Below are 72,089 nucleotides of genomic sequence, written 5' to 3'. Positions count from 1 at the left end.
CCGAGGCAGGATTCGAACCTGCGACCGTAGCGGTCTTGCGGTTCCAGACTGCAGCGCCTTTAACCGCACGGCCACTTCGGCCAGCCCCCCTTCCCTTCTGTGTGAAAGGATGGATGAGCAAATGTATTTCTAGTTGCATGCTTGATGGTAGCAGACAAGCCTGTCTGCTAGAGAACAGTAGGACCAACGTCGGAACAGGTAGCTACGCATTCTAAAAGCAAAGAGGTTTATATTCTTGGTATGGTCCTGTCCGTCCCTTGTCATGTAGGTATAGGAAGCTGTCTGGTCACTTCTGTTTGTATCTGTGAAGCACCCTCGGTAGGGGCCCACGACAGTCGGTCCGCGGCGAGTGTCTGAAGTGGTAAGATCTCCAGCTAAGCGAGTCTCTGCTAAGTCTGTAGGACAATGGATTTCTTAAGTTCAGCCTAACTGAAAATTTAATCACCTTTATTTCAGGTTTAGATCTAAAATATCTAATGTTATCTTAAATTGCAACACAGTGTAATTCGAGTGTGAAGTTCAGAATATCTTCCGGTAGTTGCTTTGTCACTACTTTGTGAGTAAAGTGGAACGATGTGTTGATGATACGTAACTCTAACTAAGATCATCAATCTTAAATGCGAATGTGTGTGAGATTATAACGTCTCCTCTTGACAATAATTTTCAATATAGTAACTTTTCTGTATGTTCAACCCACGTGGGGTGTACTTTGTGAGACCAGTACCACGTGCTTATACAATTATTTCACCCATCAAGTTAATAGTAAGACGATAGTAACCAGTTCGAGGTTTTTCTTTTGTAAATTGCATTTCGATTTAATTTATTTTAATTATCAAAATTATTGTGGACTACACTTTTTGTGTGAACCAAGTTGACCACGTGAAGCATTTGGTGTAATCATCAAAGTAGCCCTCAGCTATTCTTTTCAGGAAGATTTCACAGAGAGTTAGTATGAATTTAGTATACCAATGTGTGGTAATTTCATGACGGACAGGATTGCACTATGAACGTAACTTATTTGGGTGAAAATTGAATTGGTTGGTTGTGGTTAATTTCCTCTTGCATATGTTTCAACGTTCTTTGTGTGTTATTTTATGAATGCAGTGTTGTATGGAGTCTCCCATTCTTGGCTCCATATTTGATGTGTTCCGTAAGATTACAAACTCATATTTTCACAATCCTAAATAAGGCACCAGTTTAGTTATGAATCAAGTTTAATATGCTGAAATTTTAACAGAACAATGATCAATGTTAAAATAAATGTCCAAATATAAACTGATTTATTTTATTTATTTAAATTCTGTTTATATACATATACATATACATATATATATATATATATATATATATATATATATATATATATATATATATATATTTGCCGGTTGCCAAAAGATGACTATTAAAAGATTATAATTAATGTTAGTCTGGTTGGGAATTTGGTAAGCTAGACTGGATACCTGGTGAAACAGTTGCTCAGTAATGCAAGGATAACTTCCCCAGATTGCTCACAGCTTTTAGCCCGCTTTTATTGTCTTGAATATTAGCACCGCTTTCAGACCAACTTAATGCATCAACATTACAACGTGCGGTATTTCCACGTGAAAAATTTCTGCGAAAGTTCGTAAGCACGTTTAATATCAAGTGCCGCAGTGGTATTTCCACATATAAAATATCTGCCGGATAACGTAATAGCTGTAACTTACAACATTTCGATGTCTAAAATGCATGTCAAAAATACGTCACGCTAATAACACTGTCATACTTTTTTGATATGTTACCTTCTTCCCTCCCCATCCCCATTTAAAATGTAGATAGTGCTTGGCCCAATCATTTTTGTAAGATGGTCTGTTGGTCTGTTTCTTTTGGTAAGATAAGCCTAGGAAGAAATGGCAACTGTTTATGCAGCATGTTATTTTCACCTACATAGCGGTGTGTTTTGTGCAGTTATAGAACAATTTACGAGGCAGTAGCGATGTGACAGTTAATTCGAGAGTAAACAATTAGGTTTTAGTTACACAGCAGTAATATTGCGATACGTTATATGAATGTTGTGTGTGTGTATGTGTGTGTGGAAGGGGGAGGGGGTTGATAACGTATTTTCGACATACAATTTAGACATGGAAATAGCGGTTTGGCACTTAAAATTAAAAACGTTGTATTACAGATTTATTATTTGACATACATGAGGAACTAGTGTAAATTTCACCTTTCACTTATTTTTGACATGGAAATAACACTGCAAGTGTGCAGGTGCATTTGTGTGTGCATGTACATGTGCATGTGTGTGTGCGTGTATAATTTTTAAAAATTTCCGACAAATAATGCAGACATTTTAGATGTGGAGATATTTAATTTTCGCGTTCCGTTGTGCTTTGCTTCAAGTGTGGTTCAATAATCGAAATGCGCTCATTGACAAGTGTCAGGTACATAGAACAAAGATGGAAATTGGCAGTTTTGTTTTAATGGATGGTAAAATACTGGGATTTGATTAACTGTTTGATTTTAATGGCTGACAAAACTGTGAATCTGGCAACCGCTGGAACAGAGTTCGTTTCCCTGTATCTTGGCAACTCACGCATGTGACATCATTCATGGGGTAATGAAACGCTTGTGTGCTGACATGAGGGTTCAAGTTTGATGAAACTGTACCAAGGAGTGCTTTGCTATTCTATTAACACAGATAGTTAGTTACTGCTACTGTTACTACCTCAGTGGAGGAATCACTACATGTAGGAAACCAAGGGTGATAGGGGAGCGGGATTTGCCAGTCCACAGATAACAATGTAGCCCAGTTGTGCCAGTAAATTTAACGAACTAGCAGCAGAATTTTAAAGAGGAATGAAAAGTCTACGGAAAATGAGATGAAAACATCTCTCGTTTCAGTAATTTTGCCACTGTGAAATCGTAATGGTTCTGAAACTACATTATATTATAAAAGATGAAGTTAAATAGACGAGAAATTGTGGCGACTCGAATGAAAAGGAAGGTTCTGTGACAGCTAGAAATCTGTGCATTATAGGGTCACGATTTAAGTATCCCAAAAATATGCCAAGCATTAGTGAATGTTACAAGTTCATCTATTCCATTTAAGCTTTCGGGCCGACTGTGGGGTACCGTAAAATAGGGCCCATAGTATATGCGAGTTTCAGGGTTGTTGGTATGCCATCCCGGGTGTAAGAATATTGGATGTAAGTGGTTGGAGAGCCAATGAGACTGACGTTCAGACACGAAGAACTAGACCTGCAGCGGAAACTTCCAGTTGCATGAAGACTGGCTAAACAAACTCAACTGCTTCTTATACGTGTTTATTAGAAATGAGGTGACCGAGTGTTAATACTCAAAATGTGCATACGGGAGGACAGTAGATAAAATCCATGGCTAGGCAGCCACATGTACGTTTTCCACAGTGTGTAACGTCCCCACAAAAATATTTATTTTTAAAAAATATGAACCGTGTGTAAACTCCCCAAAAAATAATAATTAAATGAATTTTTAATATTGTAACCTCTGAACAAAATTGGCTCCCATTTATAATCTGTGTGCAGAAATGCATTCACATTTAATGTTCCCACAAAATTCTTTTCTCATTTAATGTTAAGTTCGAAACAGAAAAATTCCTAAACACCAAAATAACAAAAAAAATTCACTAACCTGGTAAATTTTATGACGACAGCAGCGCTGCGCCTCGGCCCTGTATTCTGAATAAAAAAAGGCAAAAATTCTTACCTCAATAAAAACTGAAAATATATCTGCTCTTACATAAAAAAATTTCGGCACAGCTCCGTGCAGTGCTGGCCTATGCTTTGTGACTCGTGAAAGGAATTATTATTCATTGGAAAAGAATCTTTAAATTGAAATGAAAGCTTTTTACCATACATCACCTCTTACAAGTGTCTCTAACTTGCTTAAGGCAAATGCTGGGATGATGCAAAAGGGACACTGCTGATTTCCGTCCTCATCCATCCCCAATCCGAGATAGTGCTATGTGTCTAATGATTTCGTCTTTGGCAGGAGCTTAATCACTGACTTTCCTTTCCTTATCTAGGAACAATACATTGCGGAACATGGAAGTTGGGAGCTTATAATATCGCAAACGCCGCACAGGATAGCTAAACGTTGATTCTTCACTAGGACGTTCTGGAAGTGATTGTAGAAATTACAGGTCCGTAATACATTAGTAGCATACGCTCAGGAAAACTACAGTTATTTCGTTAACAAGTTCTTACAGAAGAAAAGAAACAGAAATGAGCTAGGCTGGGATCACATGGAACTCAAAATGAAGTACAGTATCTTTACAAACTCTAAGAAAAGAACCACGATCTAATGAGAGGGAATTATCCGACTCGGTGGAAATAGACAGATGTGATGTATAAAAAAAGGACGCGATGCGAAATGATTATCTGAATGGACGGTAATTGTAGAATTTTGGAACACGTATTAGTTCGAGTGTAATGACTTTTCTGGAGACTAGGAATCTATTCTGTAGGAATCAGCATGGGTTTCGAAAAAGACGATCGTGTGAAACCCAGCTCGCGCTATTCGTCCACGAGACTCAGAGGGCCATAGACACGGATTCCCAGGCAGATACCGTGTTTCTTGACTTCCGCAAGGCGTTTGATACAGTTGCCCACAGTCGTTTAATGAACAAAGTAAGAGCATATGGACTATCAGACCAATTGTGTGATTGGATTGAAGAGTTTCTAGATAGCAGAATGCAGCATGTCATTCTCAATGGAGAGAAGTCTTCTGAAGTAAGAGCGATTTCAGGTGTGCCGCAGGGGAGTGTCGTAGGACAGTTGCTATTCACAATATATATAAATGAACTTGTGGATAACATCGGAAGTTCACTGAGGCTTTTTGCGGATGATGCTGTGGTATATCGAGACGTTGTAACAATGGGAAATTGTACTGAACGAATTGACGCATGGTGCAGGGAATGGCAATTGAATCTCAATGTAGACGAGTGTAATGTGTTGCGAATACATAGAAAGAAAGATTCCTTATCATTTAGCTACAATATAGCAGGTCAGCAACTGGAAGCAGTTTATTCCATAAATTATCTGGGAGTAGGCATTAGGGGTGAGTTAAAATGGAATGATCATATTAAGTTCATCGTCGGTAAAGCAGATGCCAGACTGAGATTCATTGGAAGAATCCTAAGGAAATGCAATCCGAAAACAAAGGAAGTAGGTTAGAGTACACTTGTTCGCCCACTGCTTGAATACTGCTCACCATCGTGGGATCCGTACCAGATAGGGTTGAAGAGATAGAGAAGATCCAATGGACAGCAGCGCGCTTCGTTACAGGATCATTTAGCAATCGCGAAAGCGTTACGGAGATGATAGATAAACACCAGTGGAAGACTTTGCAGGAGAGTAGCTCGATACGGGCTTTTGTTGAAGTTTCGAGAACATACCTTCACCGAGGAGTCAAGCAATATATTGCTCCCTCCTACGTATATCTCGGGAAGAGACCATGAGGTTAAAATCAGAGAGATTAGAGCCCACACAGAGGCATGCCGACAATCTTTCTTCCCACGAACAATACGAGACTGGAACAGAAGGGAGGACCGATCGAGGTACTGAAAGTACCCTCCGCCACACACCGTCAGGTGGCTTGCGGAGTATAGATGTAGATGTAGATGTAGATACATGAACAAACAAACAAATGATTGCAGTTTCAGAAAAATTAAACGATTTATTCGAGACAAACAGTTTGTAAAACCGAAAAAGCAGATAAAATACTTTCTGCACCATGCAGAATTTCCGCCTTTTAATATTCGTAGACAACTTGCACGGTACTTTTGATCCTGAAGCCTTAAGCTGTATTACAGAAACAATATTTAATAAGTAATCGATGTACTAGTGTATTTAATTTCGACTGTATAGAACTGATGGTAATTATAATGGAAATATTGTAAATTGCTGGGTAATAGCCAAGGAAACTTTATTGAAATGTATCGATAGCAACAACGAAATGGTAGTAGCTGTGCCGTTGCTTATCTTTGGGTGTGAAGAGTCTCTGTCGCGTTGCGAGCAGTGAGGAGGCAGAGCAACTTGAGTCATGAAAGAGTGCAGATGTGTTCGTTGGGTGTTCCTGCCGCCGCAGTGTTAGCTGACCTCGCGCCAGTGTAGGCGCGCCTGATTCATTAACCTGCGGGTATTGACAGCACGCTTGGAGTGGACATCGAAGGAAGCTACAATTCCAACTGCTTCCGGTCCCATAATTATCCGTGGCTCTGGAGACGACTCGGAGTTCTTCTTCAAAATGGTTCAAATGGCTATGAGCACTATGGGACTTAACATCTGTGGTCATCAGTACCCTAGAACTTAGAACTACTTAAACCTAACTAACCTAAGGACATCACACACATCCATACCCGAGGCAGGATTCGAACCTGCGACGGTAACGGTCGCGCGGTTCCAGACTGAAGCGCCTAGAACCGCTCGGCCACAACGGCCGGTCCTGAGTTATCAATAAACGGTATCTAACGTGCATAACACTGTGAACGTGTTGTATGAATGTTAGTTTCACTGTCATTTAAGCCCTCAAAAGATCGTTACATAAAAAACTTAAAACTGACATTTGAATAAGCTATCTGACTGCGTTTATGAACAAGAATTTACAAGTGATACAGAATCTTATTTGTACAACGGACTTTACTGGACTAGAGTACATGACATGTTGACGTATATCATTGTCTCTGTTTTGGCCCAAACTTGTGCACTCACCTCTTTAGATAACTACCTTTTCCCATGTGGTTTACAGCAATGCGCAGCAGCATGCAGCAGCAGCGGCTAAAGCTTATTGTTCCTAAGAGTAAATTTAATAAAAAGGAGTTTGCTTGGGTCCTGTTAACTATTAAATAACTTTTCAGAAGCGATTTCATTAATTAAGTCTATTTAAAACTTCAGAATCATCATAAACAAATATGAATAATGACAATGAAAAATGAGATATGTATCAATAATGGCTGAGTACCAGATTAACAAATTATTTCAATTTCAAATTGCATTAACATTTAGTAACCACAGCATATTATTTAGATGTGGAAAATTGTTATTATTTGGAGGATATTGAGGCTTCTTTCACTGATAAGCAAAACATGAGATTATTGTGAACTCGGATAACAATCACGAGGTTAACACTGAAATTGCTTTTTCGGTATGCTTTTTACCTTGAATTCCATCTTCAAGCGCAGCTAAGCCATCTAAATCTCTCCTGGCTGTATAAATAAAATCAGGCCTTGAGTGTGGTAAGACCTGGCATCACCGACGTGATGGCAGCGTAACACGTCTTCTGTCTCCGAGCTCTCGACCGCCACTACCTTCCACTCTCACAGACAGACCTCGTCTCACAATAACGCTTAGAATCGCGCTCCCATGTTTCGCCTTCAGATTGTTACTATCGATATCTGCCTGCTTATACAATGCAAAGAATAGCGTTGAGTTGACTATATTGTTTTCAATGTACTGGAGAGTTCTGACATACTTCTTACACGTTACACTGAGGTTACTGAAAGTAATTTTTTTTTACATAACAGTGTTTAAGTTAAGCCAGTCACTTATTTAAGTAGTACCTTCATTTAATTTTACTTTTAAAATTTAGTATTTCAGAATTAGTAACTGCAACCTCAGTTCTTCCTGATTCATTTATTTTCTCGTGAAATGTGCTGTGGAAAAGCGTGACAACCTTCTGTTGCGAGGCGAATGATTATTTGCTTAAATTTCTTTGCCATTACCTTTCTCAAGATTCTGGATATTCGTTGCCCTAGCGGGCTGGCGACTGTTTAATTACACTTTTTTTGGCTACTCAGTGTTTTCCTTGTATTATCAGTGAACTTTGTAGTAAATATCACATGGTATCCTTTTTCATCCCTGTGCAGTTCATGAGCAATTGCACTATATTCCACCCATTCAAGATTATCATCAGTATTTAACCTAAATTTAGAATAGATTCTTCTTTCAGAAGAGTCTATTGTACACTTACCTCCAACCAACCGGTGTTGTTTCCCTTTAGTAACGATAAGCTTACTCACTGTAAAATTTCATTAGTCATATGCCACCACGGCCATTTATATCACAGTACAGTAGGCCGATTAGGAAGGGGGAGATTACAAGCTTTACAAATAGAGCTAGTCAGTAACGCGTTGGTCCACCTCTGGCATTTATGTGTAGGATGACAGAGTTGCTGGATGTCCTCTTGAGGGATATTCTGCCAAATCCTATCCAACTGGCACGTTACATCATCAGAATCTCAAGATCGTTAAAGGTCTACATCTATCTATATTGATACTCCGCAAGCCACCCAACGGTGTGTGGCGGAGGGCACTTTACGTGCCACTGTCATTACCTCCCTTTCCTGTTCCAGTCGCGTATGGTTCGCGGGAAGAAAGACTGTCTGAAAGCCTCCGTGCGCGCTCTAATCTCTCTAATTTTACATTCGTGATCTCCTCGGGAGGTATAAGTAGGGGGAAGCAATATATTCGATACCTCATCCAGAAACGCACCCTCTCGAAACCTGGCGAGCAAGCTACACCGCGATGCAGAGCGCCTCTCTTGCAGAGTCTGCCACTTGAGTTTATTAAACATCTCCGTAACGCTATCACGGTTACCAAATAACCCTGTGACGAAACGCGCCGCTCTTCTTTGGATCTTCTCTATCTCCTCCGTCAGACCGATCTGGTACGGATCCCACACTGATGAGCAATACTCAAGTATAGATCGAACGAGTGTTTTGTAAGCCACCTCCTTTGTTGATGGACTACATTTTCTAAGCACTCTCCCAATGAATCTCAACCTGGTACCCGCCTTACCAACAATTAATTTTATATGATCATTCCACTTCAAATCGTTCCGCACGCATACTCCCAGATATTTTACAGAAGTAACTGCTACCAGTGTTTGTTCCGCTATCATATAATCATAAAATAAAGGATCCTTCTTTCTATGTATTCGCAATACATTACATTTGTCTATGTTAAGGGTCAGTTGCCACTCCCTGCACCAAGTGCCTATCCGCTGCAGATCTTCCTGCATTTCGCTACAATTTTCTAACGCTGCAACTTCTCTGTATACTACAGCATCATCCGCGAAAAGCCGCATGGAACTTCCGACACTATGTACTAGGTCATTTATATATATTGTGAAAAGCAATGGTCCCATAACACTCCCCTGTGGCACGCCAGAGGTTACTTTAACGTCTGTAGACGTCTCTCCATTGATAACAACATGCTGTGTTCTGTTTGCTAAAAACTCTTCAATCCAGCCACACAGCTGGTCTGATATTCCGTAGGCTCTTACTTTGTTTATCAGGCGACAGTGCGGAACTGTATCGAACGCCTTCCGGAAGTCAAGAAAAATAGCATCTACCTGGGAGCCTGTATCTAATATTTTCTGGGTCTCATGAACAAATAAAGCGAGTTGGGTCTCACACGATCGTTGTTTCCGGAATCCATGTTGATTCCTACATAGTAGATTCTGGGTCCCTGCCTATAATGCTCCAAAAGCTCTCTACAGGGGAGAGATCTGGCGAACTTGCTGGCCATGGTAGGGTTTGCCAATCACCAAGAAAGGCAGTAGAAACTCCCGCCGTGTGCGGGCGGGAGTTATGTTGCTGAAATGTAAGTCTAGGATGGCTCGTCATGAAGGGCAACTAAAAGGAGCCTAGAGTATCATCGACGTACCGCTGTGGCGCGGATGACAACCAGAGAGATCCTGCTATGAAAAGAAATGCCACTCCAAACCATCACTGCTAGTTGTCGGCCCGTATGGTGGACGAAATTCAGTTTGGTATCTCACAGACGCCTGGAGCGTCTCCAGACACGTTTCCGGTCTGGAATCTCGTTGACTAGAGTAGTATTGTTTTCAGTGGTGAGTTCCGCTTCGAAAAACTGATTGCCTATGACCAGCTAAGACGTATCGGGAGAGCCTCGAACAGCAGTGGTATACAAACCTGAGTGTCGCCCGAGATTTGGCGCGACAACTAGTAGTTATGGTATGGGGTGTCATTTCTTTTCATTGCAGGACAGCTTTGGTTGTCATCCACGGTACCTTTACAGTACAGCAATATGTCAATAATATTTTACGCCCCTTTTGTTGCCCTTTATGGGAAATCATCCTTTGTTTACATTGCAGCAAGGTAGTGCCCACCGGTACAGGGTGAGTGTTTCTACTGCTTGTATTCTTGCTTGCCAAACCTCACCGTGGGCAACCAGATCGCCACATCTCTCCCCAATTGAGAACGTGCGGATGATAATGGCAGGACCCTCCAACGATCTCGGGATTTTGACGATCTAACGTGCCAACTGTAAAGAATTTGGTACGATGTCCCTCAGGAGGATATACAAAAACTCTGTCAGTCAATGTAAAGCCGAATAATTGCCCACATAAGGGCCAGAGGGCGGACTGTTGACTTCCTCAATTTTTGGAACTCTTTCTCTTGAATAAATCATCCTATTTTTCTAAAAGTATAGTCATTTGTAGGTCTGTATACGTACATGAATCAACTTTTTTTAGGGTGTGTATAAACATTCAGTGTGGAGCCTGTTGTTAGTGCTCGCAAAACTTGAAAAGTAGTTGATCGAATGAATAGAAATAGATATTTTGACATAACGTTACATTCGAATATGTGCGGGTTTTGTATACCCAATTTAATGCATAATATGGATATAAAAATGTAATTACAATATGGAGACATTACCAAAAATCTAGAAAAGTTCTTGACTGACTTACTTTTAAGGGATAAACCATTAAACACTCAAATTACAGAATCTAAATTTGCAATACGAATAAACACCGACCAAGGTCAGAGAGAGGGGGAAGGAGGAGGAGATAGACAGAGACAGGGGGAGAAGGAGATTGGGATGACCTTTCTCTTTTCTTTTTTTTTTCCATGTGATCAAACTGACTGTGAGACACAGCCGTGCGTGGCCGGGTGCACTAGTAGTCTACAAAGCAATAAACATCGTACAAGATGTGAGGGTTCTGAATTAATTTTGAATTTTAGTTAGTCATGGAATGGTACGATACAGCATAAAACACAAAGCTAGAAAGAAACACACACTGCTTGTAGAAGTTCGGAATAGTACATTACGAGAAATTATTTACAAACATCAGGTATACCAAACTGATTAATCAGTATATTATTCCTATCAAAAAATGAAAATTATACATATACGATGGAGGCAGTTAATTAAAAGAAGCTGTTATGTAAAGAGAAAACGATGTCGCAGACCTGAAAAACAAAAAAGGAAACGAAATCTCCAACGGAACAAGCATAAAAGAAGCAAGAATTTCGAGCAAACGATGACAGGTACATCATAGAATGTGCTGAAATGAACAAAAGTATTCGGAGATATCTTCGAAAACAACAGAATATAGTAAACAAAGGACAAACATAGCATTACATTAATTAATGAGATAGATGGTATAGTAAATGACAACGTAAACAAAATTGTAAAAGTATTAAAAGAGTGTATTACATGTTTATATACCTCAAGAGATGAATTAGAAATACAAATAGTGGATAGCGAAGACAATAATACTGCGGAAAAATGCAATATCAGGTATATAGTGCAAACATAGAGAAGGAAACTCGAGATAACGATGTTTCAATAGAAATTATTAAAGTAAGTTGAATATTTACATAGAACGCTTTAGAAATTATTTAAAGAATGCGTGAAGAAGAGAACAACTTTCCAAAGTGGGTCAATGTTGTGGTTGATGATCTTGAGAAGAAAAGAGAGGGAGACATATGAAAATATACAGTCCTTTCTTCATCCTCTTTTTAATGTACGACCCCAAAGTGATTTTCATCTGCAGAAAAAAATGGATTTTAATCGAACTGAAGAACCAACTGATCTTAGAACTATACTGAAGAATGAGTCATTTGCAAATCGTTAAAAAAATTATTGAACATTTTGATGATTATGAATGATCTGTTTGTCTCGATTACGTAGATTAAGAGCAATCCTTTAATAACAAATTTTCAAATGTACTACTCGCAGCCCTTCAGAGAAATGCATTCATTCGACATATGGAAATGCCATGTGGCTAGGGCCTCCTGTCAGGTAGACCGGTCGTTTGATGCAAGTCTTTCGAGTTGACGCCACTTCGGCGACTTGCTTGTCGATGGGGATGAAATGATGGTGATAAGGACAACACAACAACGAGTCCCTGAGCCAAGAAAATCTCCGACCCAGCCGGGAATCGAACCCGGACCCTTAGGCATGACATGCCGTCGCGCTGACCACTTAGCTATCAGGGGCGGACATGCGACATATAGAGAAGATATACAGTAATCCCTCAGTCTTCGTCAGGATTAGCACATATTCAGAATTAAAAAAGGAGTAGGCAAGTAGACTATATACAAATAAAAGAAACTAATCCAAACAATCTTAAAGGAAGTTCTCAGATCTGTAAGGTGGTAAAAATAAAAAGGAGTTCATGTTAATGGAACGTACCTTAAGCTTCTTCACTTTATTGAGTTCGTTGTTCTGTTTGACTCTTGCAATGCTGAATGGCAGAGAACGGAGGAACATAACATAGGAAGTTTGAAAGTAGGCACGATAACCGGTCACGAGAAGACTAATTCAACATAAAAAGGAAACGTTTATATCAACAATGAAGTCGTAGAAGTAATTGAAGAAAAGATTGTAAACGATGTTTTTCAAAGGAATATTTAGTGGTTCTCTGTAAAAGGAGTCTCTATCAGTTAAAGAAAAAGCACAGTGTATTCTGTTCTGTACGAAAAATGTAGTCTTACGAGCAGCTGATGTAACACATAAATGCCGGCCGTAGTGGCCGAGCGATTCTAGGCGCTTCAGTCCGGAACCGCGCTGCTGCCACGGTCGCAGGTTCGAATCCTGCCTCGGGCATGGATGTGTGTGATGTCCTTAGGTTAGTTGGGTTTAAGTAGTTCTAAGTTCTAGGGGACTGATGACCTCAGATGTTAAGTCCCATAGTGCTCAGAGCCATTTGAACCATTTGAATCATAACACATAAACAGGAGTCAATGAATGGGTTGGAATACACCAAATTTTGGGGTTTCCATAGTGATGAAAACTTGAATTGGAAGGAGCATGTTATTTACCAAACAATTGAGTTTAGTTACTTTCGCTCTTAGTATAATCCTAGTCTGGAAACAAACGAATTAACTTCATGATATATTTTGCATTTTGCCAACCGGTAACATTTCTTTCTTTCTTTGGGCCTTGTCCCGTGCCAATGCAGGGTCGGCCGTTCTATTACGGATCTGGCAGTGTTAGTTGCAGAGGGGAGCTGCATGCCCTTCCTGCCGCCACCCTGAACCCCCCGGGATGTAAGTAGTGTGCCACAGCTGTCTGCGCCGGCCGCAGGTGGCCGAGCGGTTCTGGCGCTACAGTCAGGAACCGTGGGACCGCTACGATCGCAGATTCGAATCCTGCCTCGGGCATGGATGTATGTGTTGTCCTTAGGTTAGTTAGGTTTAAGTAGTTCTAAGTTCTAGGGGACTTATGACCTCAGCAGTTGAATCCCATAGTGCTCAGAGCCATTTCAACCATTTGAACAGCTGTCTGCATCTAGTGTAATCCATGAAATACGTATTCAGATTGTGAGTCGTGTAACTGAGGTGGAGCGTGGGGACCAGCCCGGTATTCACCTAGCTGGATGTGGAAAACCGCCTAAAAACCACATCCAGGCTCGCCGTTAATCCGCGGCCGGCGCGCCTACCCGAGTCCAGGAAGTCCAGGAGTCGGCTACCTTGACAGATCATTTCCAAACGGTTACATCTTATGGAATAATTTTCTGGGGACCTCACCGGCTATAAACAAAGTATTGGTTGCACAAAAGTGACCAGTAAGAGTAATATGTGGTGTTCACCCTCAGTTGTCATGCAGGTACCAGTTCAAGGAGTTAGGCATTTCAGCTGCGGCGTCGCAATACGTATATTCGCTAATGAAATTTTTCATAAATACTCCTTCACAGTTTAAGAACAGTGATGTCAGTGCCTACCAGACTAGAGGGAAAAAAAGACCTTTATTACTCATTATTAAAGCTGCCAGCGGCTCAGAAAGGAGTTGAAAAATGGTTCAAATGGCTCTGAGCGCTATGGGACTTAACATCTGCCAGTTTGTTGTTTTTGGCACTGATTGGTTTGTTCAAATGGTTCAAATGGCTCTGAGCACTATGGGACTTAGGTCATCAGTCCCCTTGAACTTAGAACTACTTAAACCTAACTAACCTAAGGACATCACACACATCCATGCCCGAGGCAGGATTCGAACCTGCGACCGTAGCGGTTGTGCTGTCCTAGACTGAAGCGCCTAGAACCGCTCGGCCACATAGGCCGGCTCAGAAAGGCGTTCAATACGCAGCAACAAAATTTCTCGATTTTCCCAACAGCTTAATTAAGTGTAGTTGTATGAGTAGAACTGAAAAATAATGTGTTCATTAATGTTAAGACTAATCATGTCCTGTAAATGGGCTCGTTCCACATCATTTCTATGAAAGAATTGTTGTAATAGTCTATGGAACATTTAACCTACTGTTGACGGTATTATACAAAGACGATGTATGCGAAAACATGTGTTCACACAAGAATAACTGTTTATTCTTACTGAGGCGACGGTGCAGATAAAACATCCGTGTCAACCCTGTAAGTGGAGGTGGGTGGGGGGGGGGGGCAGTGAAGAGGTATAAATATCTAATATTAATGTGAGATCCAAACTCTTTGGCAGCCGCTAGTGAGACTGGATAAAACTGCGATCAGATTCAAGTCCAAGTTAGATTTAATAGAGGGAATATAGCTGTGTGGGACATTGTGGAATCAACAAAACGTGCAAAAAATTATTTTCGAATGCCATGATACTGTAGTTCGAAGAATCATTCATCTCGCTACATGCAATAGTAAATCCACACATCTGCATTTATACAAGAAAGCTAGAGCTAGTGAAAAATAAAGCCCACATTTTGGGGAAAAGATGCCACTCGGTCTATGAAAAAACGCGAATAACATTTGCTAGACTTTTTTTTCAAATTTAATTTATGCACAATCACACAGAATAGTTTTAATCGTTACAAGTTTTGGCCATGCGTAGGACCTCTATGTTATTAACAGAAAGTGCACACCGCAACCTGTCATGCTTAAAATACTGTTAATATGAGTCTACATACCAGAAATAAGAGAATTGTAAAGGCTTTATTCTTAGAAATTTTGTCTTGACACTGTTTCGAAAATATTTAGATTAATTTTTAATCTCGATGTAATTCTTAACAGGATAGTATATCTTTATCTCTAGCGTGTGATGCTTCGAGTTTCAGGAGAAGTGGTACGTAACAGCTATCGCGGTCGCAGGTCTGTGTAACTTAGTGAAGTAACAGCGACAGTTCCACGAAGTCGGCTAAAGCGTCGCCAGAGTATTAAGCAACAGGTACCCTGGTGGTCGCCGTTACATCAGAGCCCAACGCAGTGGCTTTTGTTGTGCGCTGCGGGTCTGCTGTGGCAATGATTCTTCCGAGATCTCGACGCGACCTATATTCACGACGTACACTGAAGAGCCAAAGAAACTGATACCACTGCCTAATATCGTGTAGGGCCGCCGCGAGCACGCAGAAGTACCGCAAAACGATGTGGTATGGACCCGACTAATGTCTCAAGTAGTGCTGGAGGGAATTGACACCATGAATCCTGCAAGGCTGTCCATAAATCCACAAAAGTACAAGGGTGTGGAGATCTCTTCTGAACAGCACGTTGCAAGGAATCTCAGACACGTTCAAAAACATTTGTGTCTGGGGAGTTTAGTGGCCAATGTGTAACACCAAGCTCTAATACTCTACTGATTTATTTTGTCCTTTGTTTTATTTAATGTTACATCGTTGAGCTTCTGTAAATGTGTTTGATTGAATAGATAACACAAAATTGTATACTCCTTTTTTTGTAAAAACTTTGATGTCATGATTTGATTCTATGCAATGTAGTGTATCTGTCATTTAAATTTTTTGTCCCAATTGGAGGGAGACAAAACTTACTGTATATATTTGGAATTTGTTTCAATAATTTTGTTTAGAATTACCAATATGTGCAAATGATATGTTTTGTTTAAAATAATTGTTTGCTGTTATGTAAACTGCTGACCTTCACTTAGGATTCTTAGTTATTTTGTGTGTAAGAGATAGTGTGGTTCCCCTTGGGAACGGAACTTAGTAGCGCGCGCAAATTGTGGTTGGCCTAGGTAGAAAAGGTGGAACAAGAGTCAGTCGGGGACGAGCTACCAAACTGTGAACTGCCCATGTAAAAGTTGTATATTGTGCTGGTTTCGAGAGAGGCTTTTCCTGACGCTTTCCAACGCCTCGGATGGATGGATGAAGAGCTGGAAATATTCTGGAATTATCATCGCCACCAAGAAATGACAGAGTCCAGCAATTCTACCTGCAAATCCACCTACTAACATGCAATCGCCACCACATTGCGCAATCACTGTAACGGAACACTATAATAATGTACAGTGAAGGATCAGCTTATTGGATGTGTTAGTGTGCTCAAATATAAGATGATTTACAACTGAATTTATGTTCCTACCTTGACTTTTTTTCCTTATCATAACACCTCTCACGTTCCTCTCCGTTTGAACTAAAGTGATTAACGAGTGTCCTTACTGAAAGAACATTAAAGCCCAGTGTTTTGCTAATTAATGCCTCTTGAACATAACAAAAAGAAAGTTAAGTTAATGTGACAAGAGAGTGAGTTAAAGTAAATGATGCTTGCTGAAAATAATTTTCCTATTAAAACTGCTTATTAATATGTTGTTGCCAACTTCAAAATTAAAACTTCTTAAGACTGAGACTTATAAAGTTTTGCTTAGTAAATGATCATATTGCTGCCTGTTGTAAATCGCAGAAGATGAATCACTATCTTACAAATATGTTAATTTTGTGTCTCACTGTAGTAAAAGTGGAAAACTACAGTTGTGGAAAGTTATATACTCATGCTTGCTAAGCACTGGTTTCTTTTGTGTATTGAAAGTGCATATTAATGTTGTACCAGGGTCTACAGTTTGTCTATTGTGCTCATGCTAAATAACTATTAATAGAACGACCACTATCTATGAAAACAGTAACTTCTTTTATTCAAAATTCAGTGATAAATTTTTTGTTAGTGAAATACATTTAACTCTCACTCTAAATAGAAAAGTATTTAGCTGAGAGAGAGACTTAACTTATGACCAGTTCATAATTTTGCAGTGAACTACATTTACAATTTTTTTATAAGATAGGAACATGTTTGAAAAGTAATAATGAACCTATGCCTATTTTATGATTCTACAGTCAATATTGATAGTAATATTATTGAGACCATTCAGTTTGAACAAGCCTTGAAGGCAAAAGTATATGTCGTTTTCTGTTGCCAGTATGCCAATAGCCATGTTATTTTATAACTGTTAGCATTTTTATTTAACGTGAACATATGCAGGTGCCAGAGTTCATTGCACTCACGTGTGGCAAAATATAGGTTGTGTTTGTCCATTAAAGTTACTCATACTTATTTTCTTAAACAAGAATGTCAATAATTCTCTTGCCTAATTGGGCTGGCGACCGTTTTCCTTACTCTTCGAACAGTGTAGGTAGGTAAAATATTGTTTGTTACTGTTTAAATATTTACGTAATTCTGACTTTCACTTCCGATAAGCCACCTCCGTTAGGTACAACACGGTCAACATAACAAAATTCCTCTCAGAGGGTAACACTGCTCTGTTGCTTTATACCATAAGTACTTTAACAAGATAGTATTTATTTCACGACCTGCCTCCAAATTTAAGATTATGGTATAGCAGTAGCAGACAGGAGTGTTATAAGTGGAAGTGTTTAAACCCAGAAGAGTGTTCATGGAGCCACTTCGTAGCAGTTCTGAACGTGTGGGGTGTCGCATTGTCCTGCTGGAATTGCCCAAGTCCGTCTGAATGCACAATAGACATGAATGGATGCAGCTGATCAGACGGGATGCTTACTTACGTGTCATTTGTCAGAGTCATATCTAGACGTATCAGGGGTCCCATATCACTCCAACTGCACACGCCCCACACCATTACAGAGCCTCCACCAGCTTGAACAGTCCCCTGTTGACATGCAGGTACCATGGATTCATGGGGTAGTCTCCATACCCGTACACATCCATCCGCTCGATACAATTTGAAACGAGACTCGTCCGACAAGGCAACATGTTTCCAGTCATCAACAGTCCAATGTCGGTATTAACGGGACCAGGCGAGGTGCAAAGCTCTGTGTCGTACAGTCATGAAGGGTTCACAAGTGGGCCTTCGGCTCCGAAATCTCATATTGAGATGTTTCGTTGAGTGGTTCGCAAGCTGACACTTGTTGATAGGCCATCACTGAAATTTGCAGCAATTTGCGGAAGGTTTGCACTTCTGTCACGTTGAACAATGGTCTTCAGTCATCGTTAGTCCAGTTCTTGCAGCTCCTTTTCGATCTCAGCGATGTCGGAGATTTGATGTTCTACCGGATTCTTGACATTCACGGTACACTCTTGAAATGGTCGTACGGGAAAACCCCCGCTTCATCGCTATCTCGGAGATGCCGTGTGCCATCGCTCGTGCGTCGACTGTAACACCACGTTCAAACTCACTTAAATCTTGATAACGTGCCATCGGAGCAGCAGTAACCGAACTAACAACAGCGCCAGACACTTATTGTCTTAGATATGCATTGTCGGCCGCACCGCCGTATTCTGGCTATTTACATATCTCTGTATTGTGATGCATATATCAGTTTCTTTGGAGCTTCAGTTTATATTCATATGTAAGGGACATTAAAATGAAAATGAGACACCACGGAAAAAGTAGGTAATTGTTTATCATTTCAAAAATAATCGGCATAACCGACAATACATTTATTCCACTGTGGGACAAGACGGTGACTGCTGCTACGGAACCATGAGTGTGCCCACGTGTGCACGTATCTACCCCCCCCCCCCCTCCCCCTCCCAGGAACAACGAACATCTTTCTTCAGGGCTCCTAAAATATGAATATCACACGGGGAAAGATCGGAACTATGAAGGAGATGTGTAAGCCGCATCATAGAGAAACTTCTGCAGGTAGTCGAAACAACCCTGGCAACATATGGGCAGGAATTTCCCTGCAACAAAATGATGTAGTCTGGACTTGATGACGTGCTTCAGTTCTACATCTACATTCATCTACATTTATACTCCACAAGCCACCCAACGGTGTGTGGCGGAGGGCACTTTACGTGCCACTGTCATTACCTCCCTTTCCTGTTCCAGTCGTGTATGGTTCGCGGGAAGAACGACTGTCTGAAAGCCTCCGTGAGCGCTCGAATATCTCTAATTTTACATTCGTGATCTCCTCGGGAGGTATAAGTAGGGGGAAGCAATATATTCGATACCTCATCCAGAAACGCACCCTCTCGTAACCTGGCGAGCAAGCTACACCGCGATGCAGAGCGCCTCTCTTGAAGAGTCTGCCACTTGAGTTTGCTAAACATCTCCGTAACGCTATCACGCTTACCAAATAACCGTGTGACGAAACGCGCCGCTCTTCTTTGGATCTTCTCTATCTCCTCCGTCAACCCGATCTGGTACAAAGATCCCACACTGATGAGCAATACTCAAGTATAGGTCGAATGAGTGTTTTATAAGCCACCTCCTTTGTTGATGGACTACATTTTCTAAGGACTCTTCCAATGAATCTCAACCTGGTACCCGCCTTATCAGCAATTAATTTTATGTGATCATTCCACTTCAAATCGTTCCGCATGCATACTCCCAGATATTTTACAGAAGTAACTGCTACCAGTGTTTGTTCCGCTATCATATAATCATACAATAAAGGATCCTTCTTTCTATGTATTTGCAACATATTACATTTATCTATGTTAAGGGTCAGTTGCCACTCCCTGCACCAAGTGCCTATTCCGCAAAGTGTGCACGTACTGCTGCATTTTAATTGTGGTGACGTGTTCCAGAACGTCAATAAGCAGAGGGCTCTTGCAGTCAAATAAAAAAGTCGTAATGACCTTCCCGGAGTTGGTGTGTCAGTTGTTTCGACTACGCAGCAGGAGTTTTGCGACGTAGCCCTAACACATCCTCCATAACGTTTCGAATCTCCCCCATGTGATTTCCATATTTCTAGAATACAACAGCAAGACATTCGTGGTCGTCGATTTGCTTTGGACGAAGATGTGCACACCTGGCTGCGATGGTAGTTGACACTTTTCCACGAAGGCACTGGCCGTCTTGTCTCACAGTGAGATAAATATATTAGTGGTTATGGAGATTATTTTTGAAAAAAAAGCAGCTTACTTTTTCCAGTATGTCTCTTTTTCATTTGAGTGTCCCTTATTATAATATATTTAAAAATTTAGTGAAAGAAATGAAAATCCCATAACTTTTTTCTCATGCAGCCACGTGCAGCACTCTAGGGTCCTGTAAAGAAGTTCTCAGAATAACGCAATCATAAAAATACAGTTTGATAACTCATGTCACTTTCCATTGAAGAGCTAGACATATTTGTTGTACTACACCAGTACTACCTGTTAAATCGAACTGAATACTTGAGCAGGGTGGAAGCACCGTCGTGTTTGCGCCCGAGAAGCAGGGAGGAGGTTCGTTAACCGCGTACACTCAAGTACTTTCACAAGTCGAACACCGTCACATATACCAGTCTATACGCGCCAGTGATTAAAGTGCCCATTTAGAAATGGAACAGAAATAAAACGTACAATACAATTTGAAACGAGACTCGTCCGACCAGGCAACATGTTAACAATCATCAGCAGTCCAATGTCGGTGTTGACGGGACCAGGCGAGGCGTAAAGCTCTGTGTCGTACAGTCATGAAGGGTTCACAAGTGGGCCTTCGGCTCCGAAAGCTCATCCAGAGCTCGTCAGCAAACAGCAAGATTTGGAGGAAATCTGGTGGATCAATCCATTGTTGGAGCAACCACTAACGCCCTGCGACCCTTGGTGCAAAGTGGACTCGTTGTGGGTCGTATGGGTGTAACTGTTGTTCGTGGAATAATTGCCACACGCTGGTATGTGCAGCGCCAATTTCAATTGCTTTGCTACTCATGACGGACCACGCTGATAGTATCCGTGAAACTAAGGGGGCTGTACAAAAATTTGTAAACGTCGCGAGAAATTCATGCTTGAACATAAATGCAGATCCCAACCACGAACGACACCTGACAATGTCTCCTATACGTTGCAATTGTCAGTCGTGGTCAGGTCATTGTCCTGTGTAGTTGGCAGTGCATGATGTCGGAGCTAAGTAAATTTGAAAGTGGGCACATCGTTGGCCTTCGTATCGTGGGTGCTTCCATAATGAAGGTCGCCGAAAGGTTCCATATCTCAAGAGGCGTCGTATCGAAGATTTATATAGGATACAGGGAAAGAGGAAAACATCATCCGCTAACTCACAACGTGGATGGAAGTGTGTTGAGCGACTGTCACGGACAGTCATTGTAGATGATTGTGACGAAAAATAAGAGGATGACAGTTGCAAAATTCACTGCATAAATGATGTCGCACTCGCGAACACCCTGTTAGCACCAAAACAGCATGAAGGCAGTTCCGTAAGCTTGGAACTACAGGACGAGCTGGAATTCCAAAATCACTCATCAGTGACGCAAATGCCCGTAGCAGAAAAACGTTGTACTAAAGCCACAAAATCTGGACTATGAGCAGTGGAAGAAAGTTTTTGCAGAGATGAGTCGTGTTTCAAACTGTTTTGAACTTTTGATTCAGTTTACACCCCAAGAATGAAGCATATATGGGGTTCGATGATGATTATGCAGCCATATCGTGGTATTCCATGAGCACCATGGTTACTTCGCAAGGTCGCATTACTGCCAAGGATTATATGATCATCATGGCTGATCAGGTCCACCCCAAGGTTCAATGTTTGTTCACCAAGGGTGACACTGTGTTCCAAGAGGACAGGGCCCCTGTTCCAAGAGGACAGGACCACTGTTCCAAGAGGACAGGGCCACTGTTCCAAGAGGAAAGGCCTCTGTTCCAAGAGGAATGGCCCCTGTTCTAAGAGGTTAGGGCCCATGTTCCAAGAGGACAGCGCCCCTGTTCCACGAGGACAGGGCCACTGTTCCAAGAGGACAGAGCCCCTGTTGCAAGAGGACAGGGCCCCTATTCCAAGAGGACAGGGCCCCTATTCCAAGAGGACAGAGCCCCTGTTCCAATAGCAAAGGCTTCACTTCCAAGAGTACAGGGCCCTGTCCTAAGAGGACAGAGCCCCTGTTCCAAGAGGATCTGGCCCCTGTTCCAAGAGGACAGAGCCCCTGTTGCAAGAAGACAGGGCCACTGTTCCAAGAGGACAGAGCCCCTATTGCAAGAGGATAGGGCCTCTGTTCCAAGAGGACAGGGCCACTGTTCCAAGTGGATTGGGCCCCTGTTCGAAGAGGACAGAGCCCCTGTTCCAAGAGGACAGAGCCACTGTTCGAAGAGGACAGAGCCCCTATCCTAAGAGGACAGGACTTCTGTTCCAAGAGGACAGGGTCCCTGTTCCAAAAGGACAGAGCCTCTGTTCCAAGAGGACAGAGCTCCTGCCCTAACAGGACAGGACCTCTGTTCCAAGAGGACCAGACTCCTGTTCCAAGAGGACAGAGCCCCTGTTAAAAGAGGACAGGGCCTCTGCTCCAAGAGGACAGGGCCACTATTCCAAGAGCACAAGTCCCCTATTCCAAGAGGACAGAGCCCAAGAGCAAAGGCACCACTTCCAAGAGTACAGGGCCCCTGTTCCAAGAGGACAGGGCCACCACTGTTCCAAGAGGATCAGACCCTGTTCCAAGAGGACCAAACCCCTGTTCCAAGAGGACAGAGCCCCTCTTCCAAGAAGACAGGGCCCCTGTTCCAAGAGTACAGGGCCCCTGTTCCAAGAGGACAGGGCCACCACTGTTCCAAGAGGATCAGACCCTGTTCCAAGAGGACCAGACCCCTGTTCCAAGAGGACAGAGCCCCTCTTCCAAGAAGACAGGGCCCCTGTTCCAAGAGGACAGGGCTCCTGTTCCAAGAGGACAGGGCCCCTGTTCCAAGAGGATCGGGCCCCTGTTCCAAGAGGACAGAGCCCCTGTTCCAAGAGGACAGGTCCACTGTTCCAAGAGGACAGAGCCCCTATCCTAAGAGGACAGGGTTTTTGTTCCAAGAGGACAGGGTCCCTGTTCCAAGAGGACAGAGCCTCTGTTCCAAGAGGACAGAGCTCCTGTCCTAAGAGGACAGGACCTCTGTTCCAAGTAGACCAGACCCCTGTTCCAAGAGGACAGAGCCTCTGTTCCAAGAGGACAGAGCCCCTGTTCCAAGAGTACAGGCCCACTGTTCCAAGAGGACAGAGCCCCTATTCCAAGAAGACAGGGCCACTGTTCCAAGAGGACAGAGCCCCTATTGCAAGAGGATAGGGCCTCTGTTCCAAGAGGACAGGGCCACTGTTCCAAGAGGATTGGGCCCCTGTTCCAAGAGGTCAGAGCCCCTGTCCTAAGAGGACTTCTGTTCCAAGAGGACAGGATCCCTGTTCCAAGAGGACAGAGCCTCTGTTCCAAGCCAGAGCTCCTGTCCTAAGAGGACAGGACCTCTGTTCCAAGAGGACCAGACCCCTGTTCCAAGAGGACAGAGCCCCTGCTCCAAGAGGACAGGGCCTCTGTTCCAAGAGGACAGGGCCACTGTTCCAAGAGGACAGGGGCACTGTTCCAAGGGGAAAGGCCTCTGTTCCAAGAGGAATGGCCCCTGTTCTAAGAGGTTAGGGCCTGTGTTCCAAGAGGACAGAGCCCCTGTTCCAAGAGCACAGAGCCACTGTTCCAAGAGGACAGGGCCCCTGTTCCAAGAGGACAGAGCCCCTGTTCCAAGAGGATAGGGCTCCTGTTCCAAGAGGACAGAGCCCCTGTTCCAAGAGGACAGGGCCCCTATTCCAAGAGGACAGAGCCACTGTTCCAAGAGCAAAGGCTCCACCTCCAAGAGTACAGGGCCCCTGTTCCAAGAGGACAGGGCCACACTGTTCCAAGAGGATCAGGCCCTGTTCCAAGAGGACCAGACCCCTGTTCCAAGATGGCAGAGCCCCTATTCCAAGAGGACAGGGCCGCTGTTCCAAGAGGACAGGGCCCCTGTTCCAAGAGGATAGGGCCCTGTTCCAAGAGGACAGGGTCCCAGTTCACACAGCTCATGTTGGCCAGACCTGGTTTTGTGAGTAGGAAAATGAGTTGTCGCATCTCCCCTGGCCACCACACTCACTATGTAAGTAGGCTGTTTATGTTTTCTCTATGTAAGTAGGCTGTTTAGGTTCTTATATTGGTAACGCCACGTAGCGCTATGAAAATCACTGGCTGTGCTGTGTGCAGTCTGTGGCTAGTTTGCATTGTTGTCTGCCATTGTAGTGTTGGGCAGCGGCAGCTGGATGTGAACAGCGCGTAGCGTTGCGCAGTTGGAGGTGAGCCGCCAGCAGTGGTGGATGTGAGGAGAGAGATGGCGGAGATTTGTAATTTTTCATGAACTGCTATATGTATATATGATGATATCAAGGTAAATACATTGTTTGTTCTCTATTAATATCTTTCATTTGCTAACTACCCCTATCAGTAGTTAGTGCCTTCAGTAGTTTGAATCTTTTATTTAGCTGGCAGTAGTGGCGCTCGCTGTATTGCAGTAGCTTGAGCAGCGAAGATTTTTGTGAGGTAAGTGATTTGTGAAAGGTATAGTTTAATGTTAGTCAGGGCCATTCTTTTGTAGGGAATTTTGAAAGTCAGATTGCGTTGCGCTAACAAAATATTGTGTGTCAGTCTAAGCACAATCTTGTATAAATTGTTCAAATGGGACGTTTCATATGTCGACCCTTAGCCGAGGATACCTCACTGGAATCTTCTGATCTTTTGTTGTAGTTTGTTTAATTAGTGTAGATTTTGTTTATTGCTAGTGCGTAATTGTAGAGAAAATCTCCTTTGTAGTTGCAGTCTTTCATTGTTGTACAGTAAAACAGTTGTGGCATGCATGTAGATTTGCACCAAGTATTTCGCAGCTGCAATTAACTAGATATTATTTTCAGTGTTATGTTAATGAGTTCTCTTAGTTTTGCACTTCAAATTGTGTTTTTCTGTGTTGTCGTGTGAAATACTGTGACAATAATGGCGTGTGAAAAACGTAACACTAGGCTCCAAACTAAACTGAGAAATAATAGTGACGACGAGCGTAGCTTATCAGCGCCGCAGAGTAATGAATTTACTAATGTTCAAAGTAGTAATTTGGTAACTGCGCACAGGGAAATGTAGCGGGCGTCTAACAATGGCGGGGACAGTGAAACAATTAGTGAAGAGGGAAGCATTATCGATCGATCGGTCGGCAATAGCTCGCCTCAGGAAGCCGAAATGACACGACACGATCTCGCAAATACTGTAGATTCAGGTTTTGGATCCTCACTGTTTTCTCAAATAAGTCAAGACACATTTTCTGCTTGTCAAAATGTGAATGTTTCCGGTGTAAATTCACTGCCGAAAAGCACTGAGGAACATGTTTCAGACACCAATGCATTGTTATTACAATTAATACAACAAATGGGACAAACACAGCAAAAGCTTCAAAAGTTAGACACAATGGAACAAAATCAGAGACAAACACAGCAAAAGCTTCAAAAGTTAGACACAATGGAACAAAATCTTAAAAAGTTAGACTCATTGGAGCAAACTCTTGAACGAACACGTGAGGATTTAACTGCTGAGTTACATCACATTGAATCGAAATGTCAAAAAGTCTGTAATGACGTAAAAACACAAATTTGTGAGCATTTCCAACCTATTTTTTCGCGTCATGAAAATGCACTACAGAATCACGAAGCAGCCATAAAAGAACTGCAAACTATTGTTCATGAAGATTATGAGACCTTGCTAGCAAAATTTGACTCAGTTGCATCTACCAAAACGGTTATGCAACTTGCAAAAACTCAGGAAAACTTAAAGGTCACAGTAGACACGATTGCAACACAAATGGACACTCTGAAACTTGGTTCAGAAAAACATACAGAGGAAATGATTTCACTATCGGATAAAGTAGCCGAACTTTCAGATCAGTTCACTAACTTATCTACAAAGGTAGATGATGATCTGAATGACACAACACCTGTAGCCTTCACTGACACAGAAGAGTATGAACAAATTAGAAAATTCAAACAAAATCAAAATCAAATCAATACACACTACAAAAGAGAAATCCGGGAAGTGCAAGATCAGTTGGCACAAGTAGTACAAGAATTACGTATTTCAGAGGACACTCGCGCCCCAATACGGGAAGAGGGACATACAAATACGGATCAGACACAAAATAACAACCCAGGGCACTTCGGAAATTGTGAAAGAAGTTGGCAAGGTACGCCGAATTTTGAAATGGAACCGCCGAAACGACGTAACAATGACCGACATGCGACTTGCCGACATGATGATTTTGACTATAAGCTGTTCATTACTACACGTAAATTCAAAACATTTAAGAATTCTGGCAACGACATTCATCCACAAGCATGGCTCCATCAATTCTCTCATTGTTTTCCTCCCAACTGGTCGTTAGAACACAGATTAGAATTCATGTGTGGCTATTTAGAGAATGAACCAGCTGTAAGAATGCGATCGGTCATTCACGATTGCCACAGTGAGGGAGAATTTTACCATGCCTTCCTCTCAGCATATTGGTCTCAAGCCACACAAGACCGTGTAAAACATAGCATCATGATGATGAAACACTTTGAACAATCTGAATTTTCCAGTCTTGCCAAATATTTTGAAGACATGTTGCATAAGAATCAGTATCTTTCAAACCCATACAGCCCCTAAGAACTCATCCGCATTTGCTTACTCAAATTGCCTGAACATTTACGGCATATTATTTTAGCAGGACGTTGCAAAGACGACATTGAAGCCTTTCAGGGACTGTTACAAGAACTGGAAATTGACACTGACAATCGCGGAACACGAAAACAGGAACACAACAATTACAGGTCACATCTGTCACAATTCCACGATGAAAGAGATAATAACAGGACACGACAAGGCTATTCTCACAACACATATCGTGACCAAAACAGACACCACCCGTATGACAACCGTTGGCAGAGTAATAATAGTTACAGAGAAAGATCGCATTTCCGTAGTAATGACTATCACAGAGACAATCAGAGAAACAGACAATATGGGAACCAAAACAAGTATTATCAAGGGAGACAGAATAACTTCAGACGCAACGGTCCAGCGCGCAGTTACGATTCAGGGAGAAATTCTCCACCACGTGACCGACAAGAAAGATACTATCAAATCTACCGACATGACGACAGACGATATGATCGTAACGACAGACCTGAATTCCATCAGAACTGGCGAGCTTTAAACAGAGCTGGGCCCTCTCGGCAAGGCGAATTTGTGGAAGTTAGGCCTCCTAATCCCAGTAACGACGCGCGGCAACAAAGAGACAGACAATGACTCGCACCGCAGGCATACACGTGCGCCGGCTGGCTCCGAGAAAAATAACATTATATCTGGTACTGCTAATGAGATTTTAATGCAACATTTTGGTTTACTTGAAAATACATTCTCGGTTTAAAGTACTTTCTGTGAGATACCAGATGACACAGTGGTTAGTTTATGTGACAGCTACACGATTTTTATCACGACGCTACTAATGAGTGACAATTTACAATGTTGCTTTTGCGGTGTATCTGTTTTATATCTGCACAGTTTTCTGAATTCTTCTGGAAAGAAAAACATGTTTTAGTAGTAACTTTTGTGGTATAGCTACAATGAGACAGGGTTTTCCGTAGCACAACAATACGTTACAGTACAGTACTTTCTTCATCACGCCAATAAGCATAATAACTAAAATATCTCTACGCAAATCATTTCACTTTTGTTTATCGTGAGGTAAGTACATTGGCTTCTGCAGAACTTAGCTTTCGAAGGAAAATAACTACGACACTTCCACAGAGATTATCTTACAGCAAGACGCGCATTTAGCGCTACAGGACACGCATTTGAGTGATTAATCTTATACTTAAAACACTTATTTTCAAAGATTTTTTAATTACAAAGAAAGTTTTCCGTGATACATTTCATTCCATTGCTGTAATTTGTAACACCTGAGTGTATAATTACATTTATCCTCAGGGGGGTACACGCTTACTTTGTGTACCATGTGTGTGGCAACCACAAGGAACCCTAGCTAATATGGTATTTGCTTATACAACTTTACACATCGGTACCTTATTTCTCTAACACACAAATTACACAGCTATCTGATTATTTAACTGAGAGAGACAAACATTTATTTTACTACATCAGTGACACATGTTTATGCAATTATACAGTTGGATAACTTCACACTTATGAAACTGTATTTTGTCTGTACTTTGTAAACTGTTCATATTTTTTCGGAATCATTGTGATACTATGAGAGCTTTGAATGATATATTTGGTATGAGATCATGATTTTTAAAGTACGTTTGAGGCAGCTGACACTTTTGACATGAGCAGAGAATTTTTTTTACGTTTTGAAATTATTGGAGGAAGCTACAACGATTTTGAGATTTGACTGAAGTGTTATGATGTTATTATTACGACGACGATGTCTATTATGTTGTTGAGGAATGTTTATTATGCTACGTATTTCTCATGATGAAATATTGAAGAAGTGTCGACGAATATGTATATGTATAATGAGGTAAGGAATAATGAGTAGTGTTTAGGGACTCTGATTTGTGGAAAAGGATGTTGGAAACCAAGAATCGTACTTTCAGAGTTATGAAATGTGCGTAAATGCGTGACTGTATCACAATGCTGACGAATATTTTATTTGGACACTTATATTTATAGAATTTTCTTTCTACAGATTTGTAACGCAAATTCTTGACCTGTGAAATATTTTTATATGAGACTGTCACTGTAGCGGTAAATATTTCCGTAAGAAAGTTAAGTGACCACCTGCACGTAATGCGTCGCGGGCACCCAGCTGTGTCAGACGCCTGGAGAAAAAGCCATTATTGCGAGCCCTTTTCAGCGGCACAGGTAGAAAAAAAAGGGGACGCCATTAACCTCGTTTCTGACATTCCTTTGTAGAAAGCATCGCAAAAACGACACGGTCGAACTTGAAAACATATGATTACACTAGCTCTTAATTTACGATATTTACTGAAATGCCTAATGAAATGACGAGAAATATTTTTACATCTGCACACCTGATTATGACAAGTGTCTTTCTCCGAGAGTTGAGTGCTACTGACTTACGAAATGCCACATGACTATTGAATGATATTTTTATGCTTTGCTTTTCATAGTTGCTTATTTCATTTGACATCTGTTTTCCAGCTGTGTTGCAGCATTGCTTTTATAAAATAAAATGCATTTGCTAATGTGAACACTTTCTGTCAACAGATCTATTAAATAATTATTTTATGATTCACATTCTTTAAAAAAGGAGCACTTGGAAAGGAAAGAACAATAAGAAGGAACTAGTAACTGCATTCATAATTTTCTTTTCAAGTAATTGGTAACTTTTTGGTAGAATAACTTCTTGTGGTGCACCACTTTAATTACTTAGACATTAAAATGTGATTATACATTTCCCTTATCTGCATTGTTATCTTTAGTGTACTATTTTTTCTGCTTGAGCTATGTCATGTTTAGGTATAAGTTACTGCTGTTTGCCAGGCATAGTGCTACTGAATTTTAAATTGTGTTACTCTGTTAAGCTAATTTTACTACTGACTTATTTTTCTTGCTACTGTACATTGGCTCATATTAGTTGTAATTTTGCATTTTTTCTGTTAATTTAGATTTACTGTAGCTTGCTTTGCGATTTTCCATTTTTTTCATTGCTGTTTATATTAATTGTTTTATGTGCTGCTGCATTGCCTCGTTCCTTAGTTTAGCATCTGAGCTCAGTAGATTTAAGTTAGCTTAAGAGGGGGTAGCCTCTAAGAGAATGAGTTGCGATGAATTGGAAGAAATGCATTCAGAAGTTATACGAAAAAAAGTACAGAAAACAGGTTTAGGTAGGATTTTCTTGGAAATAAATGTTAGGGTAAGAAATGTGTGAACATATAAATACAGAAAGCATGCTTAGATAGAATTTTTTTGGTGGAAACAAAGGATGAAATAAGAGGAAAGATATATGAAGTTTAGGGTTGGACTGCAGTACCAAATGTCACACTGAAAACGAACCCTGTCCTTTCCTATTGGTGTTATCCCACTATGTGTTTGTGTACCCTTGTGTATTTGTTTTCTTCCTGTCTCTGTGTAGTTTCATAGAATTTTTTCTTCTTTTAATATTAAGCTACATTCACTATGATGAGGAATACTGTTATCCTCGAATATAATTGGCATTAATAATATGTTATTTACTTTGTAAAGATGTTAGACATTATTAATTCCATTCTGTTTAATGCTCATGTGTGAAGTTGATGTTTCAAAAGTTATTGTGATCTTTTATGTATGTACTCATGTCATAATTCCACTGATGTATATGTTAGTTCGATTCTTTTGTAAAGCCTGTACTACAAATGTTATCTGTATTGTTATGTTCTTTAATGATGTATTTTGTACCTTTGTAATTGTATTTTCATGTTGTAATTTTATAATTGTACAGACACCAGTTCTTCAAATTAAATTACATTTCACTGCACACGTTTCTGTTGGTCATAGTATATGGACAATATGTGAGAAGTAGGGACTGTTAGTGTTTGCACGTGTGTTAATAATTCAGCAAGGGACTGGATAACAGCATTGCTGGTTCTAAGGACAATTCCAAACACTTTGTGAGTGCACAAGTGGTGGTTTATGGACTTGCTATATTCTCTGCAAGACTCTTCGATGGTGATTGTGCACCTGCACAGTCGCAACAGATGGCTGCTGGCCATTTCTACAAGGACTACAGTGGGTCTACACCTTTGCTGACTCACCAGTACCATTATTTCTACAAGGCCTGCAGTGGGTCTGCACCTCTGGTGGCCCACCAATACCGTAATCTCTACCAGGACTACGGTGGGTCTGCTCTGTGATGACCTACCTATCAATATTCGTCAGAACTTCGAATGACTCTGCTGTGGGTTTGCTCTGTTGTGGACCATTACCTGTATGCATGTCAAGAGTCAGCACTGTCTTTCCGTTGGAAGGACAACACTACTTCTTCAAGACTGCATGGAAATCCACTACTTCCGTGTGCATTTTCTTCTACTGCTCAGACTTTGAGAAAAACACTATATTTTACCGTAATGAATGATCAGGACTGTCATTATGGACTGTGAGAAAATTTTAGCTTTTGACCAACATTGTATCAATAAGTGTGTGCATTTGATTTCTTTGTTATTGTAATTATGAAAAATTTTATCAAATCATTATTGGCCACTGCCCAAAAAAAATTTTGTAAAATTTTTGTGGGGAGCATGGGGGCTATGTAAGTAGGCTGTTTATGTTTTCTCTATGTAAGTAGGCTGTTTAGGTTCTTATATTGGTAACGCCACGTAGCGCTATGAAAATCACTGGCTGTGCTGTGTGCAGTCTGTGGCTAGTTTGCATTGTTGTCTGCCATTGTAGTGTTGGGCAGCGGCAGCTGGATGTGAACAGCGCGTAGCGTTGCGCAGTTGGAGGTGAGCCGCCAGCAGTGGTGGATGTGGGGGGAGAGATGGCGGAGATTTGTAATTTTTCATGAACTGCTATATTTATATATGATGATATCAAGGTAAATACATTGTTTGTTCTCTATTAATATCTTTCATTTGCTAACTACCCCTATCAGTAGTTAGTGCCTTCAGTAGTTTGAATCTTTTATTTAGCTGGCAGTAGTGGCGCTCGCTGTATTGCAGTAGCTTGAGCAGCGAAGATTTTTGTGAGGTAAGTGATTTGTGAAAGGTATAGTTTAATGTTAGTCAGGGCCATTCTTTTGTAGGGAATTTTGAAAGTCAGATTGCGTTGCGCTAACAAAATATTGTGTGCCAGTCTAAGCACAATCTTGTATAAATTGTTCAAAGGGGACGTTTCTACTAAATCTTAATATTATGGGCCCTTTGTGGTTTATTTTCGACAGAAGGGTGCGTGATCGCTATCCATGTCCGCCATCGTTACCTGAACATGCCACTATTTTGCAGAAAGTGTGGTCCATGATTACTACAAAAACCACACAGGACTCGTATTCAGGGTGTTTCCGTAAGAGGGTGCAAAAATTTAACAGGACCTACAGGGTGCTCCACTCAGTAATTTGAGGTAGCAACCTGGGGTCGGAGAAGTCGTCTTAAGGAGCAGTAGGAATAAACTCACATTACTTTGTAAAAATGGTACGCTCATTATGCCAGCGATGGTATTTGCAGTTAGCTGTAACTAATGTAAGTACATTAGTTACAGTTAACTAAAAATGCCATCACTGACACAATGAACGTACCATTTGTATTGTAGCTTACAAAATTTGCTGAAACTGACGGCCATCAATCTCAATACATGCATGACATCGGCGAACAATGTTCTGACGCACCCTGACAAATATCCCTGGTATGTTTCAAATAACATCACAGGCAACTACAGTTCTGGCAACTAATTCCATCTCTGTATCCACTGGAGCTCATGCACTTTAGATATTCCGATAGGAAATAGTCATGGGATTCAGGTCAGGTGACCTCGCAAGACATTGAATAAGACATCCCCTTCCAATCCAGAGACCAGGAAATACAGCACTGTGATGGTTTTGCACATCCACACTGAAGTGAGGCGGTGCACCGTCATGTTGTTTCCACATCCTCTCACGAATAGCCAAGAGCACGTTCTACATCTACCACTACATCTACGTACTCCGCAATCCACCATACAGTGCGTGGCAGAGGGCACACGACTAGCATCTTCTCTCCCTGTTCCACTCTCAAACAGAACGAGGGAAAAATGACTGCCTATATGCCTAATCTCTCTTAGCTTATCTTTGTGGTCTTTCCGAGAAATATAAGTTGGCGGCAATAAAACTGTACTGCAGTCAGCCTCAAATGCTGGTTCTCTAAATTTCCTCAGTAGCGATTCACGAAAAGAATGCCTCATTTCCTCCAGAGACTCCCACCCGAGTTCCTGAAGCATTTCCGTAACACTCGCGTGATGATCAAACCTACCAGTAACAAATCTAGCAGCCTACCTCTGAATTGCTTCTATGTCCTCCCTCAATCCGACCTGATAGGGATCCCAAACGCTCGAGCAGTACTCAAGAATAGGTCGTATTATTGTTTTATAAGCGGTCTCCTTTACAGATGAACCACATCTTCCCAAAATTCTACCAATGAACCGAAGTTGACTATCCGCCTTCCCCACAACTGCCATTACATGCTTGTCCCACTTCATATCGCTCTGCGATGTTACGCCCAAATATTTAATCGACGTGACTGTGTCAAGTGCTACACTACTAATGGAGTATTCAAACACTACGGGATTCTTTTTCCTATTCATCTGCATTAATTTACATTTATCTATATTTAGAGTTAGCTACCATACTTTACACCAATCACAAATCCTGTCCAAGTCATCTTGTATCCTCCTACAGTCCCTCAACGACGACACCTTCCCGTACACCGCAGCATCATGAGCAAACAACCGCTCTTTGCTATCCACCCTATCCAAAAAGATCATTTATGTAGATAGAAAACAACAGCGGACCTACCACTTTCTCCAACAACTCAGGAAGAACTCTTTACACGAACCTCAAATACAGGTGGCCACTCAGGCGGCCAGGCAGAAGATATGGCCCAATGACATTGACGCCTACAATGCCGGCCCCGAGCCGACCGCTGTGGCCGAGAGGTTCCAGACGCTTCAGTCCGGAATCGCCCTGCTGCTACGGTCGCAGGTTCTAATCCTGCCTCTGCAGTGGATGTGTGTGATGTCCTTAGATTAGTTAGGTTTCAGTAATTCTAAGCCTAGGGGACTGATGACCTCAGGTGTTAAGTCCCGTAGTGCTTAGAGCCATTTGAACCATTTGCCGGCCCCGATATTCGCAGCAAACGTATTTGATGGTGTGACTCCACTACAACGTGAAGGTTTTCCTCATACTACACATGCCTATTCCTGCTGTTCGAAATACCATCGCGATAAAATGAGATCTCAGCAAACAGCAAGATTTAGAGGAAATCTGGTCGATCAATCCATTGTTGGAGCAACTTCTGAGGCACTGCGACCCTTGGTGCAAAGTGGAATCGTTGTGGGTGATATGGGTGTAACTGTTATTCGGTGAATAATTGCCACACGCTTGTATTTGCAGCGGCAATTTCACATGCAATACGACGAGTATCTGTACAGTGCGTTAACTGTAAGACGGTAGAGTTGTGAGGGGAGTGTGGGGAGAGGAAGCAAGCGTTGGCTGGCGAGGGGAGGGAAGAGGAGCCGTTGGGGGGGCAAGGCACGCCTACCAGTTGCAGTGCTGGCACCACAAATTGCGCGTCATGCTTACACGAAAGCAGACGAAAGGCTTGGAAGTAAAACTCGCTTTAAATGTTGTTCGTAAACGAAACTGAAATCGTCATATATATATATATATATATATATATATATATATATATATATATATATATATATATATAATGTCCACTATGCGCTCGCAAACCATGAAACGAGATCGCCAGTGCACAATGTCTGGACGGTCTAAGAACACATTCCTCTTGTTTTCCACCTTACGCCATATGAATCCCATAGGCAAAAGTACTTTTCTCAGCGAGACAACACTCCACTCCCAGCTTATTTTGTCGTACAAAACTGGAAGCAGTGTTCGCAGGCTCGGCACTATCTTCCGCACTGAATAAAATTCCGCTATCGTGTCGCGAATAACACGCTGGCCGAAATCATCTATCATTACTTCGATATCTCCACTTCTATTCCTAAGTTAAAAGAGAGAGAAAGATTTATAACAAAATGCCTTCTGTACTGCATGTATTTTTTTTTTTTTAATTTGGAAACATTTTGTAATATGAATGTGTTTCGAAATAATACAGTAACCAGTGGTGTTTCCATACAAAGCAATACGGTAGCAAGGAAAAATGAAATATAAGGTAATTCGGACGAAATAGCGGGCTCCTTCAAAGTGATCGCGAACAAAATACCTGAAATGGAAACTCACCTTTTCTTGCCAGGCGTTTGTGGTTATACATCAGGATCATTCTTGGAAAACTGTTTGAATCTTCGAATGCTACGCATGCTTTGTCCTCTGTACGTAGCAGCTCTCACTGAAGATTTGTAAATGGGGTGAAGCAATTTTTTCTGCTCCCTTTCCCTTTCGCAGCATTCAATAACACGAAATATAATTTTGCAAGCATCGCTACGTAATACCGGTTTCCTTCTAACCGTAGGCCTACCGGTAAGGATTGTTGGCGACTCCCGAGGTGGGCCAGCAACTGCCTCTTCACTCATTTTGATAATGTTTAGCACAACTGCACAATAAAAACACGCAGAACAGTACAGCGCAAAAAAATAACGAAGCAGACGACAATGGCTACCTTGTACAACACAGTCAGCTACGTAATGTTGGCAGCAGTCGAAACTGCGTGCCTACCGAAGCCTCCCGACGTTTACCGACTTCTACCGATTCAGGACTAGGGAGAGGTCTGCCATCTAAAGTTTACACACTAGAGATGGGCAAACTGAAACACGTAAATGTTTCGAAACAAATGAAACAGTACAATGTAATGTTTCGATACGGTGTTTCGAAACAGTGAAACAGTTTGTGTTTTGTAATCTACACATTTTATCATCTTGAATGTCTACTGTATAAATATGTCCATATAAACACAAATGAGGTGCGAGCGCGCTAATCATATCGCAGAAAGTATGAAACTATCACTTAGGCGTCTTGGCAGTTTCGTATTTCCTGCACCAAATGCGCTGCTTTTGTGTCATGTGACTTTCATACTTTTCAATTGGCTGAGGAAAGCCTTAGCTGAAGGCAGAAGAACCACCACGAACAGAACTGGAGGTGGGAGCAAACTGCAGAAACAACAGATATGCTACTGGAATTCCCACATTCCATTAGTATGGCTAATATACCCATCTTGCTAATTTCCATGCACACAAAGGAAATCATTGTGGATAATAGACACAGTGACTATAGACTCACAAATAACGCCAAATAATTCGAATAAATAACAAAATATAACAGAAAAAAATTTTGTCTTTGAAGGTGTTTCGAACCGTTACTATAAATTTACGATGCTTCCCGTTCACCATTACACTATCAGTGATATGTCAAACAGATTGCTTGCAATTATACCTACATCAAATTTATGTACATGTCTAATAACTGTCACTCTACGCCTTTTTTTATTTAAAATGTTGTAGTCTTACTTGCGTTTCTTAATATGATTACTGTACATGAACAGAGAAGCGTATGTTATAAAAAAAGTGTAATTTAACTGAATGATTTTCACATATTTATTATTTTGAATGTGAATAGTATGCGTTGTTTTATTGTTTGGTTAGTGTTTATAAAGCAGATGTAACGCCATTTCGGAATAGGACAGTCAGCTAGAAACGAAGCTTTATTTTCGGATATCTTAAGCTTCATGCTATTGCTTGTCAAAAGTTTTCGACACTCTTTAAAGTGTTTCATGAAGTGGTATGTAGTGTTTCAGTACCTGTGCCGAGCCCGAATCTCGTCCGACACAGAGCGGAATGAAACATCACTGTTTCGATACAATTAGTCCGTTCCAGGCGCAGGTGGACTGAAACAGTCTTATTTTGAAACAACGATACAGTTTCTGTGTCTGGCTCGAGATCCGAGACAGGGGCGGAATGAAACACCACTGTTTCGAAACAGTGAACCATAGCCGTTCCGAAACCCTGAAACAGTTCCAGGTATCGATACACTGTATCGAAACATAGAAACAGTGGCCAAGTCTATTACGCACTGTAGTGGGATCCGCTGCAACACGTTCCAGCACCTCCTCTTCAAAATCGGGTGTGCGAGTGGTCCTCATGTTGCTAGGTGGCTCGTTCTTTCTTCCCAATGAAGCAATCTCCAGGATTCGTCGATCGAGAGAAATACACACTCTTTGTGACGGATGTTGCCTGTTAGGAAATCGTCCCCTCTACCGCCTTTCAGCAGTGAGAGCATTGCAACGTATATCCCTATACACAAGGTGCATGTCAGTGAGTTCTGCAAAACTGTACCGGTACTGCTCCATCGTACTGTACTGTAGGTCTCTGAACAGCACTGCACAGTGAATGGGTGTGTCGTTAATTCATAGAACGTCTTGTCACGGTCCAATCTAACAAGGGGAGGCCGCCAATTGTGAAATTCAGATTCGATTCATACTGCGCATAATAAAAGCTCATGGCCAGAGGTGTAATGTGGCAAAGCACCAAGATGCACTTTTCAGCCGTTGTCGAGAAAATCGACAGTTAAAAGAAACCGTTGCCGTGAAATACTCTCTACGATTAAGAATTTTCTGCAGCGTCGTAGCGCAGCGGTAAGCGTTCGGGTTCGCCCGTCGTAATCCGAAGGACACCGGATCGAATCCCGCGCCATGCAATTTTTTTTTATTATTAGTTTTTGTAATTGAAATATATACACTCCTGGAAATGGAAAAAAGAACACATTGACACCGGTGTGTCAGACCCACCATACTTGCTCCGGACACTGCGAGAGGGCTGTACAAGCAATGATCACACGCACGGCACAGCGGACACACGAGGAACCCCGGTGTTGGCCGTCGAATGGCGCTAGCTGCGCAGCATTTGTGCACCGCCGCCGTCAGTGTCAGCCAGTTTGCCGTGGCATACGGAGCTCCATCGCAGTCTTTAACACTGGTAGCATGCCGCGACAGCGTGGACGTGAACCGTATGTGCAGTTGACGGACTTTGAGCGAGGGCGTATAGTGGGCATGCGGGAGGCCGGGTGGACGTACCGCCGAATTGCTCAACACGTGGGGCGTGAGGTCTCCACAGTACATCGATGTTGTCGCCAGTGGTCGGCGGAAGGTGCACGTGCCCGTCGACCTGGGACCGGACCGCGGCGACGCACGGATGCACGCCAAGACCGTAGGATCCTACGCAGTGCCTTAGGGGACCGCACCGCCACTTCCCAGCAAATTAGGGACACTGTTGCTCCTGGAGTATCGGCGAGGACCATTCGCAACCGTCTCCATGAAGCTAGGCTACGGTCCCGCACACCATTAGGCCGTCTTCCGCTCACGCCCCAACATCGTGCAGCCCGCCTCCAGTGGTGTCGCGACAGGCGTGAATGGAGGGACGAATGGAGACGTGTCGTCTTCAGCGATGAGAGTCGCTTCTGCCTTGGTGCCAATGATGGTCGTATGCGTGTTTGGTGCCGTGCAGGTGAGCGCCACAATCAGGACTGCATACGACCGAGGCACACAGGGCCAACACCCGGCATCATGGTGTGGGGAGCGATCTCCTACACTGGCCGTACACCACTGGTGATCGTCGAGGGGACACTGAATAGTGCACGGTACATCCAAACCGTCATCGAACCCATCGTTCTACCATTCCTAGACCGGCAAGGGAACTTGCTGTTCCAACAGGACAATGCACGTCCGCATGTATCCCGTGCCACCCAACGTGCTCTAGAAGGTGTAAGTCAACTACCCTGGCCAGCAAGATCTCCGGATCTGTCCCCCATTGAGCATGTTTGGGACTGGATGAAGCGTCGTCTCACGCGGTCTGCACGACCAGCACGAACGCTGGTCCAACTGAGGCGCCAGGTGGAAATGGCATGGCAAGCCGTTCCACAGGACTACATCCAGCATCTCTACGATCGTCTCCATGGGAGAATAGCAGCCTGCATTGCTGCGAAAGGTGGATATACACTTTACTAGTGCCGACATTGTGCATGCTCTGTTGCCTGTGTCTATGTGCCTGTGGTTCTGTCAGTGTGATCATGTGATGTATCTGACCCCAGGAATGTGTCAACAAAGTTTCCCCTTCCTGGGACAATGAATTCACGGTGTCTTATTTCAATTTCCAGGAGTATATATATATATATATATATATCATCACATGATCACACTGACAGAACCACAGGCACATAGACACAGGCAACAGAGCATGCACAATGTCGGCACTAGTACAGTGTATATCCACCTTTCGCAGCAATGCAGGCTGCTATTCTCCCATGGAGACGATCGTAGAGATGCTGGATGTAGTCCTGTGGAACGGCTTGCCATGCCATTTCCACCTGGCGCCTCAGTTGGACCAGCGTTCGTGCTGGACGTGCAGACCGCGTGAGACGACGCTTCATCCAGTCCCAAACATGCTCAATGGGGGACAGATCCGGAGATCTTGCTGGCCAGGGTAGTTGACTTACACCTTCTAGAGCACGTTGGGTGGCACGGGATACATGCGGACGTGCATTGTCCTGTTGGAACAGCAAGTTCCCTTGCCGGTCTAGGAATGGTAGAACGATGGGTTCGATGACGGTTTGGATGTACCGTGCACTATTCAGTGTCCCCTCGACGATCACCAGTGGTGTACGGCCAGTGTAGGAGATCGCTCCCCACACCATGATGCCGGGTGTTGGCCCTGTGTGCCTCGGTCGTATGCAGTCCTGATTGTGGCGCTCACCTGCACGGCGCCAAACACGCATACGACCATCATTGGCACCAAGGCAGAAGCGACTCTCATCGCTGAAGACGACACGTCTCCATTCGTCCCTCCATTCACGCCTGTCGCGACACCACTGGAGGCGGGCAGCACGATGTTGGGGCGTGAGCGGAAGACGGCCTAACGGTGTGCGGGACCGTAGCCCAGCTTCATGGAGACGGTTGCGAATGGTCTTCGCCGATACCCCAGGAGCAACAGTGTCCCTAATTTGCTGGGAAGTGGCGGTGCGGTCCCCTAAGGCACTGCGTAGGATCCTACGGTCTTGGCGTGCATCCGTGCGTCTCTGCGGTCCGGTCCCAGGTCGACGGGCACGTGCACCTTCCGCCGACCACTGGCGACAACATCGATGTACTGTGGAGACCTCACGCCCCACGTGTTGAGCAATTCGGCGGTACGTCCACCCGGCCTCCCGCATGCCCACTATACGCCCTCGCTCAAAGTCCGTCAACTGCACATACGGTTCACGTCCACGCTGTCGCGGCGTGCTACCAGTGTTAAAGACTGCGATGGAGCTCCGTATGCCACGGCAAACTGGCTGACACTGACGGCGGCGGTGCACAAATGCTGCGCAGCTAGCGCCATTCGACGGCCAACACCGCGGTTCCTCGTGTGTCCGCTGTGCCGTGCGTGTGATCATTGCTTGTACAGCCCTCTCGCAGTGTCCGGAGCAAGTATGGTGGGTCTGACACACCGGTGTCAATGTGTTCTTTTTTCCATTTCCAGGAGTATATATATATATATATATATATATATATATATATATATATATAAACTATTAATGAATTGCTTATGCATGTTGGTGAAGGCGGATCGCTCTCCAATTGTACCGCCTCCATTTTTCCGTTTTTTTTAACAGGGTGTACCAAAAGCTCTCCCGTCCGCACTGATTTTCGACGATGTTATAAGTTGCGCTAGGGACCGCATCTACCTTCTTCCGAAGTTAGCGGGCAACTACGCTGTTATGCGGCGGCTCGTTTCGGCCCATTCAACATCTGTCCTTCAAGTGTAACGAGCGAGTAACGGAGTTTATATTTCATACCTGCCACAGCAAATTTGTGTTCGTGGGGTCTCTATTCTAATTCGAACGTTTGACTTACGCTATACGTATTCGTTTCGGAATATCGTTTCTACGTCTTCCGTTAACTATACGTGGTTAACATTATGAAGACAATTAATAACATTTGTGAAACACAACTTTATTTGCGGAAAACATAATGATGTTCGAAGTCGCCAGTTTTTCCACGACAACCGACTTTCAACAACTTATTATATGCATAATTGTTGCAACTGATTGCCGGGAATTTACAAAAAGTAAAAGGTTGCATGGCGCGAGATTCGATCCGGCGACCTTCGGATTACGAACCCGAGCGCTTACCGCTGCGCCACGACGCTGTAGAAAATTATTAATCGTAGAGAGTATTTCACCACAACGGTTTCTTTTAACTGTCGATTTTCTCGACAACGGCTGAGAAGTGCATCTTGGTGCTTTGCCACATTACACCTCTGGCCATGAGCTTTTATTATGCGCAGTATGAATCGAATCTGAATTTCACAATTGGCGGCCTCCCCTTGTAAGTACGATACAACAGAGCCACCTTATGGACAAGTACAGTAAACAAAACCTGCATCACGATTTCCTGGTAATCGGGCTCGTCCTCCTTGTTTCCTTGCAGAAAATAAAGAATGCACACGTAAATAAACAGCACAGTACTTGTAAACTTGTACACATGTTAGTTGCAAATGATCTGGAAAACAGTAATTTTAGACAAAGCGGTAGACAAGTTTACGTCAATATCTCCTTAAGCTGGCTTCTCCGACCCCTGTTCATTACCTGAAATTGTTCAGTGGAGCTTTCTTTAAGTCCTGTTAAATTTTTGCACGTGCTTACATAATCACCCTGTATATTAATTTCTAGACGACTGAAAACTGTTTTGCCGGCCGGTGTGGCCGTGCGGTTCTAAGCGCTTCAGTTTGGAACCGCGTGACCGCTACGGTCGCAGGTTCGAATCCTGCCTCGGGCATGGATGTGTCTGATGTCCTTAGGTTAGTTAGGTTTAAGTAGTTCTAAGTTCTAGGGGACTGATGACCTCAGTAGTTAAGTCCCATAGTGCTCAGAGCCATTTTTTTTGAAAACTGTTTTGAATGTCAATGTCTTTCCCTATACCGTATTACGCAAGGTGTTTTGGGTTGCCATAATTTTGCCCAACCCCTGTAACAGAGAAGGACGAAACAGATGCTTGTAACACCGGTAACCTTCGCCACACCTCGTAATGTTCCTTGCGGCCTATAGATTACGCTGTGGCTACTCCTCCCAATCGCAGAATTGATATTTTTCACTCTCATTCCAATCGACAATTAATAGCTGAAAAAAGATGTGTCTTGTAAAACTAAACGAAAACGAAGGCACACGGAGGAAGTGGAAAGGTTTTGCCGCGTTGTCCCTAGTTACAGAGCGATAAAACAGTGCTTTGCATGTGCGGTAAACCCACATGCGCCACAGTAAATTGTAAAGTAAGCAAGTGAAACAGGAGTTATAGTAGTGCCTCATGATAAGGCAATCTTCTGGTAGATCCTGCGGACAGACCATTCATTACACATACTGTTGTTTATGCTTTCTTTGACGTCAGTACTAGTCGGCGTGCAGTGGAGGTGCCGTAACTACAGTCATTAAGTCCCGCGACGTGCCAAGAGGGAAATCACTGTCTCTACACTGATGAACCGAAACACTACGATCTCTGTCCACTGCTAGACTGAATGAAGCCTAGTGGGGTTGCGGGCACGTAAGAGACAAGGACGTTTGTTTTAGCTCGAGACAATTAAATATCCGGAACACGACATATCTCGCGAAAAAGTTCTTGAGTGGGGTCAACATTGTAGTTTCAAATGGGAAATCCCCCTCCCCCCCCTTCCCCACCGTTTTTACAGCGTATTCGAATTGTACGCAAAAAAATACATAGGGTTCACTCGAACCATTGTTTCCCATTCGCAGCAGATGGCGCTGTAATAGACAGAGTATGCCTCTTTTTGAGACGAAGAACCGATGCATTGGATTCAACATTTCATTTGCGATGTAAAGGTAAACCTTTTTGTTCTAACGGTTGAAACTATCCAAACGTTACTTGAGTGTTGCAAAATGTCATTGTTCAGTACAAATAGCGTAAAACTTGCTGAAATCGGCCCATGTATAATTCGGAAATCTGCCCAAACCTTACAAGTATTTCAGTCCCGACGCATTCAATCCACTTTTATACGCAGATTTTTTTTGTTTTTGTAAAGTGGAACGTGCCTAACGCGGAAACAGAAAGCAAATCTTAGAACGTACTTAATAATTCATTGTATAAAGTAGAAAAGAGCCTATACTACGCTATTACAATTCATTAGGTATTCACAACTCTACAAGGACGTTACTTTTAACACCTCTGTTAAGGGGAGACGGTGGCAGAAATAATGAAAAATTTACAAATTATTTTTATTTGCTTATTTGATAGTAAATATAATTGAGTTTATTATCCCAAATTTTTTCCTTGAAATTCGAGCTACAAATGGCATAAAAAAATTAAAACCCTAAGCAGTGTAATGTGCCAAGCCCGCTTCTCAATGTACCAAATGGAAGAACAATTTTATTGCAGAATTTGGCTTGTGAACCTAGAAAATACAGCTTTAGAAGGATGTGATTTTTTTTATACATAACAACAGTGTTGTAAAGAAGGCTGTGGAGCCATTTTCTGGTTCAAAATGGTTCAAATGGCTCTGAGCACTATGCGACTTAACTTCTGAGGTCATCAGTCGCCTAGAACTTAGAACTAATTAAACCTAACTAACCTAAGGACATCACACACATCCATGCCCGAGCAGGATTCGAACCTGCGACTGTAGCGGTCGCTCGGTTCCAGACTGTAGCGCCCAGAACCGCTCGGCCACTCCGGCCGGCTTTTCTGGTTCAATCAGTGTGATATAGAAGGCTGTGGAGTGTTGTAAACAAGTTTTGTGCTATTCTGTGGAATTCGAGTGACACTTGATTTATTGTGCCATTCTTTGTGCAAGGTTGAATCTGTTGATCCCATTTTACAATGCCTAGGCCTGGTAAAGTATTTAAAAAAATATAGTAATTCCCATATTTCCAATATAAAGCGAAAAACTGACATTGAGATTAGGGTCGGGCCTGCAGATGCAAATATTAGCTTCTCTCCAAGTGCATCTAAAATAAAACTTGGGACTGGGATTTTGTCCGAAGAAACAAATCATGATAGGAATACAGGTTTCAGAATTGTGGATCTGGAAATGGTGGCAGAAGCACTTCGAAAATCCTGAAAGTGCTCTGTTTGTGGAGGAAATGTGGATTTGGTTGATGATGGAAAGAGAGAAGCCTTGGTTTGCACATTGCACATTGCACATTTTGTGTCAAAACTGTGATGCTGACAGACCATTCAGGACATCATGGACTAAGATGTATAGGGATTGGAAGAGATGGTGGAAACCTTGTATGTGGTATTATGAACATGCCTGGTCCTGCCCTAAAAATTTCTGAAATGAATACTGCTCTCCTTAATGCAGTTGCAGAAGTAAGTGAAGAGAGTATGAAAATGGCAGTCCTGGCGGCAATTCAAGAAAATTGTGAAGCAACTAATAGCAACGATATAGCAGTTTCCTGTGACAGTTCCTGGATGAAGATGGGGCATACTTCACTGCATGGAGTTTCAACAATCATTAGTGTCGACACTGGAAAAGCATTAGACTTGCACAATAAATATATTGATGCAGGTAAAGAAACAGAATGGCAAGAAGCCCATAAAGCTTTCTGTAGCCGAAATTATGCAGGTTCCAGTGGTGGGATGGAAGCTGCAGGTATGAAATTCATTTTCCATAGATCTTTGCAAAAGTATGGAGTAAGATACGTACAGTATTTAGCAGATGGAGACTCTAGTGCTTTCAAGAATGTAGTTGAAAGTCAGCCCTATGGAAAAGATTGCACTATTGAGAAACTGGAGTGCTTAGGCCATATTCAGAAGAGGATGAGTGGACGACTCCGAAGAGTTGTTGCAGACAATAAAGGCAAGCTACTAGAGGATGGGAAGCCACTGGGAGGTAAAAACTGACTAACAAAGAAGAGAATTGACAGCCTACAAGTCTATTATGGTGCTGCAATTAGAAGTAACCTCACAAGCTTGGACAGTATGAGGAAAGCAGTATGGGCCATTTGGTTTCATTACTTGTCGACAGACGCTACACCTCAACATGGCCTCTGTTCTAATGAATGGTGCAAATTTTTGAAAAGTAAGGAAAGTGGGGAAGCTTATACCCATAAAAATAACCTTCCTTATGAGGTTTCGACGACCATTAAACCAACGTTTAGAGCACTGGCTTCACCAGAACTGCTAGAAAAAGTCTGCATGGGAAAACACAGAACCCAAATGAAAGTTTCAATGCTCTTATTTGGAAAAGGTGTCCAAAGACTGTGTTTGTTTCCAATTTCTTGGTGAAGATTTCTGCTTTGAAAGCTGCAGCAGTGTTTAATGATGGGAATGTGGCAAGACTTCACATCCTCAGCAAGTTGGGCTTTACACCTGGAGTCTTCACTGACAGATAACCAACAAGTATTTAAGAAGAAATTAAAAGAATTTCTTAATGACAACTCCTTCTACTCCATAGAGGAATTTTTAGATATAAATTAAGAAAAAAACAAAGAAATAAAATAAAATAGAAAAGTTGTTGTATTAACTTAATTATGTTGTTAAATGAACTTAATTATGTCATGTATTGGAAAATTTGACTCATTCCACATCATTACGAAATATCGTATTCATGATCCAAGGAACTAGTATTAATCTAATCTTATCTAATTTAAGCAGATACTGCAGATCATCGATAAGCAAAGAATCGCGAAGGTGGAGACTTCAGTCCAGAACATACAAAATTGGTTCAAATGGCTCTGAACACTATGGGACTTAACATCTGTGGTCATCAGTCCCCTAGAACTTAGAACTACTTAAACCTAACTAACCTAAGGACATCACACAACACCCAGTCATCACGAGGCAGAGAAAATCCCTGACCCCGCCGGGAATCGAACCCGGGAACCCGGGCGTAGGAAGCGAGAACGCTACCGCACGACCACGAGCTGCGGACCCAGAACATACAAAAAATTGCTAGGCAAAGGAGCAGAGAAACAAAAAGAGCTGCAGAGGATGATCAGGAAGAAATGCAATATGGATATGGGCAGTTTTAGCTAAGGTATGATAGGTTTTTTTATTTTTATTTTTTTTTACGTACTTTAAAATGATTATTCTGCAACTTTTCTGCTTTCAGGAACACATATATCAGAAACTACTGGAAGGATTGCAATGAAATTTGGCGCACCTATTCTTTTACTTTGAAGCAATATCCAAGCGCAACAAAATTTTAATCGAGATATTAGACACAGTTTTGTGGTTGATAATATATTGAAAAGTTTGCTTGTAAAAAATTTTTGAATCCAAAATATCACAGAAAATAATAGCATTAATTTACCAAACGGTTACTGCACTTAATTGTACACCTATTAGTGTAGATTATTTTACCATTAAAAACATTTGCCCAATTTGCCTCGAAATTATGGAAAAGTGTGCCTTAAAATAGTAATGCAATAAAAAATTCAAAATTATCTCACAGTATTAGATTGTTATTAAAAATTCTGAATATTTTTTAAAAATCATATTAGATATCTATACATAATTGTTCAAAATTTCAATGAGATTGAACAAAAAATGGCAAAGATATGGATTTACAAAAATATCAGTGCAGGACTGCCACCGTCTCTCCTTAAGCGGCGCAAAACCAAGAAAAGAGGCCCAGCGTAGCGGGGCGCTGCTGGAGTGGACCTAAACCCGCGCCGCCCTGTGCAACAACGAATAAGTTACGCTCAGTGTCGGTACAGTACACCAAAGGAAACTGCCCGTTCGTCAGCGCTCTGATTGTCGGTTTTCTCGTTATCGTCATTACTGACGCACGCCGGCTCATGCAGGAACATTGTTGCGCATCTACCAACAATCTGCTGCAATGTGCGCAGTGAAAGTGGTGGGTATGCTTACGTTAAACAATGATTTTACCCGGAAAGATCATTATTTTCTGCCAGTTTCTGTTGACTAGTAGTAGTTTAAGAGACACAGTAAAATGATATCGAAATAACGGTATGTGTCGTTAACATGCAACGAAAAGATTAATATAATACAGACGAGTCAGAAAGACAAACTCTCTTTGCGCGAAATTATGTTGCGTTTCAAATGCAGTAAAACACAAAGTTATGAGACTTTAAGAAACAAGGATAAGATTCGGAACGAATGAATGAAAGGGAATGGGACATGAAAAGAAAGGCGAAGAAGACCGGAAATGAAGAAATTCACGAAATAGTGTGAGCAAAGAATTTGCATTTATCTGGATCCATGTTGCAGAGTGAGGTTCTGAAAGTCGCTAAAGAGCTTGGAATTACGGAGTTGAGGGCATCTACAGGATGGCTGGACAGTTTCAGAGCTAGGTACAAGATTGTGTGGAATGAAGTGTGTGGGGAAGCTAAGGATGTCCACGGAAGCGTAGTAACAGAATGGTAGACAATACTGTCCAACTTAATTGCGAATTATGACCAGAAAGACGCGTTCAGTGACAATAAAACGGGACTGTTTTACCACGCGCTGCCTTCAAAATCGCCAGCAATTCCCGGTGAAAAGTGCACCGTCGGAAGAATGTCCACGGAAAGGCTCACTATACTGCTGTGTGGAAACATGTTAGCTGACATGGAGAAGCCACAAGTGATTGGAAACGCGGCAAAACTGCGTTGTTTCAAAAACATAGACGTCAGTAAGCTTCCAGTCACATGGTGAACCAATAAAAAGGCGTGAATGGTGAGTGGTCTTATGGAAGAATGCCTGGGCTCTTTCAATGCCAAAATGAAAAAAGGAACTCGCCAAGTTCTCCTTTTCCGAGACAATACAACCTGCCACCCGAAAGTAACATTATCAAACGTGAAATTGGCTTTGTTCCCTCCTGGTTCAACCAGCCTCACACAAACCACGGACCAGAGGGTTACTTACACATTCAGGTGGCACTATAGGCGATTACTGATGCACTATTCTTAGTGTTGACGAAGCCGAAAGTGCGTTTGCTCTTGCACTGTCGGTTTCTGTCCTGGATGCAGTAAATTGGATGGGCTTGGCAGTAAAGGAAATAAAACCCGAAACTATCACCAAGTGCTTCAACAAATCGGAATTTGGGGGTCAAGATCAAGTTCAAGAAAATGAGCAACAACTGCTGAATTAATGAAAATGAGAAACATTTCATGTAGTGCAGATGATTACATTCGAAGTGATGACTTCCTGTCAACTTATTCCACTTTCATTTCACCAATAGATTTAATAGAAATCCGCAACATAGAGGAGGATGAAGGAGAAACAAAGGAAGAAGAAGAGGAGAAAAAAGATGTCCCTAGAAAAAGTAATACGAGTATGCCTGAAGAAGCCACTACATGCATAAACGATGTTACGCAATTTGCGGCACACACAAATTCTCCCAAATTGTTGGAACTATTGTATGGTGCAAGAAATTGTCTAGAAAAAAACAATTTTGAACAGGAAATTAAAACAAGTTTCTCACCTTGATATTTGTCGAAAAAGGTGAAATGTAAAGCAAATAAACATGGGAATAGTATGTATGTATATACAATAATAAACTAATTAAAAATTCGAGTAAAAATATAGAAATGCCGTGTTATTTATCAATTAGTGTAATAGTCCAATGTTCTATTGTCCAATATACAGTAAATGAACATCTACTGTGCTGGAGTGAAGGTACGTAAATACCGAATATACATAGTTAAAAGTTTTTATTGAACTTTCGTGTATGATACCTGACAAACTTTTTGTAGCCCAGTGAGTTTTGTGTAATCCGGAAACTTGTCCAATACGAAAACTTATTTTAGCCCCAGGCGATTCCGTTTTGAACAAGTTTTACTCTAATACAATAAGATACTCACATATCTCGCAAATAAGTTACTTGTATGGTAACATGGCAGTTAGCAGAATACAAACCACAACCATTACAATGAGTAAAACGTCCATGAAGTGACGCACCTGCAATAGATACTCACCGAAATGAAGTACCCCAGTGGTGAGAGGCAAGGGGACTCAGCGAAATCAAGCTTCCGGATGGAATAGGAAACTATTAAATCCAAGTCCGTGTTGTCGGGTCACGTTAAACGTAGTTTCTAACCAGATACTGCAACAGCTAACTATATTGTACTGTACAAACAAATTTGCAACACCGAAGTAAATTTCGAATGTAAAAACCAGGCATTAGAACGCATAGGTTTACATTTACATCCTAAATGAAATGTAGAATCAAATCCATCGGTTCTTAAATTCAAAGACAGTCACACTTCATATTTGTCGATTACAGCGCCATCTGCCACGAATGGAAAGCAGGTGTTTGAGTATACTGTACTTACTTTTTGGTATAGACTCCACATATGCCGTAAAAAATGGGGCGTTCTCATCTGAAAACAGAAAGTTGACCCCCCCCCCCCTCCTCCAAAGGGGGAATGGTTAGGAGGTGGCCAATTGTAGCACAGAGAGATGTCTCCTTTACTGATATTAACTTTTCACGAGGAACATCTTTTTTGGTACGATCAGTCGCTTTCGATGTATTTAGTTTCCTAGGTTAAAACAAACACCCTATAGTATAGCAGAGAAGCAGAGAAACAATAAATGTGGAATTCTTCTACCGACGATACGATGGGGAGATCCACTGACAAAAACAAGTTGGAAAAAGGCAGAGAGTTACCGTCGGGCGCCTGGGAGACATCATCAGAATAGCGAAGCTCGTCGGCTGTTCGCAAGCTACTGTCGTTGTTATCTATGGGGATGGCCGTGGGTTCGCGCCCATAAACCACTAACTTGTAATTTATTCGCGTCCATAAATTACTAAATTGTAATTTACGGAAATTGCTTGACCTCTCCGCATGCAATTGGTGCCACTTAGGTCCAGAAACGTATCAAAATTAAGTAAGTGATGTAATTATTAAAAGCGACTGGAGGCAAAGCTTTCATGTTTCAGTCTTGAGAGTTTCCAAATAGGTGTTTTTTTTTTTTCTTCGTGGATTCTTTTTCTTTCTTCAGTCCACTTTGTCCCTGGTCTGCTGGTGCCTTCATTTCGGAAGTAATTCCCATCTGCTTAGCTACTTCTCTTTTGCTTATTATTGTTTTTTATCTTTATAAGATTCTGTTGAAAATGTGTGATGGACTCATAAGAACCTTCTGTAAATCCTTCATGACCTAGACCTGCTGGATTCAGAGTATGGTTTTAAGTTGTTCTAATAGCAAAGGAGAACTTTTGTCTCCGTTAACCATACTTCACGAAGAATACTGCAAACAAAATTTCTGCAAACAACACACATAAAAAAAAGCAGCCTATGAGAGGTAACTAACGATTTGCGTGTCAAGCAGAGCTTTCAGCTACTGGGCCGGCCGGTGTGGCCGTGCGGTTAAAGGCGCTTCAGTCTGGAACCGCGTGACCACTACGGTCGCAGGTTCGAATACTGCCTCGGGCATGGAAGTGTGTGATGTCCTTAGGTTAGTTAGGTTTAAGTAGTTCTAAGTTCTAGGGGACTTATGACCACAGATGTTGAGTCCCATAGTGCTCAGAGCCATTTTTCAGCTACTGAGTTGAAGTAAAATGTCAGTATCTGGATGGACTACGGTCCACACTAGTTGACTTTGCCACGTATTTATACATGATGATTCAGTGACGAGGATATAGACTTTCAGGGATGACAGACAGAATAAATGTATCAATTTGACGAAAGGAATATCCGGCACTTAGCTGCAGTGGGGCACTGAACGAATCCAATATTGACAGATGAAAATTTGTGGCGGACTGGGAGTGGATCCCAGATTTCCTGCTTTACGCGAGCGTTCGCCTTAACCGCTTCGGCTATTCGTGCACTTCCGCTATCCGCCCCCAGTCTGTATTACTCTACCGCGTGCTAAAGAGTAGCGCCCCTTATCCATTACTCCACGTGCTTGTAGTCTAACTGTATTGCCGCAAAGGCTCGGATACTACTGTGCATCCGCAATGAAATCTCGTAAGCTCTCTGGCGTGTATGCAAAGCGTTCAAAAAAAGTGTAGAATACTTTGAGAGTTGACAGTACTCATCGAAACGAGAACATCATCCACACAATTCAAGCGATAGCAAGAACAGATAAGAGCGAGATCTACTGCAAGACGACGATCAGTTTGGCTTTAGGAAAGGTAGCACTAGAGAGGCAGTTCTGACGTTTCTCTTGATAACGGAAGCAAGATTGAAAAAAAATCAAGACATGTTCTTAGGATCTGTTGATCTAGAAAAAGCGTTCGACAGTGCGAAATGGTGCAAATGTTCGGAATTCTTAGAAATACAGGGGTAAGCTATAGGGAAAAATGGGTAATATCCAATATGTACAAGAATCTAGAGACAACAATAAAACTCAAAGACCAAGAACGAAGCGCTCTGATTAAAATAGGTGTAAGACAGGGATGCTGTCTTTCACCACTGTTGCTCAATCTGTACATCGAAGAAGCAATGACGGAAAAAGCGGACTAAAATTCAGAGTGAAAGGATATTAATGGTAAGATTCGCTGATGACATTGCTATCCTCAGTGGAAGTGAAGAAGAATTACAGAATCCGTTGAATGGAATGAAGTCCAATGAGTACACAATATAGACTGATAGTAAATAGGGGAAAGAAATAACAAGGAGTAGCAGAAATGGGTATAGCAAGAAACTTAACATCAAAATAGGTGATGATGTAGACCAGGTTAAGGAATTCTGCTGTCTTGGAAGCAAAATAACTCCTGCCAGACGAATCAAAAAGGACATAAAAAGTAGACTAACACAGGGAAAGACGGTGATCCTGGCAAAAAGAAGTCCACTAGTATAAAACAAATGGTTCAAATGGCTCTGAGCACTATGGGACTTAACACCTGAGTTCATCAGTCCCCTATAGCTTAGAACTCCTTAAACCTAACTAACCTAAGGACACCACACAAATCCATGCCCGAGGCAGGATTTGAACCTGCGACCGTAGCGGTCGCGCGGTTCCAGACTGAAGCGCCTAGAACCGCTCGGCCACATCGGCCGGCTGCTAGTATAAAACTTAAGCCTTAATTTGCAGATGAAATTTTTGAGAATGTACGTTTCGAACACAGTATTGTTTGGTAATGAATCATGGACAGTGGGAAAACCGGAACAGAAAAGTAAATCAAAGTGTCTGAGATGTGCTACACAAGAATGTAGAAAACTGGGTCGAGTGGTAAGGTAAGGAATGAGGAGTTACTTGGAAGAACCAGTGAATAAAGGAAAACACTGACAAGAAGAAGGGACATGGTAACAGGGCATGTGTTAAGACATCAGGGAGTAACTTCCAGGATGGTGGAGGGAACTGTATGGGGTAAAAACTGTAGAAGAAGACAGGGTTTGGAGAATACGCAGAAAGTAATTTAGGAAGCATGTCGCAATCGTTACTCTGAGACGAAAAAGTAGGCACTGGAGAGGAATTCGTGGTGGGCCGCATCAAACCAGTCAGAAGTTTCTGGCGGGATTTTACCCATCGGTCCTATAAAAACACTGTCCCATAAATACAGGGTGGTCCATTGATAGTGACCGGGCCAAATTTCTCACGAAATAAGCATCAAATGAAAAAACTACAAACAACGAAACTCGTCTAGCTTGAAGGAGGAAATCAGATGGCGCTATGGTTGGCCCGCTAGATGTCGGTGCCATAGGTCAAACGAATATCAACTTCGTTTTTTTAAAAAAAAAAAATAGGAACCCCCCATTTTTATTACATATTCGTGTAATACGTAAAGAAATATGAATGTTTTAGTTGGACCACTTTTTTCGCTTTGTGATAGATGGCGGTGTAATAGTCACAAACGTATAAGTACGTGGTATCACGTAACATTCCGCCAGTGCGGACGGTATTTCCTTCGTGATACATTACCCGTGTTAAAATGGGCCGTTTACCAATTGCGGAAAAGGTCGATATCATGTTGATCTATAGCTACTGTGATCAAAATGACCAACGGGCGTGTTCTATGTATGCTGCTCCGTATCCTAGACGACATCATCCAAGTGTCCGGACCGTTCGCCGGATAGTTACGTTATTTAAGGAAACAGGAAGTGTTCAGCCACATGTGAAACGTCAACCACGACCTGCAACAAATGATGATGCCCAAGTAGGTGTTTTAGCTGCTGTCGTGGCTAATCCGCACATCAGAAGCAGACAAACTGCGCGACAATCGGGAATCTCAAAAACGTCGGTGTTGAGAATGCTACATCATCATCGATTGCACCCGTACCATATTTTCTATGACCCAGGAATTGCATGGCGATGACTTTGAACGTCGTGTACCGTTCTGCCACTGGGCACAACAGAAATTGCTAGAGATGACAGATTTTTTGCACTCGTTCTATTTAGCGACGAAGTGTCATTCACCAACTGCGGTAACGTAAACCGGCATAATATACACTATCGGGCAACGGAAAGTCAATGATGGCTGCGACAAGTGGAACATCAGCGACCTTGGCGGATTAATGTATGGTGCGCCATTATGGGAAGAAGGATAATTGGCCCCCATTTTATCGATGGCAATCTAAATGGTGCAGTGTATGCCGATTTCCTACGTAATGTTCTACCGATGTTACTACAAGATGTTTCACTGCATGGCAGAATAGCGATGCGCAACGGTCGCAGGTTCGAAACCTGCCTCGGGCATGGATGTGTGTGATGTCCTTAGGTTAGTTAGGTTTAATTAGTTCTAAGTTCTAGGCGACTGATGACCTTAGAAGTTAAGTCGCATAGTGCTCAGAGCAGAATAGCGATGTACTTCCAACATGATGGACGTCCGGCACATAGCTCGCGTGCGGTTGAAGCGGTATTGAATGGCATATTTCATGACAGGTGGATTGGTCGTCGAAGCACGTTCATCGGATCTGACGTCCCCGGATTTCTTTCTGTGAGGAAAGTTGAAGGATATTTGCTATCGTGATCCACCGACAACGCCTGACAAAATGCGGCAGCGTATTGTCAATGCATGTGCGAACGTTACGGAAGCCGAACTACTCGCTGTTGAGAAGAATTTCGTTACACGTATTGCCAAATGCATTGAGGTTGACGGATATTCATTTAGAGCATTTATTGCATTAACGTGGTATTTACAGGTAATCACGCTGTAACAGCATGCATTCTCAGAAATGATAAGTTCACAAAGGTACACGTATCACATTGGAACAACAGAAATAAAATGTTCAACCGCACCTACGTTCTGTATTTTAATTTAAAAAAACCTACCTGTTACCAACTGTTCGCCTAAAATTGTAAGTCATATGCTTGTGACTATTACAGCGCTGTCTATCACAAAGCGAAAAACGTGGTCCAACTAAAACATTGATAGTTATTTACGTACTACACGAATATATAATAAAAATGGGGGTTCCTAGGCCTCGGTGGTCTAGCGGTTCTAGGCGCTCAGTCCGGAACCGCGCGACTGCTACGGTCGCAGGTTCGAATCCTGCCTCGGGCATGGATGTGTGTGATGTCCTTAGGTTAGTTAGGTTTAAGTAGTTCTAAGTTCTACGGGACTGATGACCTCAGATGTTAAGTCCCATAGTGCTCAGAGCCATTTGGGGGTTCCTATTTAAAAAAAAAAAAACACAGTTGATATCCGTTTGACCTATGGCAGCGCCATCTAGCGGGCCAACCATAGCACCATCTGGTTTCCCTCTTCAAGCTAGCCAAGTTTCGTTCTTTGTAGTATTTTCGTTTGACGCTTATTTCGTCAGATATTTGGTCCGGTCACGATCAAGGGAGCACCCTGTATATTATCGGTGTCACTTCTCTCACCACGCTCGACGCTGCATGTTACCTAACTGCCCTTTATCCTGTGACATAAGAACAGGAATAGCATGATTTCTGTTTTACGTATGTCAGGGAGTTATTTCGTATCGCAAAGCTATATTCGGTTACCGTATTGTGACTAACGCGTGTGGCCTGACATCCCGGCCTATTAGCCGCTGTCTCCCATCTAAGAAGGTAGTCGGCATGATTCCACTCACCACATTGGACGTTCACCGTCGAGATCTCTGCAGCACATCTTTATTCCACCAGAGTACTTTATCCAGGTTCTACGGATTGGGTAGTTTTCAATAGTTTTATGAGTAGACACCTTGCGGTCTGCGAAGGAAAGTGCGCCGTAGAGGGACAACTGCTGAAAGTGTGCTTGCTGGGTATGCAAGCAGAGGTGCCTGGCTTTGCTTGTTCATAGAGAGACGATTCGCTGATGACATTGCTCTCCTGAGTGAAAGTGAAGAAGAATTAAATGATCTGCTGAACGGAATGAACAGTCTAATGAGTACACAGTATGGTTTGAGAGTAAATCGGAGAAAGACGAAGGTAATGAGAAGTAGTAGAAATGAGAACAGCGAGAAACTTAACATCAGGATTGATGGTCACGAAGTCAATGAAGTTAAGGAATTCTGTTACCTAGGCAGTAAAATAACCAATGACGGACGGAGCAAGGAGGACATCAAAAGTAGACTCGCTATGGCAAAAAAGGCATTTCTGGCCAAGAGAAGTCTACTAATATCAAATACCGGCCTTAATTTGAGGAAGAAATTTCTGAGGATGTACGTCTGTACATGTATTATTGTATGGTAGTGAAACATGGACTGTGGGAAAACCGGAAGAGAAGAGAATCGAAGCATTTGAGATGTGGTGCTATAGACGAATGTTGAAAATTAGGTGGACTGATAAGGTAAGGAATGAGGAGGTTCTACGCAGAATCGGAGAGGAAAGGAATATGTGGAAAACACTGATAAGGAGAAGGGACAGGATGATAGGACATCTGCTAAGACATGAGGGAGTGACTTCCATGGTACTAGAGGGAGCTGTAGAGGGCAAAAACTGTAGAGGAAGACAGAGATTGGAGTACGTCAAGCAAATAATTGAGGACGTAGGTTGGAAGTGCTAGTCTGAGATGAAGAGGTTAGCACAGGAAAGGAATTCGTGGCGGGCCGCATCAAACCAGTCAGTAGACTGATGACCAAAAAAAAAAAAAAGAGAGAGACGCAGTAAGGCGTCCTCTAGATGTGGCCGGCCGCCTGCACCGTTCAGCACTGTCCGGGCGCTATCTGTGCCGTGCCTAGCACTGTAGACACCACGCCGGCTCCCGTGTCCTTCTGACGTGCACTTCTGGGAACCGCTCGCTCGGGGATTTCCCCCTGGACTTAACCGCCTTCTGGCTCCAACCTACCAGCGAACGCGCTGACAATAGGTTATATACACTACAAATTACTAGTTGCATGAACTGCTTACGCCTTTTTTTCCAGGCAGTGAGTTTCGAGAGTGATAAGGATTGTTAACTGGAGATATATTTGCGTACATTAGACCACCAGTCGGCTTTTTGTATTCTGACACGACGTACTGCACTGTTAACTAGTTTTCAGGCCACTGCAGGCTCACTCATAAGACGTAGGTGCAACAGAAAATTTATCTGAACTATTTGCAGCTAGGCGCTAGGGTCGTGGTGTTGGTACCGCTAACGGTAATTTAGGATACCGTACAGGAACATTGCAGCTGCTTGGTGAACACATGGCAAGAGCCACTGTCTCGTTTTTTGAATTATAGGGCAACTTGCACTACCTATAAAGCAACAGACTATTTTATATAAGGCAAAGCTTCTAAAAGCACTTAACGGAAGGCACGGCAATGCATCGTGGTAAACGCCAGGGGCTACCTGCCGGGGTAGCCGGCAGGTAAAATGTCGGGCACTAAGAGGAAGCTGTGAATGTTTTTAGAGCATAGTCACGTTTGAAGTGCTACGAAAGAAGAAAGTGTTGTCAGTGATCCTGATATCTCTACCCAGGATCCCGAGTACATTCCCCATGATTCAGATGACTCAGAGGTATGCAAACTATAAAAAATGTTGTGCTTAGTATGTTTCACGAACATGCTGGTAAGTGCATCAACATACTATTATGTTTCTGAAATGCATGAAACGTGGGGTTATTATTGAATGCTTGCTGTTGAAGGCTTGATGGTATGTGTACTCATATTTTTTTTAACTTATACTGATACAAGTTATAATAATTAACAACAATAATTCGAACATAGACTCACCATCATCATCAGTGTTCTGCGAAAAGGCAGGTATTCACATTGTAGTTCTCCAGGCTGTCTGGTCTTCTGCCATCCTCTTCAGGTCCGCATAGTTTCCTCTTCCCTTTATCTCGTCTATCATCTTGTATCTCTTTCTTTCTCTCAGTCTTCTCCCACAAACCAATCCTTCCAAAGCATCTGCTAGCAAGCACTCCCTTCTCAATGAATGTCCCAACCAGTTCTTTTTCCTTTCTCATACAACCTTCAGCAGACCGTGCATGGGGTCTTAATTAAATATAATTGAAAATACTTTTTAAATTTTTCGTAGCTGTCTGTCCGATTACGCAAGTCTCGTAAACGGTTGGCCCTGACTAGTATTATTACGCTATCTGACTGCAAAGAACAACAACAAAGAATGAAATGAAAATTTTCATAAACACAGTTAATTAATTAAGTCCCCAGCAACTATAAAACCTACAAAACCAAAGCACAAATGTAATTGTTCTGTGTGTGGGAGTGTGACTCAACGCACACATCTGGCACGGTTCTTCTTCAACAAGACAAGAAATTTCAAATACCATTTATACTGACGTGATAAAAGAAAATTACAAATACTATAATTGCGTAAGGAAAGCAGAATTAAACTCTAATACAAGAACACATGCCAGATGCTTGTTGACTGAACCTGTAATGACGCATTATTTAAAACATGGAAATAATGAAAAAAAACACGCAATATTTTACCTTCTTATATATTGACGAAATGCACTCTGATCATTACAATATCTTCATTAGAATATCATCTGCTATCTCTCCCATCAAATAACTGCATAAAACATGGAACAAACACTCCTTACTACAACATCTCGACAAGCCTTGCCCACTCGCACATCTCAACACGAACTGTCTACTACGAGCTCTGCCCACACACTGACTACTACGAGCTCTCGACAAGCACTGTGGAGGCGGCTTAATAATACTCTTTGGCGCAATCTCTGGCGCAGTGGCTCAGTGTAGCCACCTTTCAACATCTTCTCTCACCAACCCTTTCCAATACTCTTTCATTACTCACTCTTTTCATCCAGCTTATTCTCGCCATTCTCCTCCTCATCCACATTTCAAACGCTTCAACCCTTCTTCATCCTCTCGTCTCAGCGTCCATGTTTCTGCCCCATATAGTGCCACACTCCAGACAAAACATTTGCCAAGGCTTTTCCTTAGACCTCTATCTAATTTGTCGCATAAGAGTCTCTTCTTGCTATTGAATGCCTGCTTCGCTATGGCAATTCGAGTTTTCACCTCCTGGTGACATCTCAAGTCTTCAGTTATTGTGCTTCCAAGATATTTAAACGCATTTACTTGGCTAATCGTAGCTTGTCATATTTTAATATTGGCAGTCTGCGTCTTCTACTGATGACCATAATCTTTGTTTTTCTGTGTTTATTTGCATCCCATATTCGTCACAAGCTTCATTCAGATCTTTCAGCATGTTATTCACTGTCCACTCACTTTCTGCCACTAATACCATGTCATCAGCAAATCTTATACATTCTGTTCTCTTTCCACCAATGCATATTCCTCTTTTTCCCATCTCAACCTTTCGCAATAGTCTCTTCAAGATATGCGTTAAACAACAGTGGAGAAAGGCAACAACCTTGTCTAACACCTCGTCCAGTGCTGCTTCCTTCTGACATTTCATTTCCAGTCCTTATCCTTACTTTTTGGTTTAAATAAAGATTATGTATCAGTCGTCTGTCTTTCCAATCTACTCCTTTCCTCTTCAAAATATTCTTCAGCTTGTTACACTGAACTCTGTTAAAAGCCTTTTCTAAATCTCTAAAAACAGCAAAGACTTCTCTAGCTTTTTCCATATATCTTTCCCATGTGGTTCTTCACAGTCCAATAGCATCTCTTATTCCTTTTCCTCTTCTACATGGGAACTGCTCCACTGCAATCCCTCTATCCAGCTTTCCATATAGCCTTCTATTCAACACTCTCAGCAAGACTTTAGCTGCATGAGAAATTAGACTGATGGTCCTATGCTCTTCACATTTTTTAGTGTTTCTCTTTTTCTCTATTGGTATCATAACTGTTGCGAGGAAATCCTCAGGCCATTCCCCTTTGTCATATATCTCGTTACAGAGGTAGACTATTTTCTTACAGAGGTAGACTATTTTCTTGCTTTGTTTCCCAGACTATTCAACAATTCTGCTGGCAAATCATGAATTCCACATTCCTTCCTATTCTTCATCTCCTTCAGCGCCTTTTCTACTTCTGCTTCCAAGATGGCGAATCCCTTTCCATCTTCCGGCGCATATTGCTCCTCTTCAGCCTTAATTTCGCTTTGTATTTCATTCCCCTTATACAGACATTCAATTTATTCTTGACATCCGTTTAAAACCTCCTGTGGTTCTTCTGCTAGAGTACCATCCGCTCTTTCTATCTCCATGTTATTCCTCTTTCTTTTACGTTCAAAAACTGTATCACTAGCCAGTCTATACATCAGTTCATACTCTACCTCTTTCTCCATTTTCTCTATTTCGTCGCATTTCTGTTTCATCCATTTTTCCCTTTCGTCTTCAGTTTCTCTTCTTAATTCATTGTTCATTTTCCTGCACCTCTTTTTGCCTTCTTCAGCTTCTACATTTTTCCACTTTCTCCGCTCTTCCATCTTTTTCAACATGTTTTCTGTTATCCATTCCTTCTTGGTACTTTGGGATACTTTAATTCCTAGTACTTCTTTGACAGAGTCCATGAGTCCTTCCCTCATTTTTATCCATTTGTCATCAACACTTTCATCAACACTACCTCTCTCCCATTTTTCCATAAATCTGTTTTCCAAATCTGATGCCTTTCCTACCTGTTTGAGTCTCCATGTTTAGTCTTTCTTTTGCTTTACGTCTTCAGACGTCTTCCCACTACTAGGTCTGAATTTATATCCGCTCCTGGATAAGCTTTGACATTGTTCAAACAGTTCCTAAAACTTTTGTATCAGTATGTAGTCCAACTGATATCTTTCCCTATTAAAATTTGATATCCATGTGTAATGTCTCCTTTTGTGGTGTTCAAATAATGTGTTACCCACTGGTAACGAATTTTCTTTACAGAACCTAATTAGTCGTTCACCTCTCTCATTTCTTATTCCTAACCCAAATTTTCCTACTGTATCTTCATCTCTTCCTTCACGCACCATGATTTTCTTTCTCTATGAATTCTTGTATTTTCTCATAATATTCTTCCACTTCATCATCTCTAGGCTGGCTGGTTGATATATATACCTTATTAACACCAAATGTTTTGAACTACCCTTCAGCCGTATCATCATCAATCTTCCATCAATATATTGTACCTTCATTACCTTATTTTTCAGCTTTTGCCCTATCAATATTCCTACTCCATTTTCACCACTCTTGATTTCCCCTGAGTAAAAGAGCTTATAATCTCCACTTTCTATCTCCCCATTCTCTCCCCATCTCATTTCACACAAACCGAGCGCATATAATCTATTCCATTTCATCTCCTGTTTTTAATTCTCTAGCTTACCTTCTTGCAGTAATGTCCTCACATACCATGTTCCAATACTTATCTTTCCTTCCTTCACTGTCCCTTTCTTTCTTTCAAATATGTCTACTCTCCATGTGTTCTCCTCCCAGAGATCCGAATGATGGGAAGTTTGAACTCCGGAACCTTTCACATGGAGAGACATACCATGTACTGCTTGGGAATGTAATTTGGTAGTTTCCCTTTACTTTCCACACAGGCAGTAGGATGCCCAGCCTAAAATCAGTCGCTCACTATGAGTCAGACGCTGTCTGTAGCCGCCACTCTGGGGTACAGTCGCTACTTGTACTCTTTTTGTACCCCAAGAGAAAAGGTGCCTCTTCCGCCAGCTTCACTGTTTCGAAAGACTATTTCCGCTGTCGCTGCAGTTGAGGTCTTATACATATAACAGGAAATGGCAGGAAAAGGATATGGTGAGGACAGATTTGGGATAGGAGCGATAGGCCATTGTGGGACACACTTTGTATGGCACCTCCCCTTTGGCCTGACCCTCCTACCGCCGGCATAGCCCTCCGGATCCAGAGCACGCAAACCTCCTCGCCCACACGGACACTGCTACGTTAAGGCGGTATCTCCTGAGGAGGGAACATAGACTGAGTTGAAAAACGTCATGAGATACCTCCTAATATGGTGTCGGGCCTCTATTTTCTCGACGTAGTGCAGCAGTTCGACTTAATAAGGACTGAACAAGTCACTGAAAGTCCCTAGCAGAAATACTGAGACATACTGCCTCTACAGCCGTCGACAATTGAGAAAGTGTTGGCGGTGGATGATTTTGTGCGTGAACTGACCTCTCGATTGCATCCCGTAAATGTTCGATGGCATTCATGTCGGGTGATGCGAGTGGCCAGATCATTTGTTCTAACTGTCCAGAATATCCTTCAAGAAAGTATAGGCAGTATCGGTCGCAAAATGGTTTTTTATTTATTTAATTTTTGAAGCGTTTCACTCTCACAGTAACATCATCAGACATCGGGTAAAAACACTTGATGATCACTGGCGTGTACATATTCTTCAAACCAATCGTGAACAATTGTGGTCCCTGTTGCGCGGCGCATTGTCACCCATAATTTCATCGTAGTTTGGGAACATGAAATCCATGAATGCAAATGGTATCCAGGTAGCCGAAAATAACCATTTCCAGTCAATGTTCGGGTCAGTTGGACCAGAGGACCCAGACCATTCCATGTAAACACAGCCCACCTTATTACGGGGCCACCACCAGCTTCACAGTGGTTTGTTGACATCTTGGATCGATGGCTTCGTGGAGTCTGCGCTACACTCGATCTTTACCATCAGGTCTTACCAACTGAAATCGGGACTCATCTGACCTGGCTACTGTTTTCCAGTCGTCTAGGGTCCAACCGTTGTGGTCACGGGGCTAGGAGAGGCGCTGCAGGCGATGTCGTGCTGTTAGCAAACGCACTCGCGTCGGTCGCCTGCTCGCATAACCCATTAACGCGTTCGTCGTACACTCCACATAGATTTCTGCGGTTAGTTCGCGCAGTGTTGATGGTCTGATAGCATTGACAACTCTACGCAAAACGCCCATGGACTCGGCCATTAAATGAAGGCCATCGATCACTGCACTGTCCGTGGTGAGAGGTAATGTTTGAAATGGCGTATTCTCGGTACACTCTTGACGCTGTGGGTCTCGGAATATTGAATTCTTTAACGACTTCCGAACTGAAATGCCCCACCCGTCTAGCTCCAAACACCATTCCGCGTTCAAAGTCTGTTAACTCCCGTCGTGCGGTCATAATCACATGGGAAACATTTCCCCATGAATCACCTGAGTACAAGTGACAACTCCTCCAATGCACTGCCCTTTAATACCTTGTGTACGAACTGTTGCCGCCGTCTGTATGCGTGCAAATCGTTCTGCTATGAATCTTGTCACTTCAGCCTATTCGTGTTCTTTTCAACATACAATTCACCTATCGCTCCCACAAGCTCCCGCAACTATAACAAGCTCACACCCACTAATCCTTCTCTGTAAGTCACTCTACCCTTCCAGTCCCAGTTGCCCATTCAGACTCACTCAGTCAGCCCAACTCACAGTCGTTATCTCTTTGTGTCTCTCTAGCTGTGTCCGCCTGATAAGCTGAGTGGTAACGTGTTTGCTTACAACGCAGCGGGGCTGGTTTCGATGCCCGACCGAGATGGAGATTTTCTTAGCTCGTGGGCTGGGTGTTGTGTTGCCCTCATCAACAACTCATCATCACTGACGCGCAAATGGCCCAATGTGGCGTCACCTGAAATAAGACTTACAACCCGGCGGCCGAGGTTCCCTGAATGGAGCCTCCCGGCCAATAATGCCACACGATCATTTCATTTCTCCAGCTTTCACTGTCTCCTGTCGCAAAGTTAAAGTCCCCTTCGTTGTGTCCTACTACTACTATCCCCGCCCACTGTCACTGTTTCCCTCTTGCTCTCTTTTACTGCTTACATCTCATTCCTTCCTTCCTACTGCTACTGTATCTTCTCACTGCCTCTCTCTTCATCGTTATCACTGTCAAGGACGCTGTCCCTGATTATCATTGGCTCTCAATCACTTCCACTACTCCTTCTCTTTATTCCTTTCCCACTGGCACTGTCTTCTCTGCTCTTTTCCTAGAACTGTTCTCTCACTGTAAACTACACTACTGGCCATTAAAATAGCTACACCAAGAAGAAATGCAGATAATAAATGCGTATTCATTGGACAAATATACTAAACTAGAACTGACATGTGACTACATTTTCACGCCATTTGGGTGCATAGGTCCTGAGAAATCAGTACCCAGAACAACCACCTCTGGCCGTAAATAACGGTCTTGGTACGCCTGGGCATTGAGTCAAACAGTGCTTGGATGGCTTGTACGGGTACAGCTGCCCATGCAGCTTCAACACGACACCACAGTTCATCAAGAGTAGTGACTGGCGTATTGTGACGAGCCAGTTTCTCGGCCACCATTGACCAGACGTTTTCAATTGGTGAGAGATCTGGAGAATGTGCTGGCCAGGGCAGCAGTAGAACATTTTCTGTATCCAGAAAGGCCCGTACAGGACCTGCAACATGCGGTCGTGCATTAACCTGTTAAAATGTAGGGTTTCGCAGGGATCGAATGAAGGGTAGAGCCACGGGCCGAAACACATCTGAAATATAACGTCCACTCTTCAAAGTGCCGTCAATGCGAACAAGAAGTGACCGAGACGTGTAACCAATGGCACCCCATACCATCACGCCGGGTGATACGCGAGTATGACGATGACGAATACACGTTTCCAATGTGCGTTCACCGCCATGTCGCCAAACACGAATGCGACCATCATGATGCTGTAAACAGAACCTGGATTCTCCGAAAAAATGACGTTTTGCCACGCGTGCACCCAGGTTCGTCGTTGAGTACACCATCGCAGGTGCTCCTGTCTGTGATGCAGAGTCAAGGGTAACCGCAGCCATGGTCTCGGAGCTGATAGTCCATGCTGCTGCAAACGTCGTCGAACTGTTCGTGCACCCAGGTTCGTCGTTGAGTACACCATCGCAGGCGCTCCTGTCTGTGATGCAGACTCAAGGGTAACCGCAGCCATGGTCTCCGAGCTGATAGTCCATGCTGCTGCAAACGTCGTCGAACTGTTCGTGCAGATGGTTGTTGTCTTGCAAACGTCCCCATCTGTTGACTCAGGGATCGAGACGTGACTGCACAATCCGTTACAGCCATGCGGATAAGATGCCTGTCATCTCGACTGCTAGTGATACGAGGCCGTTGGGATCCAGCACGGCGTTCCGTATTACCCTCCTGAACCCACTGATTATATATTCTGCAAACGGTCATTGGATCTCGACCAACGGGAGCAGCAATGTCGCAATACGATAAACTGCAATCGCGATAGGTTACAATACGAACTTTTATCAGAGTCGGAAACGTAATGGTACGCATTTCTCCTCCTTACACGAGGCATCACAACAACGTTTCACCAGGCAACGCCGGCCAATTTCTGTTTGTGTATGAGAAATCGGTTGGGAACTTTCCTGATGTCAGCACGCTGTAGGTGTCGCCACCGGCGCCAGCCTTGTGTGAGTGCTCTGAATAGCTAATCATTTGCATATCGCAGCATCTTCTTTCTGTGGGTTAAATTTCGCGTCTGTATCACGTCATCTTCGTGGTGTAGCAATTTTAATGGCCAGTAGTATATCTTCTAGTATTTCCTACTGCCACTGTTTCCTTCTTCCTCGGCATAAAAAAGCGCGAATATATTCACATTCCAAACTTTTCGGGAATATTGTTAAAGGTGCTGAAGAAGGTGGCGCCACACTTTTCAGTCAGAGTCTTTTGCACAGGATCATATTCACTTTTTTGTACTGCGATAGACGCGTTTTTCCGTTCATTCCTTTCTTTTGCCTGCTACAGCAGGGCATGTCGCTCATATGAAAAGAACTTTATGGGCCGGCAAAGTGTTGGTAGTTTACTAATGTGAAACTGAAACAACGCAAAACTAATTTTACCCCTCGGACCGGATTATACGAGCACAAGAATGCTGAATATGCTTCAGTACTACAACATCGCGTTCCCAGTAACATTCTGATGATAACGAAGACACCTTATCCATATTTCTCCGTGCTATGTCACTTTATAAACTACGTTTTCGCATCTCACCGGATTTTACGCGCTTATTTCACGTGTAGAAGTAGGGTAATTTTGAACTTCCGTATCTCAGAAACAGATAAAGATATCAAGGAAAAAGTCATGGCTGTTCGAGATTGGGATCTCAGGAACAGATCGCAAAACTTAGAACCATTTGCTGTACATAGCAGTCTTGGAGCCCGCGGATCGGTTTTGGTATCCAAGAAAACCACGTTTGTGGGAAGTTTCTCGATAACGGATAAATATTTTTGTAAATGGGAAGGCAGCACTTCTAGATAAACGCCTAGAGAATATGCCGTTAAAATTTGAGGAATTTGAAGCTGACGGCAAAAAAAAAGCGATAAACGCTTTTTTTGGCGTTCGCTCAGGAGCAGCCAACGAACTAAATGGTGTCTCCATGAGTCTCCGTAGGCACACAGTAGACCACATAAAATACAAAAATAGCAAACCGATTCGCTCCATTTGCCTAAGCCGGAGGAAGTGTGTATTGTTCAAACTTTGACCGCGTACTGGACAATAGTTTCAGCAAGACGATACTTCTGTTGGGTATACAAATGGTGGCTATCCCAAGTATTACCCAAGACACTGTACCCAACCTTTCTAATACGAATAGAACACGAGGAAAGAGTCCCGGAAAAATCCCGTTTTGTGCTCAGTGTTCTGCGACATATTGGCAACGCATGCTGTCGCATACATGCCGATGTAAACACTCCGTAGACTGCCTGGCAGAAGGAGGGGGAGCTGTGGGTGTGACCACTACAGTCGCTGTTTCGAATCCTTCCTCGAGCATGGATGTGTGTGATGTCCATAGGTTAGTTAGGTTTAAGTAGTTCTAAGTTCTAGGGCACTGATGACCTCAGATGGTAAGTCCCATAGTGCTCAGAGCCATTTGAACCATTTTGAGCCGTGGGTGTAGGCAACTTAGAACGCCGTGTACACTACAGAGCAGATTCTTCTAATACGACCGCTCCAAGGAAGAGGTTGACTCGCAAACATATCGTTTGGCTTCTATTGAACGCGATTTATCGATTGTAGGATATAAGAATCGTTACAAATAAAAACAATAACCATTATTACAGAAATGACATGGAAGTATAATAGATGCGACTCAGTTCTTCAAACAGTATTAAAAAAAAAAAAAAAAACAGCGGATGTTCCAAAATTTGGATAATTTTACTTATCGTGGAGACAGTTGAATGTTCCGTGGTTAATAACTTGGGTCCATTTGGAAGTACCGTAGATGCCTCCTTGCACTTCAAAACACTTCCACTAGATTTAGCAGCGCTTAAGTACCTCAGTTCGTGACATGAGGAACGTCGAGTGTGCCGAGTGTGTCTGGCCAAAGCGGTAAACGTGTTACAGCCTGTTCCTCACTCGCTTTCTTACAAGCAACGATAAATTTTACTTCACTTCGTTCATTTTAGACGTGGATCTTTGGGCGTTTAGTGTCTTATGATGGAAGGGTAGGATCAGAAAAATAAATAATGCCGAGCTAAGAATTCAAGAAATGCCATACATAATAAACAAAGGAACAGTTGCTGCTCAGAAAGAACCACCGAAAATTAATGTAAGCTGAAATCGTTAGAATTTAACTGCGTGTTGTACAGCATAACTAAATAAAACGAAATAATTAGGGCTTTGAAACTGCGTGATCTTCCCTTGCTAGAAAATATTCATCGGGTTCCACTGACCAACAAAATCAAGTGCTGAAAAAACAACTTAGCAGCTATAGTCGATTTTCTTGAAGTGAAATACAGGGAATTTTATTTCTCTTTCTGTCACTTACGCCAGTACTACATTCGTTGTTAATGCTCAGAAGTAAGTGAGGTGTTCAAATGGCTCTGAGGACTAGGGGACTTAACTGCTGAAGTCATCAGTCCTCTATAACTTAGAACTACTTAAACCTAACTAACCTAAGGACATCACACACATCCATGCCCGAGGCAGGATTCGAACCTGCGACCGTAGCGGTCGCGCGGTTCCAGACTGTAGCGCCTAGAACCGCTCGGCCACTCCGGCCGGCTAAGTGAGGTTTGCTGTGCATACTTGTGATTCCTGGAAAGTGAAGCATCGCACTTGCATTTCTACCTACAATTTCATTTTTGTAAACACTCACGTACCTCGTGAGCCATGGATCTTGCCGTTGTTGGGGAGCATTGCGTGCCTCATCGATACAGATAGCCGTACCGAAGGTGCAACCACAACGGCGGGGTATCTGTTGAGAGGAGAGGAGAGACAAACGTGTGGTTCCTGAGGAGGAGCAGCAGCCATTCCAATAGTTCCAGGGTCAATAATCTGTATGATTGAGTTATCTAGCCTTGCAACATCTAGCAAAACAGCATTACTGTACTAATACTGCGACAGCTGAAAGCAAGGGGAAACTACAGCCGTCATTTATCATGGGGGCATGCGTCTCTACTGTATGGTTAAATGATGATGGCGTCTTCTTGGATAAAATATTCCGATGGTAAAATAGGCCCCCATTCGGATTTCCGGGCGGGGACTACTCAGGAGGATGTCATCACCAGGAGAAAGAAAACAGGCGATATACTGATCGGCGGGTGGAATATTAGCTCCCTTAATCGGGCAGGTAAGCTAGAAAATTTAGAAAGGGAAATCGATAGTTAGGTATTGCGGGAATTAGTGAAGTTCGTTGGTAGGTGGACCAGGACTTCTGGTCGGGTGGACACAGGGTTGTGAATACAAAATCAAATAGGGGTAATGCGGGAGTAGGTTAAATAATGAATAAGAAAATAGGAATGTCGATAAGCTAATGTGAACAGCATAGTGAACGCATTATTGTAGCCAAGATCGAGATGAAGCCAGCACCCACCACATTACGACAAATTTATATGCCAATTAGCTCTGCATGTGATGAAGAGATTGAAGAAATGTATGACGAGGTAAAAGAAGTTATTCAGATAGTTAAGAGAGACGAAAATTTAACTGTGATAGATGAGTGGAATTTGATAGTAGGAAAAGCAAGATAAGAGAAAATTGGAGATGAAAATGGATTGGGAAAGAAACGAAAGAGGAAGCCGCCTGGTGGAATTTTACACAGATCACAATTTAACTATCGCTAAAACCTGGTTTAAGAATCATGAAAGAAGGTTATACACATGGAAAAGACCTGGAGACACCGGAAGGCTTCAGACTGATTACATAATGATAAGAAAGAGATTTAGGACCAGATTTTAAATTGTAAGACATTTCCAGAGGCAGATGCTGACTCTGACCACAATTTGTTGATTATGAGCTGTAGATTAAAACTGGATTAATTGCAAAGAGGTAGGAGATTAACGAGATGGTACCTGGATAAGTCGAAAGAATCAGAGGTTGTTGAAAGTTTCAAAGGGAGCATAGGCAACGATTGACAAGAACAGGGGAAAGGAATACAGCAGAAGACGAATGGGTAGCTTTGAGAGATAAAACAGTGAAGGCTGCAGAGGACCAAATAGGTAAAAAGATAAGGCTAAGAAAAAATTCTTGGATAACACTACAGATAATGAATTTAAATAATGAAAGGAGAAAATATAAAAATGCAGCAAATGAAGCCGAACAGGAGTACAAAAAAAAAAAAGAGAAAAAGACAGAGAGAGAGGAGAGACTGACGGGAAGCGCAGACTGTCAGAATGTCTAAGTAGGAATGGCTACAGGAGAAATATAAGGATGTATCACTACGGGAAAGATAGACAACGCCTACAGGAAAATTAAAGAGGCATTTGGAGAAAAGAGAAGCAGCTGTATCAACGCCAAGAGCTTAGATGGAAAAACAGTGCTTGGGAAAGAAGGGAAAGCTGCAAGTTGGAAGGAGTATATATAGGGTCTGTACAATGAAGATTAACTTGTAGACAATATTATAGACACAGGAGAGGACGTAGATGAAGATGAATTTGGAGGCATGATACTGTGAGAAGAATTTGACGCAAAACTGAAATCGAAACAAGACCTCGGCAGTAGACGACATTCCGACAGAACCACTGATAGCCTTGGAGGGCCAGCCTTGACAAAACTATTCCATTTTATGTGCAAGACGTATGAGACAAGTGAAATACCCTCAGGCTTCAAGAATAATATAATAACTCCAATTCCCACGAACGCAGGTGCCGACAAGTATGAAAATTATCGACTATCAGTTTAATAAGTCACGGTTGCAAAATACTAACACGCATTCTTTACAGAAGAATGGAAAAACTGGTAGAAGCAGACCCTGGGAAAGATCAGTTTGCATTCTGGAGAAATGTAGGAACACGCGAGGCAATACTCACCCTATGAGTTCTCTTCGAAGATAGGCTTAGGAAAGGTAAACCTACGTTTAAATCGTTCGTAGACTTAGAGGAAGCTTTTAACAACGCTGACCGGAATACCCTCTTTGAAATTCCCGTGTTGGCAGGGGTACATTACAGGGAGCGAAAGGCTATTACAACATGTAAAGAAACCAGATGGCAGTTATAAGAGCCGAGGGGCGTGAAAGGGAAGCAGTGGTTGAGAAGTGACTGAGACAGGGTTGTAGCCTATCCCCGATGTTATTCAGTCTGTACACTGAGGAAGCAGTAAAGAAAACGAAAGAAAAGTTTGGAGAAGTCCAAGGAGGTTTGCCGATGACGTTGTAATTCTGTGAGAGACAACAAAGAACTTGGAAGTGCATTTAAACGGAATGAACAGTGTCTTGAAAGGAGGTAATAGGATTAACATCAAGAGAGTCAGAGTAAAGGAATGTAGTCGAATTAAATCAGGTGATGGTGAGGGAATTAGACTAAGAAACGAGACACTTAAAGTAGTAGATGAGTCTTCCTATTTGGGCAGCAAAATAACTAACGAGGGCTGAAGAAGAGAGGATGTAAAATGTAGACTGGCAATGGCAGGAAAAGCGTTTCTGAAGAAGAGAAATTTGTTAACATCGATGTGGATTTAAGTGTCAGGAAGTCTTTTCTGAAAATATTTGTATGGAGTGTATCCATGCATGAAAGTGAAACATGGATGATAAAAAGTTTTGGAAGCTTTCGAAATGTGGCGCTACAGAAGAATGCTGAAAATTAGATGGTTAGATCACGTAACTAATGAGAAGACACTGAATAGAACTGGGTAGGAAAGAAATTGGTGGAACAACCTGACTAGAAGAAGGGATAGTTTGATAAGACACATTCTGAGACGTCAAGGGATCACCAGTGTAGTACTGGAGGGGAGTGAAGGGGTAAAAATCGTAGAGGGAGACCAAGAGATGAATACACTAAGCAGATTTAGAAGGATGTAGGATGTAGTAGTTATTTGGAGAAGAAAAGGCTTGCTCAGGATAAAGTAGCATGGAGAGCTCCATCAAACCATACTTCAGATTGAAGATCATATCAACAACATATACTGACGGAAAAAATCGCAACGCCAAAAAGTAATGAATGTAGAGTAATGAAATTTCGGGAAAATTTTTGTGTAGGTAAGATAATTAAATGATTAATAATTTCAAAGTAACAGGTTGATGTAAGCGCGAGATAAATCACTGAAAATGTGAAATTCTGATGCAGTAATAATCGGTGAAAACCGCCAGAATATTGGATGCAAGTATGCAGAGGTGCATGCATTGCGTTGCACGGTGCGGATGTCAGTATATGGTACGAAATTCCATGCCTGCTGTACTTGGTCGGTCAATACAGGGACGGTTATGCTGTTTTTGGATGACCGTGGCGTTGTCGTCCGATGATGTCCCATATACGCTCGATTGGAGACAGATCAGGTGGTGGAGCAGCCCAAGCGACATGTTGACACTGAATAGAGCATGTAGGGTTAGACAGCGGTTTGTTGGCGAGCTTTATCCTGTTGGAAAACATTCCCACGAATTTCTGTTTATGAATGGCAGCACGACAGGTCGCATCACCAAACTGACATAAAATTCTGCAGTCAGGGTGCGTGGGATAAGCACGAGAGTGCTCCTGCTGTCGTATGAAGCCACATCGGAGGCATAGGTCCACTATGGCTAGCATTGAGACAGATTGGTTGCAGGGCCCCAACTGGTCTCCTAACCCACATGCGGCCATGACTGCCACCGAGGCAGAACCACTCTTCATCAGAAAACACAACTGACCTCCAACCTGCCCTCCAGTGAGCTCTAGCTGGACACCACTGAAGACGCAGTTGGCGGTGGTTTGGGTTCAGTGGAAAGCACGGTACAGAGCGTCTGGCTCGAAGCTATCCTTGAAGTAACCGATTTGTTGTAACAGTTTGCTGTGTCACTGTGGTGACAACTGCTGCAGATGCAGTACGATGCGCCACAGACATGCATGATGGTCTTCCCTCTTGGTAGCGCCACGAGCCGACCGGGCCCAACCGTCTTGCGTCCATCCATCCTCGTGGTCATCGCATCCAGTGGCTGCATTCCTGCCAAGTCTTTCTGCAGTATCACAGAAGCAACATCCAGCTTCTCGCAGCCCTATTTCACGACCTCGATCAAACTCAGACAGTTGTTGATAACGGCGTCCTTATTGTCTCAAATGAATTCTTGACTAACATTAGCTCCCACGTCCAATCTAAGCTCTAAGCAACAGCGTGTACTATTATTTAAGACAAACCTCTTTTTCATCCTCATACTGACCCTACTAGCGTCACTCTTGTGCGACCGGCACAAATTTTGAATAGACGTCGTCTTTCAGATGTAGAAAACTCCTACCAACTTTCGTTTATGTCGCACAACTCATTGGTGTTGCGATTTTTCTACTGTCGATGTATTTTTTGATTCTAAAAATATTGCAGTTTTGTACTACTTTTCAGTCTGGCGTTAAAAATGATGTGAAACCATCACAGTTTCAATCCGTCTAATAAAATAAAGGAAACAAATGAAAAATTCGCAGTACGAATTAAAATCCATGGAGAAGAAATAAAAACTTTGAGGTTTGTCGATAACATCGTAATTCTGTCAGAGACAGCAAAGGACCTGGAAGAGCAGTTGAACGGAATGGACAGTGTATTCAAACGAGGATATAACATGAACATCAACAAAAGCAAAACGAGGATAATGGAATGTAGTCGAATTAAATCGGGTGATGCTGAGGGAATTAGGTTAGGAAATGAGACACTTACAGTAGTAGATGAATTTTGCTATTTGGGGAGCAAAATAACTAATGATGGTCCAAGTAGAG

This window comes from Schistocerca serialis, chromosome 2 (assembly GCF_023864345.2).
Source record: "Schistocerca serialis cubense isolate TAMUIC-IGC-003099 chromosome 2, iqSchSeri2.2, whole genome shotgun sequence".
In the NCBI taxonomy this organism is placed as follows: domain Eukaryota; kingdom Metazoa; phylum Arthropoda; class Insecta; order Orthoptera; family Acrididae; genus Schistocerca; species Schistocerca serialis.
This window is presented reverse-complemented; position numbering follows the sequence as displayed.